Source organism: Crinia signifera, chromosome 2 (assembly GCF_055691185.1).
Source record: "Crinia signifera chromosome 2, ASM5569118v1, whole genome shotgun sequence".
In the NCBI taxonomy this organism is placed as follows: Eukaryota; Metazoa; Chordata; class Amphibia; order Anura; family Myobatrachidae; genus Crinia; species Crinia signifera.
This window is the reverse complement of record NC_139218.1, coordinates 383,941,189-384,013,277: the sequence shown is the minus strand read 5'-3', so window position 1 is coordinate 384,013,277 and position 72,089 is coordinate 383,941,189. Positions and strand designations below refer to the sequence as shown.

The 72,089-nt window shown below is 47.8% G+C and overlaps 2 protein-coding genes across 2 annotated transcripts in view; both read left to right on the top strand.

Annotated features, from left to right (window-relative positions):
* The first annotated feature begins 26,308 nt into the window (after nt 1-26,308).
* On the top strand, nt 26,309-57,951 carry NARS2 (asparaginyl-tRNA synthetase 2, mitochondrial). Its single transcript, XM_083170218.1, has 15 exons — nt 26,309-26,619; nt 29,281-29,488; nt 30,160-30,269; nt 30,771-30,891; nt 31,428-31,568; nt 32,333-32,413; nt 33,471-33,571; nt 37,995-38,127; nt 40,650-40,748; nt 41,250-41,287; nt 42,333-42,399; nt 44,213-44,350; nt 52,075-52,172; nt 56,720-56,746; nt 57,647-57,951. Exons 2-15 carry the CDS (start codon nt 29,339-29,341, stop codon nt 57,789-57,791), a joined length of 1,449 nt encoding a protein of 482 aa, XP_083026344.1. The 5' UTR covers nt 26,309-26,619; nt 29,281-29,338; the 3' UTR covers nt 57,792-57,951.
* A 9,262-nt stretch (nt 57,952-67,213) lies between these two features.
* GAB2 (GRB2 associated binding protein 2) overlaps nt 67,214-72,089 on the top strand; it is a 110,978-nt gene continuing 106,102 nt past the window's right edge. Inside the window, exon 1 of the mRNA XM_083170217.1 lies at nt 67,214-67,582. Within this exon, the coding sequence (XP_083026343.1) occupies nt 67,469-67,582 (114 nt within the window). The 5' untranslated portion in view covers nt 67,214-67,468. The remainder of the gene's footprint in view (nt 67,583-72,089) is intronic.

The following is a 72,089-nucleotide window of genomic DNA, read 5'->3' as shown; positions in this document are numbered from 1 at the left end:
AGAATGCCAGTCCGCGGGCATTATGTCGGAGACAACTAAAGTCCTGGTACAGTCTCTTGTTAAAGAACAAAGCATTTCAAGGTAACATTACCTATAAACTGCAAAACATTTCTACATTTCTGCCTTACATCTATACATTAAAGCATTTACAATTACATTCAGGGCTGGTTACCTAAGCCGTGTAAAAACCTGTTAACTATGGGGCCTGGGTTGTGCAGAGGCATATCCCCCCCGGGTTCCCTGCTCCTCCGCCTCAGGCAAGTCTTTTCTCCTGTTCTTCAGCAGTGTTCTTCGACTGCACCTTAAATCACTGCGTGCGGTCGGCAATGAGCACGTGCTTCCTCTCTCTGCCTTTTCTTGGACCTGTTGATGGCCTGTTGCATCAAGAATAGGAATTTTTCACTCGAAATCGTTGTGTACTCATACTCGCTTCCAGGCCTCTCTTCCTTAGACTGGGCTTCGGCCTTCTCGACTTCCTTTGGGTTCTCTGTAGGGACATTGGGTTTAGACGGTGGCATAATGGGTTCTGAGCCCTTCGGTTCCATGCGGTCCATCCTTTCTTCCGCTGCCACGTGATGCACGGTTTCACTGCCACTTCCTCGGTTGCTCGCTCCAACGTCTGTTAGTCGAGGGTTGGCTTCTCCGTCATATGCGTCTTCCATTCCTTGTGTAGCGGCACGCTTCTGCTCTGGAGAATGTTGTGGACTAACCACACCTTCCATGCACTGCTGCTCTGCTTCGCTCTGAGTCATCACAACTGGTCTCTGGCTCGTTTCCAGCCATTCCCTCTTCCTGGGGACTTTAGGTTCTGGTGGTCTGGGCATCTGCTCAGGTCGCGGAGAATTCGTGTTAGGCCTGTCAGTCTCACCAAGACCTTCCTGTAGTCTTCTTTCCCTTTGGTCCTGCTGACCATATGGCCGGTGGCTGTGTGGGTTATCACAGTGATGCGTGAAGCGTCTGCGTTCACTCTGGCCTGTGTCTCTGTTGCCTCTTACCGCAGCACCACCGGGGCCTGTCACGTTAATGGCCTTGACGCCTCTCCTTCCACTTGCCATTTCAAATTCGACCCACTCTCCATTTGCTAGGGTCCGGAAGCATTCATTCCGATGGGTCTTCTGGATGCCTGTATAGTGGACATATACGGTTCTCCCATTATCTGTCCTTCGGATAATACCATAGCCACGTGCTACGTCAAACCACATCACTTGGCCTGTTAACTTTCTTGTTCTGATTCGCCAATCCACAGCGTCGGATGGCACATTCACTTGGACTTGGTTCTGAATTATTGTTTTTGGGACTTCTCTTGAAAGTCTGTCTCTTGCCTCGGGATCCTCTTGTCTGGAGGTGGCGTTTGGGCAGTACCTCACAATGTGCCCACTCTCGTGGCACCTTCTGCAAATCGGTCGGCCTTGTAGATCATACTTGTTGGTGGGTCGTCGGTTCGATTCTCGGGTCACCTCCCGCCACGGATGGTTCCTTGTGTCACGGTCTTGACGCCATTTTCTGCGTCGGTTTCTGCCTTGATTTTTGTCTAGGTCTTCCAACTTTTGCGCCATGCGCGTCATATTACACGTTAATTCAGACATCTGGCGGGTTAGCACTTCCAGTGGGCCCGGTTCCATGGGGGCTTGTGTCTGTTGGGTGACTGCTCTGCTCAGGCATAGGGTGTCTGCAATTTGCCCTTTTGAGGCCTGGTGGCAGGCTTCCCCTTCCGCTGAGTCCTCATCTTCATCCCGACCACTCTGGTTCAGGCCCAGGATTTGTAGGACAGTTTCCTTAAATTTGGCGAAGGTGCTGTCAGGTTGTTGTCGTCTCCACATGCGCAATTGGGACTTGACTGCCTCCTCCTGCGCTCCTTCGATGAACAGGTTGGTTAGTGTTTCATCCACTTGTTCCTTTGGTTTCTTTTCTCTCAACTGTATGGCCTTCATGGCTTCCTGTAAGCTTAGTGCATACTCCCGCAGTGGTTCATTCGGTCGCTGTTTTCTCGAGTACAGGCGGCTCTTCAAATCTGCTATTGTCTTTGATTCAAAGATCTCTTGCAGCTTTTCAAAAATTTGCTCCACCGTTTCCTTTTCGTCGGCCTCCCACGTTCTTACTTCACGTAGTGCTGTGCCTCTCAGTTGCCCCACCAGTATTTCAATCGCTTGTTCGTTGCTGAGCCGGTACAGCTGTGTCATGGAGAGTATCCGGTTTTTTAATTCTTTCAGCGTTTGCGTCCCCGGGGTGTTGTTTCCCGAATAAGTCGGTACCCAGGGCGCGCCATAATAGTATGGCATGGTGATTGGTGCCGCCGTCATTGACACTGGATTTCCTTCTCCAGGTGATGCAGGAAGTCGTCTCCTCCTTCTGGTCAATGTGGGAGCTTCTGCTTGGTCTGAGTCTGACATCGCTGAATCCTGTTCGCGGACGCCAAGTGTGATGTTGTCAGACTGCGTGCAGGTGTGTGACCGTTACCTGATGTTCCTGTTCTCCTCTCGGCACTGCTTGGTGGCTGCCTGACTGCTTCACTCGCCTGCAATTCAGAGGGCGGAGGGACAAAGGCACCACGGGAAGACAATACCCCAACACAACCACACAGAATGGTCACCACACGTGAGGACGGTGATCAAAAGGATTTATTTTAGTAGCAAAAGGACCGTGGATCACCGCTATGAAATAATTAAACAATACAATAATGACAATTAACAGTTTACGAATGAGGACAGTTTCCCTTCCATGATATTGTGTGCGATGGGGCCACTGTGGCACAGGTAGGCCACACTTCACACAATACGCTGCAACAAATGCAATGCACTGTTCTTCACAATGAATTCAGGTAAAGATGGAAGAATAAAGATACTCCATCAAGAAGATATCGTGCGCAATGGGGCCACAGGTAACCTCTGTGGACCGCAACTCGCACGGTATACTGCGTCACCAATGTCATAAGACTACAGTGCAAACAATTCCAACCCTCAATCAAAAGATTTGTAATGACATTTAAATGACTGACAATAATATGCAGCATATTAAACCATATATAACTAACAATAATTGTCCAGTGGCGAAAGAGTAAGTCCCTGAACTGCGCAGTTCTATTGTTGGTCCTAGGTACCTTTTGGCCTAGGTGCACCGTAAATTGAAGTAACAGCTAATACAAGGAGTTGTAATCCAAGGCAAGTTATGTCCTGAGCTCTGGCACAATGCCAACACTGGGGTTACTTCTCAAAAGGTTTCCAATAACTGAAAGGGTGATGGTAAAGGCAGTCACTGCAAGGTGGACTGTGCCTCAGGCTAAAAATGGCGTTGTGCTGGGTTAACTTGTGGCGTGAAATGGAGGACAGTGTCAGTGTGGAGTGGTAGTATGGTACCTGCACACCGGGTGCTGTTGCTGACTCCTGTCAGTCACGTCTCCCTGCAGGCCGGTCTGCCTGCTGTCAATCACTGCTGCTGTGTGAATGGCGTCTCTACACGAGTGTGGGCTGCAGGCTCTCTCTCCCTCCTTCCCAACCATCAATCACCACTGGGAAGCTGCTGCAGAAGTCTCTCTCTGGCTGCTCTGTCCTGCCTCTGCTCCACTCTTCACCACCCTCCTCAGCACGCCCAGCGTAACGCGCTGCTTACTCCTTACTCTCAGGCACACTTCTGCCTGACTGCCTTCCTGGTTCCTCTCACTGCTCACAGCAAACTGGTTACACTCCAATCTGCCCAGCAACAGGCAGGGCTCAACTTCCTGCTTTCTCCCAGCACCTTGCTGGGTCCTAACGTTCCTCCTGTGTAGACTGCAGGGTGGTTGCCTAGCAACATAGTACAGGGAGCTAACACCTGAAGCACAAGTTGTAACAGTTCCTGGGAGCAGCATGGGCTGCAGTTATGTACAAACATAGTTAGTGCTGGCCACCAGTAAGTCTGTGGCATAAAGACAAGGGTACCCCCAATTCTGGGATGCCACACCTATGTCTAATGATCTGTGATGCGTATGGAGCCTTTCGGTCAGACAAAAAGTGAATAAAAAAATCACAACACACCTGATCGCGCAGCTGCTAAATTGCAGAACCCGGCAATCAGGTATACGCTGCCCTGCTCAAACCTGCGTATGATGTGCACGGCCTGCGAAAATTAGCAGGATCAGCGGTTAGCTGCAAATCCATCCGCAATCCGCTCCCCATCGAATGATTCCCCAGTGTGCGCAGTCTGTGCGTACTCCCGGACTTACTCAGCGGCTGCGATAGAAAAGGTCTGATCGGGGGCGGAGCTGATGTCACATGACTTCCCCTCACACACCTGGGCACGCCCCTCACAGCGGCGTAACTACATTTTGGGCAACCCCCCCCCGCCGTTAAAGGGAGGGCGCCCAGTCACTCACCCGCCCCACCGCCCGCCGACCGCCGCACCAACCCCCGCAGTCTTACCTAGGTTTAGTACGCGCTGGTCCCGGCTCCCTTCTTCTGCTATGAGGACCACCAAAAAATGTCCGCCCCCATACAGCAGACAGTTTCAGAGAACTTTGTGCTATATGGGGGTGGCCATTTTGTGGTGGTCCTCAGCAGCAGAAGGGAGCCGGGACCAGCGCATAATGAACACAGGTAAAGACTGGGTATGGGGGGGTTTGCGGGGGTTGGTGCGGCGGGCGGCGGGGTGTAATGTAACTATAGCACTGCAGCCCCCGGCGCCCGCACATGCATAGCGCGCTGCGGTGCTATAGTTACGCCACTGGCCCCTCACCATATAATGATTCCCCAGTGTGTGCAGTCTGTGCGTAGCCCAGGGCTTACTCAGCGGCTGCGATAGAATCAGGCTGACTGGGGGCGGAGCTGACTTCACATGACTTCCTCTCACACACCTGGCCACACCCCTCACCATGTAATGATTCCCCAGTGTGCGCAGTCTGTGCGTAGCCCAGGACTTACTCAGCGGCTGCGATAGAATCAGGCTGACTGGGGGCGGAGCTGACTTCACATGACTTCCTCTCACACACCTGGCCACACCCCTCACCATGTAATGATTCCCCAGTGTGCGCAGTCTGTGCGTAGTCCCGGACTTACTCAGCGGCTGCGATAGAAAAGGTCTGATCGGGGGCGGAGCTGATGTCACGTGACTTCCCCTCACACACCTGCGCACGCCCCTCACCATATAATGATTCCCCAGTGTGTGCAGTCTGTGTGTAGCCCAGGGCTTACTCAGCGGCTGCGATAGAATCAGGCTGACTGGGGGCGGAGCTGACTTCGCATGACTTTCTCTCACACACCTGGCCACACCCCTCACCATGTAATGATTCCCCAGTGTGTGCAGTCTGTGTGTAGCCCAGGACTTACTCAGCGGCTGCGATAGAATCATGCTGATCGTGGGTGGAGCTGACGTCACATGACATCCCCTCACACACCTGGCCATGCCCCTCACCATATAAAGATTCCCAGTGTGTGCAGTGTGTGTGTAGCCCAGGACTTACTCAGCGGCTGCGATAGAATCAGGCTGATCAGGGGCGGAGCTGACGTCACATGACTTCCCTTCACACACCTGGGCACACCCCTCACCATATAATGATTCCCAGCGTGTGCAGTCTGTGCGTAGCCCAGGACTTACTCAGTGGCTGCGATAGAAACAGGCTGATCTGGGGCGGAGCTGGCGTCACATGACTTCCCCTCACACACCTGGCCACGCCCCTCACCATATAATGATTCCCAGTGTGTGCAGTCTGTGTGTAGCCCAGGACTTACTCAGCGGCTGCGATAGAATCAGGCTGATCGGGGGCGGAGCTGATGTCACATGACTTTCCCTCACACACCTGGCCACACCCCTCACCATATAATGATTCCCCAGTGTGTGCAGTCTGTGTGTAGCCCAGGACTTACTCAGCGGCTGCGATAGAAACAGGCTGATCGGGGGCGGAGCTGACATCACATGACTTCCTCTAAAAATGCCTGGACACGCCTACGCTTACCTGGACACTCCCAGGAAATGTCTGGTTACCACCCTCAAACACCGGATTCTTGTCAACAACCTTGCCTACCGCCATCAATCAAAAAATAGCAGGACAGCCTTGCCCGTGATCCGAGTCGCCTGCGAATTTGAAGCCGTTCAATCAGGTGTCTGAATTAGGCCCTTATTACAGAAGGCCAATCAGCTCCTGACTGTCCCTTTTTAAATCCAGCCCGTAACTTAACAGTCAGGAGCTGATTGGCCGGTGAAAAAGTACCAATCACCTTATCCCTTCTCCTCCCTTATCACTGCTTCATACATCTACCCCAGAATCACAAGTGAAATAATTAACTCCACCTGTGGATCTTTTACAGTGAGTAATGAGTGCACCTGTCGGGTGACCTGGAAAGCGGGAACTGAGGAGTTTGAGAACCACTGTTCTCAGAGCCGGCCCTAGCCTAAATGACGCCCTAGGCAAGATTTTGGCTGGTGCCCCCTAGCACCGCCACTAGTTCCGCCTCTGACCCTGCTCCCCTTTCCCAGCACCATCAACCCTCATCATAGCAGTCATCATTTTGGTGCTCCTACCCTCAATATTTTAAATAGAAACAGTGAACACATTCGGTGCGCAGCCCAAACAGGGGTGTGTTCTTGCTGGGAAGGGGCATGGCCACACAATAGTACCCCCAATTCAAATTATGCCACACAGTAGTGCAACTTTATTCACATTATATCATGCGATGGTGTCCCTTATTCACGTTACATCACACAGTAGTACCACTTTACCTTATGTACATTACTCCGTCCTCACATTATTCACATTATACCCTTTGAAAAAAATCCTGAGAAATTATTGTATTTTAAGCACCTCCATGGCCACACTGACTGCAACCTAGCACAAAGCAGTGTGTGCTGGGCAGAGGAGAAGAGCTGTAGCTGCTGCTGTCACTTAAGGGGAGGGGACCCGGGGACCCCACTAGGCCCTTCCATCAGATTTTGGCCTGGGTAATTTTTACCCCCTACCCCTTTCTCTCGGCACCCCTGATAATACCACACAGTAATGCCCCTTACACATGACACACATTATTAATGTTCTTATAAACATAATGCCCCTTACACATTATGCCAACCTTTATTAATGCCCTTCATATACATAATGACACACATAATGCCCTTACACATATGTTGCACATTATTAATGCCCTTATACACATGGCACACATAATGCCCATTGCAAATATGTAGTACATTATTAATGCCCTTATACACATGACACACATAATGCCAGTTACATGTATGTCGCACATTATTAATGCATTTATACATGACACACATAATGCCCCTTACACATATGCCGAATACTATTGCACAACCCACCCACAGACAGCACTCGCACAGCCGCTAACACTGTGACCTCTGCCTCTGCTTGGATACAGATGTTTCCTCATACATCTTGCCTCAATAGGCCATGCAGCTCCTGGCCAGTTCTGCTAACGTTGGGTGCATTTTTTGTTGAAAATTTGTCTTATTTGCATTGTTATGTGACCAGGACACACAAGGCTTCCGATGATTAAAATGATATGCGGCATGCCTATATTCTGTGTACGACTGTACCTGCATACAGAATGCTATGTTACAGTGATTTCCATGAATACACTATTTCATATGCAGATACAGCCACACTCACACACAGAATATAGGCATGCTGCATATCATTTTAATCAGCAGAAGCTGCTGATGCCCCTAGGCATTCCAAATGCCCTAGGCAATTGCCTTGTTTGCCTATGCCTAAGGCCGGCCCTGACTGTTCTAAACTATTCAAAACTTTTTAATTCCTTTTTTAATTGGGAAAGTTTGAGGACATAATAATGCCGCCATTCAAACTAGTTATGCAACCTAGCCTTATTTTAAAAAATATAGATTCCATTTGTATTAAATATTACACGATAGGAAATGACTTTTTAATTGTGTATGATAATGAAGTTGAATTATTCGCCCATGTAGAAAGCTCTTACCTACACAGTACTCACTGTCCTGCGGGATTCCGGCAGAATATTTTTTCATGGCATTAAGAGAGAACATTTTAATCTGTGCACGGCTTGTTTTATAAAAGGGGAACTGTGGACTTTAATGTATTCGCCAGACATTTGCCAAATTGAATGGTGTATAATTGAGAAAAATACTATAAAGAAACAGAAGACTGGGAAAGTTATGCCACAATAAGGGTTCTATTACACATTGCCAGAGGTTTCATGGAGACAGAGATCATACTTGCCTACTTTTAATTTCACCTCTCCGGGAGAAGCCCGGAGAGGCAACACGTCAGAGGGACGGGAGCAAGTCTGACATCATTTGGCCCCGCCCCCATGCCGGAAAACACTGTGATTCGCGGGCCGCGGAGAGGGGGGGGGCTTAATAATGCAAAAGATGCATCGGTCGCATAATTTTAGCCCCGCCCCCTCTCCGCGGACCCGCGATTTCATCTATGGCAATTCTGCAACTGGCCATCAATAGTGCTAAACTATGCAATGGCTGACCATCGATATTTTCACATATCGATGGTCATCCATTGTGTTTGATTGATTGGCCTGTGGGCCAATCAAAACATGGGGGCGGGGCTTCGCAGGTGTCGGGGGGCTGGACAATGCTCCGTGTCCCGGCACTTTAAAAAACAAAAAAAGCAAAACATCGTTTTGCTGTTCTATCGATGGAGGGAAACCATCTGGTTCTCCCCCATCGATAGCAAAAGTATTTAACATCGGCCATGAACCATCGATAATTTTGAATCATTGATGGTCGATGCCATCCCTACAAGGGGGGATCAGGGGCAATTAGCAGAATGAGGGAGACTTGCGGTGAAGGCTTGACATCACATATGCCATGCCAGAAGACTAAGCTGCTGGAACAGGCTTTCATATTGGAACTACAGTACTGTGCCGGGCTGTGGTGGAGGTGGAAATTAATCCCCCCTATCATTACAGGTGGTGGAACTCGATTCCGCCCCATCCATACCCCAACTTGAACCTCTGGTGCACAGTATTAATAGGTACTGACAGTCAAATACTGAAGTGCACCACAAGGAAGGATATTGCTGGATTCTGGTGGTCACCTAGAATAATTGAGGATTGCAGACTGATGTACACTGTGTTGAACCGGCATGTCCAAACTGCCCTCCAGGACTACACATCCCAGCATGCCTTGCCATATTTTTAGTATTCCCTAATAGCAAAACTGTGGCAAGGCATGATGGCACTTGTAGTTTCACAACAGTTGAAGGGCCATAGTTTGGACATGCCTGGTGTAGAATGAATGGTGATGCTTGCAGACTGAATACTGCTTTTTGTAGTCTGTATTGCAAAGCATATACTTGGTACAGATTCTTGCTAGCAGCATGTCACAATGGTGAAATTGTTCTGGCACTGGTCTGTATTCCAGAATAGCCGTAAATAAGGCATCCTCTGCCCTGGTAGGCTGCTATAGTCAGCTGATCCCAGAGCAGCTTGCAATTGGAGAAATTAATGTTAACTTATATGAATCAAAAAGGCAACACCCACACATGTCTGACATGAGAGAAGAACCAGGCAACATACGAACCACTCAACGCACTCTGAAGGAACAGATAAATCTTTATCACTCAACATAGCATCAAGCATAGCATCATTGGACACGTGACACGCAATACTACAGATATGACCATTGTAAAATATTAGGATCAACACCGTTCTTATTTGTATCAACCATCAGTATGGATAGTATATTTGTTGTCACCAACAGAGTGCCTGATTCCAAAGTGTGCACTACTGATTCTGAGGTGTGAGCTACTGATGCCAAGTTGTGCCCTATTGAATCCGAGGTATGCACTACTGATTCCGAGGTGCGCCCTACTGATTCCGAGGTGTGTGCTACTGATTTTGAGGTGCGCCCTACTGATTCCAAGGTGCGCCCTACTGATTCCGAGGTGTGCGCTACTGATTTTGAGGTGCGCGCTACTGACTCTGAGGTTTGTGCTACGACTCCGAGGTATGCCCTACTGATTCCGAGGTTTGTGCTACTGACTCCGAGGTGTGCCCTACTGCTTCCGAGGTTTGTGCTACTGATTACGAGGTACGCGCTACTGACTCCGGGGTTTGCCCTACTGATTCCGAGGTGCGCGCTACTGACTCCGAGGTGCGCGCTACTGATTCCGAGGTGCGCGCTACTGATTCCGAGGTACGCACTACTGATTCTGAGGTTTGTGCTACTGATTCCGAGGTCGCACGCTACTGATTCCGAGGTGTGCGCTACCGATTACGTAGCTTCTGAGGCAGCGGCTGTGCATCTGAGAATGCAGTCGCTTACACTCACCCCCTACGACACTCCCATGACACACCCATAGAATAGATTATTGTGCTTTGAATTTATCCCATCTCCCAGACACCTCACTTCACTGTGCCTCACTAACTCTGATCCCGCCTGTCCCAATCGCCCACGCCTCTTGGGGGGTATTTTACAGTTCTAAGATGCATTCCTGGTATTTTGGAGGGAACGCTCAGCCCACCCAACCGTTTTATGATATGGGTGGACTCCCCAGCAATGGGCCTGCTCCTGATTTAGATATATCGGACGGATCTCGAGGATGTCAGCTCAAGTCTGATCTGGGGCATGTGCCTCATCGCCCTGATCATTGGAAGAATCAGTAATCTGGTCACATGTAACCGGCATCGGCCTGTGTGCAGCCATTACCAACCACAATGACATTCATACATTGCCATCCAGACATTGAACCCCGAGCACCTAACTACCAAATCAGCTTTGCAGTATGACCCGATATGGTAGATACAGGGCCAGATCTATCAAGCTTCAAAAAGTGGAGAGTGATAAACAACCAGCCAATCAGCTCCTCCCTGTCATATTGCAAACCCAGCCTGTAACATGACAGTTAGGAGCTGATTGGCTGGCTATTATAATTCTCCATTTTATCACGTTTTGAAGTTTCGTACATATGTTCCTTAATGACAAATGCATGTGTTATATTTATATATCTCATAAACAGGTGGTGGTGGCGTCTTCGCAGCTCAAATTTGCACATTAGGGAACATTTAATGCTTTGCAGAGAGAGGCGCGAGCTAATCACACTCCATGTCACTGGTTAAGGACCCTAATTTATTGCTTCCAGAGCTTAAAAAAATTAAGCGGAAGAGATAAAAGGAAAAAGAAATAAGAGACTGTCCTTTGGTGCCGCTATCTGGGAGTGGTGTCAGACCCTGGGAATGCTCATTAGCATTATCTGCGGAAGTAATGCACTCTCTGAAAGCCCAGATTACACTGTGTAATTTGCAGCATAAACAGGCACTAGCATTTCTGTCTGAAGCCCCGCACACACACACACGCACGGGGCGATGGGAGACCCGTTCTGAGCAAGGTGCTTCTGCCCTGATCACTCAGCACACATCGCTGGCACATACTGTATACTATGTAGGGATGGCCATCGATGATTACAAATCATCGATGGTTTATGGCCAATGTCAAATATTTTTGGCATTGATGAGGAAGAACCAGATGGTTTCCCACCATCGATGTCAAGCTTCAACAAATAGTTTAGTTTTGCTTTTTTCCCAGAGGGGCCGGGAGACAGAGAGTAGCTCTGCCCGACACCCATGAAGCCACGCCCCTGTATTTTGATTGTCCCACAGGCCAATCCGTCAAAGAAAATGAATGACCATCGATATGTAAAAACATTGATGGTCATCCATTGCATAGTTATACACTATCGATGGCCAGTTGCACTTTTGATGGCCATCCCTAATACTATGCACACACTTGCCTACTTTGCTAAATGCCTCTCTGAGAGAAGCCCGATAAAGGAGACCCAAATGGTAGGGATGGCCATTAATGATTCTAAATCATTGAGGGTTTATGGTCGATGAAAAATACTTTCACCATCGATCGGGAAGAACCAGATGGTCTCTCTCCATCAATGGTACAGCAGAACAGATGTATTTTTTTTTTTAAGGTGCCGGGACATGGAGCATAGCTCTGCCCCGGCAACCGTGAAGCCCCGCCCCCATGTTCTGATTGGTCCACGGGCCAGTCAGTCAAAGAAAATGGATGACCATCGATAGCTAAAACTATCAGGGGCTATCCATCATATAGTTTGTTACTATCAATGGCAACCATCGATTTTGACTGCACCATACTAAATGGTAGGGGAGGTGGCAAGGAAGAGGGTTGTTTCTCCGGAAGAGGCAGCACATCGGGGAGCCGGGGATGAGGCTAACGTCCTTAAGCCCTGCCCCCACACCACACAAATGTCTTGATTCACGGGTCTGTGGATAGGGCGTGAGACTTAAATGACGCAAAGTGCTGCTAATCGCGTCATTTTAGCCCCACTCCCTCTCCGAAGACTCGTGAATTTGGGGATTTGAGTCAACAGGGAAGGGTGGTTCAGAAGCTCTGGGAAGTTAGCACATTGGAAAACCCATGCTGCACTGCAGGTGGGGCAGATGTTACATGTGCGGTATATGGTCATTATGGCGCCACGCATTGGGTTGACCACTAAAGGTCTACATGGCTTAGATCGACACGTGAAATAGGGCGACATGGCTAGCAAAGAAACCTGAATCTGGCCCCTTACTCTACTGTTATTTTGTCTCCGAATCGCATTATCCTATCCCCGCCCCTATTTTTGCCTCACTGTATAGCGTGGAGCCACGAGGATGTGACCGTGCGGTCACACCCCCAATCCGCCTACCTTCCCACTGGCCACACCCACAATATACTGTCCAGGTTTTCCCCTCCTGCAGGAGTGGCAAGCCCTCTCGGTAAGCACGCCCTAAAACTTAACGTAAAATGTACCGTCAACATGACAACCACAACATTTTGTAAGTTAACATGTCTATATGAATGTCCTGAATGTCGATATGCAGAAGCATGTCGACATCCCGGTGTCAACATTCCGACTGACGACATTCTGACAGTTAACATCATGACTAGATACCCACCCTACGATTGCACTCCCTCTCAACCACCATGTTTGTGTCTAGATCCACTTCAGTTTTTTGACGAGGATGTGACGTTGGGTGAGGGCGGAAGTTGTAGATGCCCTCACAGCGGTTTTTTTCTTTCTATAATTTACATAGGTGTTGGTTATTTTATTGCAGCTGGATTGTACCCTTGTGGGCTCGCTTCGCTCACCAGACTTTTATATCCCCCCTCCAGATATACGTGGACCCAGTGCATTATGGGAAACGGCACAAGACAGAAGTGGTTCTAGATGCATCCCAGTCACCATGCCACCTCTCCCTAGGCAAATCTGTTTTATATCAGGGTTGCCGACCCTCCCGGAATTTCCGGGAGTCTCCCGAAAATCGGGTACCCCCTCCCGGCCCCCGGAAGGGTGGGCAAACCTCCCGGATTCAGGGGGGACCCCCGCTGACCCCCGGATTGTGGCATTAAAATGCCGCAATCCTCGGGTCTCAGAGGAGGGGGCGGAGCTAAAACGTTAAAATCGCGTCATTTTAGCCCCGCCCCCTCCACGGAGATCAATGAATTCATTGCTTAAACAACATGGGGGCGGGTCTTAGTGATGTCACTCGTAAGCCCCGCCCCCTGAGCTGAATCTTAAAGTCGGCAACCCTGTTTTATATTTAGAAAAAGAAATATGTATACAGTATGGCCCTTATTCTGGTTGAGTCGATGTCTCCGAATGCGGACGGACCACCGATGTTTGGTGTTTGCGCATGTGCAGAGGCGTATCTGCGCATGTGCGAACGCCTCACACGTCCGAACACGGCGTGATGTCCGTGCACAAAATGATCGTACGGAACTATCCGAACAGGGGGTGCAGAGGGGCGTGAAGCACTGATTTTGCTCATTACCATATGCGTACGCCCCGCGTTTCATGGGCGTTCCCATGAAAACGCTGGGCGTACGTATGGTAATGCGGCCGTGACGCACGTGTGGGGGGGGGGGGCGGACATATGACATAGCCGGATGCCAGCTGCCCGCCCATATCTCTGCTTTTGCACGGAGAAATGCCCGAGTGGTCTGGAGCACTCGGAGCTGTCTGACCGCGCAGTCCAGCATGCTGGGATGTGTAGTTCAACAACAGCTGGAGGGCCGGATTTTCGCCATCACTGCAGTACTGTATTTCCTCCATTGTAAAACGGCTATGGGTTTGTCTGGGAATTAGCTGCTCTTTTGCTGGCTGGGAATCACATGAATACTCAGAGCTGGGTTTTTCTCTAATTATACAAAATGTTGCTGATAAACTGTCTTGTACTCTTTGTCGGAACACGTTTTCCCATTCGCCCGCTCCAGGTCAGGTAAAAATGAAATTCTCACTATTTACAATCCCTCTGCCGGCTCCATCCCCCGGCGTTCCCTGAGCGTTTCACATCTATACCATAAACAAAACGAAAAAAAACAAAACTCTAAACGAATTAAAAAAAGAAAAAGAAAAAAAATGATATTCAGTACCAAGAAGTGCCAGGAGCGTCCGAGCCGCGGAGAGTTTATTTCCTCTGACGGATCCCTGTCTGCTGCAGCTCCTTCCAGGATCTCGCTGACAACAGGCACTTTTATCTGCCTTACAAGCTGTTCCATCTCCAGACATAATAGTGCCATTGTAATGCGGAGATGGCCGGGAAGTAGCCTAAAAGCTGAAATAAAACATGTGTGTGGGAAGATAATATGGGATTTAATAACTGCAGAGCTCGGGGTGTAACACGCTGTTCATATAATTGATACAGCAGTAGCCTGAACACATTTTCGTAGGAGTAAAATTGAGCTTTATTGGTTTTAATGTAGACCTGAAGCGGCTCTCGGTTCGTTGTAGTCGCTGCTTCATATTTAGTCTCGGAGTCCTGCTTCCTCTTTTCAGTTTATTCTGTAAATAGCACAGACATCCTCCCATCATAACCTCAGGAATACGGACTATTTTGAGCGAAGAGTGAGCGGCATACTTCCCTACACTCCCCGAACTTGCGGGAGACTCTTGATTTTGCGGCTAATCCCCTGCACTTCTGGAAAAGCAGGCAGATTTCCCTTATGCCACTTGTATTCTAGTGAAGGGGCAAAATGGAAATATAATCATTGGCAAAGCACAGCATTGTGGGGAAGGGGTTGGGATGGGTACTTGATGATGTCAGAGTGTTACCTGCCACCAATGTTAAATGGATTTGCCATCGATGGTGGAAGATCCAGTCGTTCCTGACAATTAAAGGCACAGAGCCCACCGGTGGTATTTTAAACTTAGTGCTAGGATACTCTGCCACTGCTGCTCCACAGGACCCCATCCCCAGGATGTGATTGGACAGTTGAAAGGGCGGTCGCCTTGGGTCCCCCACCAGTAGGAGGCCCCATACAGAATAATCTAACACTGCAATTGCTGGCCGTATAGGGGATGCAGGTCAAAAGGTCATTTTATTAGACAGGACCCCACAAATTTGTCACCTAAGGCCCCCACAAGCCTTGATCCTGCCCTGTCCAGAGCCCAGTTAGTAATAAAGCAGGGGTCCATTGGTGGCTGAAACTATCAATGGTTTCCCAGTAACACCATCAAGGTTAATCATCGAATCCCGAACATCCAGGATGGGGCCGGATTCGGACCCTAATGAACGGGTCTGAACCAGCACTTAAACCTAGGATGGTGACCAAAATGGCCGAAACAGTGTAACGTTTTTTGTTTGTTTGTTTTTTTCAATTTCAAGAAAATTAACTAAAAGCAAAGTTGTTGTTGTCCATCTTATGGGCGTATTAGGGGAGTGTCTGGGGACGGATCAGTGCAAGCAGGTGCATTCCGAAAAGCACAGCCCCAGACAAAAGGAGGCCATAGGCAGACACCTGTTTTGCAGTGCTGCACAGTCACTAAAAGTGAGCATCTCAGTCCTTACGCACCTAGGTTTTGCAATGCAATGAGATGAGATCAAGTACAAAAAGTATGCGCAGCACATACGTTTTGAGCTGTGCGGTGGGATGTGTGACGGGAGCGCGCAACTCATGGCACCAAGCAATTGTACCGTGTATGGGCCCCTTTACAGTCTGCTCCCCATCTGTATTTGACATGCAGGCTGGCACTACGTATGCACACTATGGGTCTGACACACTGGAAACTGTGCGCCAAGCACCACACCAGCTTGGGGACCTGAGGAAATAGGCCGATATATATTACATTCTTAAAATAAAAAAAAAAAAAAACTGAAATAACATTTATTTAGCAAAATCGTGGGTGCTTTTTACAATGTGAAAGCGCGTCATCGAGTAAACCTCTGATTGCACTGGGGCTGTAATAAGTAAAAGTAACCACCAGCGCCCAGCGCATTTCATCTGTAGCTTAAATATAAGTAACTGATGTAATAGTCGTACATAGTGTCAAGTAGTACAAAAGCTATTGCATCCTATAGATATGAAGTACAGATGTAATCCACATCCCAATGCCTCTTACTTTCTGTATAAATAACTTGGAGGAGAAGTCAGCAGACACATCCCCCCCCCCGCCACCCCCCCTCCTCCCTCCTATGGCACGTTGAGAAAATTAATTCTGATGCTGAAAATCTTTGGGCCAACATCTGCTGAGTTATGTCATTGCCGCCACCGCATTTCCATGCACCTCCGCAGGTCACGCGCCACGCACAGACCGTATTTTATGGCTGCTGTCAACTTTCAATATGTCATCGATCACCGAGCGAGCCTCTCTGTACGTACCGGGGCCATATATCCCAGTTGATTCACGTGTAGATTCCCATAAATAAGACGGGTGACACGTGAAACAATCTATTCATTGCCACTGACTTCACAAATGAGACGTCAGGGCAGGGAACAAAATGGATTAACAGCATTGCTGCGGAAGTGAGGGGGGAGTCCGTGTCCCTCTGCGCTGGAGGCTCGGGAGATCTGTGGCTCTGCGGTTGTCGAGGGGACTACAAGTTCAAGCAGGTTCTCCCGGCCAGGGACGTGTTAGCAAAAGCTTTGTGAACTAGAAGTCATTCTTACCTACTGTCCAGAATATAATTATTATTGAGTGGCGGCTCCGTAGGAGGGGCCGCAGCATAGTCAAAAATGTAAATAGGGGAGCCTCACCAACTTCCAGTAAGTCAGTTAGGAATGGCAGTTGGTGGTATAACTAATCGAAGAAAACGCACATGAGGAAAGAGGGTCCTGCTCATGAGATCTCTTACATTCTAAAGGGGAGGGGCAGACAGACACTGGTGACACAGATGGGGTAGGCAGTAAAGGCATACTTGCCTACCCTCCCGGAATGGCTGGGAGGCTCCCAAAACTGGGGTCCGCCTCCTGGCCCCCCATAAACGTTGACAAGTGCCCCCGCATTTTACCCTGACCCCCCCGGACCTCCCAACCGCTACCCCCCGTGCATTTGTGGCAGATCGGGAAGGGGCGGAGCTAAAATTATGCCAATCGCGTAATTTTACTGTCTCTATTTTTATTGTTACCTACCTGGCTCTTGCGGTGACCAGTGGTGCTGCTGATGGCTGCCTATTCGCTGTGAAGCACAGTAGGTATTTGTCCCCTTTGTGATAACTGTACTGTCTCTGCTTATATTGTTCCCTACCTGGCTGCTGCAATGACCATTGGCACCGCTTATGGCTGCCTAGGTGCTGTGCAGCTCCGTGGGTATTTGTTCCCTGTGTGATACTGTACTGTCCCTGCTTATACTGTTACCTGCTGCTGTGCAGCTCGGCAGGTATGTGTAATTGAGAAAAGCAGAGGACCAAAGACTGAGCCTTGCGGTACTCCAACTGATAGAGGTAGTGAAGAGGAGGTAGAATCATAGAAGTGAACAGTAAAAGAGCAATTAGATAGGTAGGAAGAGAAACAAGACAGGGCTGTGTCCTGAGGACCTAGGAATTGTAGTGTTTATGGGGTGCATTTTGTTAGATTGCAGCGCTCAGCGCCTGTCTCCGCATACACTGTTTAGTGTAAGACTTACAGTCTTCCTTTTCCCCTTGCAGCCAACGTAGTTAAGCGTCACCCTGAGTGACAGCTCGCTTAAGCGAATAGCAGGGCAGAGACCTCTGACCCTGCTGGCAGCGTTCCTCTTTCCTGTGAGGAAGTCCCCGCGTTGGTGTGTGCCTCAGAGCGTATGTGACTCCGTCCATGCTGTTTGTAGCTCCACGTGCACCGGAGCGCATAGGAGCAAGTCCCCGCTGTAATCCCGTTACCAGCGTGACCTTTTGCACAGGGAGATCAGTCATCATTGGCAGCAGCGAGACTGGGAGAGATACCGCAGCGTAAACCAGCAGACTGTCATTTACCCTGCACGCGCCAAAACGCTACAGCTAAGTAACAACCAGAGACTGTCGTTACCAAATGTACAAGTTGTATTACTGCTTGAAGTTAACTACTAAAGTACTGTTGTAACCTACAAGCCTGCCACTTGAATAAACCCTTCAAACTGGTTATATCTTCTAAGTGTGAGGTCTAACAACCACACTGCACGTACTTATATACACTCTGCCAATAGGTTATGGGCCCAGCACGTCACGTGCGCGAAGATTAACCCCCTGAAGACAAAGTGCTAGCGCAGTACATAAAAGAACACAAAGGAATTATTTCTAAATTGCCATTTGTGGAAGAGTTAACGAGAAGAATGCACAGTACAGGGCATAGCATGAACTTTCCAAAGCTCAAAGGCTCAGAGAATTATACTACATGGAAGTTCGCTATGGAAATGCAGCTTAAGAGGGAGAAGCTATGGAAAGTCACAATAGCCCCAGGAGATAGTCCAAACCCAGAAGAGGTAGACAAGGCCATTGGCACAATAGGCCTGGCTGTGGAGCAGCATGTTTATTCTACTATCTGTGGGAAGGAGTCCGCTAAGGACATGTGGACAACTCTACAAGGTGCTTATGAAAATAAAGGCTTAATGAGAAGGATAAGTCTGAGACGCACACTGTATGGAACAAAGCTGAATGCATGCAAGGACATGAACGACTATATTGATAAGATACTATCGATAGCTCAGCAATTGGCATGTGTAGGAGCAAAAGTGGATGAGGAAGAAGTGGCGATGGTAATGCTGCAGAACTTGACAGAAGAATTTGACTTTCTGGTTGTCGCACTAGAGTCAAATGAAACCAAGCTTACAACTGAAGTTGTGAGAGCCAAGCTACTACAGTTCCAAGAGAGAATCCACAAGGATGCCATAGCTGAGGGTTCTGCCTTAGTAGCAAAGGGTGCAAAACCCAAGAAATGCACATTCAAATGTTATGTGTGCCACAAAGTAGGGCACAAGGCTTCAGAATGCAGGCTGAAGAACACTAGTAGCATGCACAAGCGGCATGACAAGAAGAACGAGTCAGCACTGAATGTAACAGACAAGCCAAGGAGGGATCTCTGGTACATGGACTCGGGAGCCTCTAGGCACTTCAGCTGCAACAAGGAGTGGTTCAATTCTTTAACACAGTGTACACCCACAACAGTTACCGGGATTGGTGAAAAGGTCCTTACTGCTTCAAATGTTGGGACAATCACAGTGAGACTGAGAATTGAGGGACAGACAGTAGTCACAGATATCCAAGACGTCCTGTATGTACCAGAATTGGGAAGTAACCTCATCGCTATCAGCGTACTCGAGGCAAAAGGCTACAGAGTCCAGTTTGCAAAGGGCAAGTGTATGGTGCATAATGAAAAAGGGACTGTAATTGCTTCAGCAACCCGATGCAACCAACTATACGTCCTAGATACAGATGAATGTGTAGCTTTGGCAGCCTCTGCTGAAAATGAGTCAATGGAGCTCTGGCACAGACGTTTGGGACACTTAGGATATGATAATGTCCAGAAATTAGCTGATGGGATGGCAACAGGGATCACAGTGAAAGACACCGGAAGACCTGTGTGCGAGAGTTGCATAAAAGGCAAGCAGACCCGCAACCCATTTCCCAAGTCAGCAGGCAGAGCAGAAACACAATTAGCTCTGGTGCACACAGATGTGTGCGGACCAATGGAAGAGGAGTCAACCAGTGGTTACAAGTACTTCATAACTCTCATCGATGACGCCACAAGAATGACACACGTATACTTCATAAGGAAGAAAAGTGAGGTGGTCAAGAAAATTGTGGAGTACAAGAACCTAGTGGAAACTCAGACGGGCCTAAAACTAAAGGTCCTGAGATCCGACAATGGGGGAGAGTACGAAAATGAAGTACTAACCGACTTCCTAAAAGGACATGGCATAAAGCATCAGCTGACGATGGCCTACACGCCTGAACAGAATGGCGTAAGTGAAAGGGCGAACAGAACAATCGTTGAAAGAGCACGAGCGATGATGAACGATGCTGGCCTGGAGAAGAGTTTTTGGGCAGAAGCTGTATCTACTGCAGTATACCTGAAAAACAGAACACCTACAATGGCCGTGAAGGGAAAAACCCCCTTAGAGGCCTGGTCTGGGAAGAAGCCAGACATCAGTCATCTTCGTGTCTTTGGGAGCAGAGCTTATGCGCATATACCAAAAGAGAGAAGGAAGAAACTTGACCCAAAATCAAGACAGTGCATATTGCTAGGCTATTGTGAGGAGAGCAAAGGGTACAGGCTCTGGGATGCAGAGAACAGACGTCTTCTGAAATCAAGAGATGTGATATTTCAAGAAACAGCATCACCCACAAAAGCAAAAGAGCAAGAAAAGCAAGCACTAGTAGAGGTGTGTGAAATAGAAAGCATACCTGAAACAGAAAATAGTGAAGAAGGAAGCGAACCAACAAACAGAGCTTCTGTAAGAAGGAACAAGGGCATACCAGCCAGAAGATATGAGGAAGAATATGCGAATATTGCTTTCAGTGAACCTCAGAGTATTCAAGAAGCGAAAGCGTGCAGTGATTGGGCGAAATGGAAATCTGCAATAGACACAGAGTTATCAGCACTGAGAGAGAACGATACTTGGACCATAGTAAATAGGCCAAGCAACCGCAAGACAGTCAAGAACAAATGGGTCTTCTGCAAGAAGTTAAATTCAGACGGAGAAGTTGCCCGTTACAAAGCCCGTCTTGTTGCTAAGGGATACACACAGAGATCCGGAATTGACTATGGGGAGATATACTCACCTGTTGCGAGGTATAACACTCTCAGATTAGTAATTGCAGTCGCCACCTTACAAGACTTACTGCTATACCAACTAGACTTCGATTCAGCATTCCTAAATGGAGAACTACTTGAAGAGATCTATATGGAATCACCAGATCATTATGATGAGAATGAACTTCAGACAGAAAAGGTGTGTCTTCTGAAGAAATCCATATATGGCCTAAAGCAGAGTGGTCGTTGCTGGTACATAAAATTGGACACAGTACTACTTGAAATGAATTTTATTAGATCAGAGACTGACCACTGCCTTTATCACAAAACTCTGGGAGAAAAGTTGTTCATCATAGCAGTCTATGTGGATGATATACTTATAGCAGGTCACGAAGATCACATCACAAGTGTGAGAGATCAACTGAAACAGAGATTCAAGTTGAAAGACTTAGGTCCAGCCAATCATCTGTTGGGCATGAGAATTGTTCAAGACTTGCAAAAGGGAACAGTCACAGTCGACCAACAAATGTACATCGAGGCAACAATCTTGAAGTATGGGATGGCAGACTCCAAGTCAGTGAATACACCAATTGACAAAAGCATCAAGATTACAAAAGGTATGTCACCAACCACACAAGAAGAAGCAGAGGAAATGCAAGATGTTCCTTACAAGAACGTGGTTGGAAGTCTTATGTATGCAAGTATTGGAACCCGTCCAGACATCACTCATGCAGTCAGTCGGGTGAGCCAATTTGCAATAAATCCTGGAAGACAACATTGGATTGCGGTGAAGAGGATTCTGAGATACCTAAAAGGTACAAGTTCCTTGAAATTAAAATTCGCCAAGACAAGCAATTCAAATTTGAAAGTCTTCTGCGATGCCGACTGGGGAGCAGATGAAGATGATCGTCGTTCCCACACCGGTTACCTGTTCACACTGGCCGGAGCAGCAGTTAGTTGGGCGAGTAGAAAACAACCAACAGTTGCTCTCTCAACAACCGAGGCCGAATACATGGCTCTTACAGAGACATCGAAAGAAGCACTCTGGATCAAAGAGACTTTGTGTGAGTTAGGTCTACTTTATGAAGAAGAGACTATCAGTATCGCATGTGACAACAGGGGAGCAATAGATCTTTCCTGTACTACCAAGCACCATGGAAGGTCGAAGCACATCGCGATAAGACACCACTTCATCAGAGAACTAGTGGAGAGCAAGTCCATCGATGTTGAACACATTGCAAGTGAACAGAATGTCGCTGACATGCTTACTAAAGGACTGTCGAGAAACTTGCTTATTAAGTTCGTGAAGGACTGTGGACTTGTCTAAGTTCAAAATGTTGATTTGAAGTTTTTGATGTTCTAAATGTCTCTTCTCTCTAACCATGTTTTCGGTTACAGGTATCACAAAAGGACAAAGCACTGTATTGAGTTCTTTTATGTAGCCGAAGACAGCCTTGAGCGAGGGGGAGTGTTAGATTGCAGCGCTCAGCGCCTGTCTCCGCATACACTGTTTAGTGTAAGACTTACAGTCTTCCTTTTCCCCTTGCAGCCAACGTAGTTAAGCGTCACCCTGAGTGACAGCTCGCTTAAGCGAATAGCAGGGCAGAGACCTCTGACCCTGCTGGCAGCGTTCCTCTTTCCTGTGAGGAAGTCCCCGCGTTGGTGTGTGCCTCAGAGCGTATGTGACTCCGTCCATGCTGTTTGTAGCTCCACGTGCACCGGAGCGCATAGGAGCAAGTCCCCGCTGTAATCCCGTTACCAGCGTGACCTTTTGCACAGGGAGATCAGTCATCATTGGCAGCAGCGAGACTGGGAGAGATACCGCAGCGTAAACCAGCAGACTGTCATTTACCCTGCACGCGCCAAAACGCTACAGCTAAGTAACAACCAGAGACTGTCGTTACCAAATGTACAAGTTGTATTACTGCTTGAAGTTAACTACTAAAGTACTGTTGTAAACTACAAGCCTGCCACTTGAATAAACCCTTCAAACTGGTTATATCTTCTAAGTGTGAGGTCTAACAACCACACTGCACGTACTTATATACACTCTGCCAATACATTTATCAATGTACAGCGATGCCGGCGTGATGACATCACTGGGCATCGCATTGCGGTGTTGAGTTATACCGCCTGGATGTATTATTACCAGGGCACAGGGACAGGGCTCCTGCGCGGTAATGCGCTGACCCCCGCCGACCCCTCTGACCGCACTGCCCTGCTCGGCAGTGCGATCCCGCAGCCATAGGCTACAATGGGCTATCACCATCCCAGAATGGCGATAGCCCAGGGATGTGAAGCCGGGTTGCCCGAAGTTAATACATCGGGCAGCTTCGCATCCCCCATACAAACCTATGGGGGATGCGGCCGGCGGCGGTGCAGGGGGGATCGCAGCAGGGATCGGAGATTCCTGCTGCGGTCCCCCTTTGATACATTTAGGTGATACTTAATACTAGGTGATTCATCGGGCCCTACGGGCGCTCTTCACACCGTCGTAAGGGGCTGCGCCCCCTTAATTTGTGAACATTTGTATATGAGAAAGATGGTTAGAATTGTATGAAAGATGCCTGTATTGCAGCTTCAGTTATAGGTGAAATGTGTTAAATAGAGAGCATATGATGTGGAAGGGGGTGTGTATTGTATTGTTTAATTAAAAAGCGGTTACAGAGTAAGATGTACATTGATAGTGTGGAGGGTACAGTGACATTTGTGGGTGTGGGGGGGGGGGGCTGTGTGTGCATGTTGTTTAGGTGTGTGTGTGTGCAATAGTATAGTAGGGTGTTTTTGAGTCAGCGGCTCCCCACTGGCGGAGGTCACGACACAGGAAAACAGGAGGCTGGGTAGTGAAAGGGGTGTGTGGGCATAAGGGGGACTAAAGAGGAGGGTGGGAGATACTGTGCAGCTTCTGCCAGTGGGTGAGGGTCCAGCGTGGCAGCACAGGAGTACAGGACGGTGGCCCTGAGTCAGTGTCTCCTCCTACTGGGTGGGAGTTAGGGTGCATGAGAGCAGGAGGCTGGGCTATGAGGCATGATAGGGGTATGTGGGAAACACAGCGTCAGCGACTCCCCAGTGGTGGAAGTTATGGTTCAGGAGAGCAGGAAGCTGGGTAGTTATAGGGGTGTGTGGGCATACGGGGGACTAAAGAGGGGCGCAGGGGTGCCGTGAATTGCGGGGGGGCGCCATGAATCAAGGAAGGCAGAATTGCAGGGGGGGGGCGCGGGTGTCCGCGAATCGCGGGAGGGGCGGGGGTCCGCAAAGCGCGGGAAAGGGGGCGTGAATCGCGCGAGGGGAGATTGCAAACTGTGGAAGGTGGGTGAGCGCGGTGGGTGCCATGAATCGTGGGAGGGGGGGGCGCGGGGGGTCCGCGAATAGCGGGAGGGGGGGCACGGGGCGCGACTAATCACCTAGTTGGTTATATATTCTTGTAGCAGGATGGTAGGATGTTGCTATCATACAGAATGCATTTACATAAACAGTAATAGTGGCAGTAAAAGATCTGTCTTAAAAACCTACAGTAAAACAGAACAGGTGTTATATATTATACATCGTCTTGGTTGATGAGGTCTAGGTTGACGTGCACAAAGTTGCCACTGGAAATAAATAGCCACAAGAAAAAATCAACACAGAAAGGTCAACACATGTAAATGTTGACATAAGTGTGGCACTTCATTGGTGTCCATGTCGACACAAGAGAATGAATATGAAAACATTCAAAAAATGAGTGGGTGCCGCGAATCGCGGGAGGGGGGAACGCGGGGAGATTGCAGCGAATCGCGGGAGGGGGGGCGGGGTCGTGGAGGTTGCCGCGAATCGCGGGAGGGGGGGACGCAAGGGGGGGGTGTGTGTGCCGCGAATCGCGGGAGGGGGGGTCACGTGGTGGGGTGCCACGAATCGCGCGGGGGGGGGGTCGCGGGGGTGTGCCGCAGATCGCGGGAGGGGGGGGGGGGTCGCAGGGGGTTTGCCACGAATCGCCACAAGAAAAAATCAACACAGAAAGGTCAACACATGTAAATGTTGACATAAGTGTGGCACTTCATTGGTGTCCATGTCGACACATGAGAATGAATATGAAAACATTCAAAAAATGAAAAATAAATCTTCGAAAACTCATGTCAACCTTTTTCGTTGTCGACCATAGCCATGTCAGTGTTTTGCATGTGCCATTTAATCCTGGGGTTGCCGTGAATCGCGCGGGGGGGGGGTTTTGCGAATTGCGGGAGGGGGGATCGCGGTGGGTGCTACGAATCGCGAGGGGGGGCGCGGGGGTTGCAGCGAATCGCGGGAGGGGGGTTCCGCGAATCGCCACAAGAAAAAATCAAGACAGACTTCATTGGTCGACACATGAGAATGAATATGAAAACATTCAAAATATGAAACATTCAAAAAATTTTAAATAAATATTCAAAAACTCATGTCAACCTTTTTCATTGTCGACCATAGCCATGTCAGTGTTTTGCATGTGCCATTTAGTCCTGGGGTTGCCGTGAATCGCGGGGGGGGGGGAGTTGGGGGGCGTCCGTTAATAGCGGGAGGGGGGGTCGTGGGTGGGTGCCGCGAATTGCAGGAAGGGGGGTCGCGGGGGCGGGGTTGCCGCAAATCGCGGGAGGGGGGGTCGCGGGGGCGGGGGTTTCCGCGAATCGTGGGAGGGGGGTCGTGCGGGGGGGTTCCGCGAATCGTGGGGGGTCGCGGGGGGTGTGTGTTTTGCCGCGAATCGCAGGAGGGGTGGGTCGCTGGGGCACTCAAATCGCGGGAGGGGGGCCGCGGGGGGTCCCGCGAATCGCGCGCGCGGGGGGGGGGGTCGCTCACCTGGTGGTTGTGGAGTAGCAGTGTCTTTGCTGGGCATGTGGGCAACATGGGGAGGCAGAGGGTGTCAGGCACTGTGGGCTCACTGGGCTGGTTCTCTGTCATGTGAGTCAGTCATGTGAGTCAGAGGCTCCACCCAGCGTTACAGACACACTCACACACTTTGAGTGACAGATGTAGCCAAATATATAAGATATATATATATTCTATATAAAGTGCTGAGTGCTATAAACAAGGAAGAATATATGTATGATAATAAAAAATTGTTACTGTCATTAAAATTGTATTTAAAGTTAGCTTGAAATGTTAGGACATCTAGAAAACATTACATGCTACTGGGTCATGGAATGATCATGTGATCTGCCATATCCTTCATTTTCCCAGTAAAATAGAACTAATAACCATTATCACACAGTATTTATTGACCTATATATTTCTGCCAGTTGGGGGGCATGCATGGTGCATGGAGGTTGCAGGTTTTCCTCATGTCTAGTCTAAAGCATTTCTTCCACAGTCCAAACACCTGAGATCAATCAGATTGCATGCTCAGCAGTATATACATTACTTATAATGTATAACAAACACATCATCTGGGTGCAAGCAAGTTCCCCCAGGGTAAGAGGAAACTACATTTTCCAGGATGCTTCACTCTAGCCAGCACCCGTCACTTCCGCTCTTCTCACAATTCCTGTTGTAATAATCTGTGTCTCCATTACCGGAGCCATTTTCGCGGTGACCCAACGGTCTATAATACAGTATATGAGGTCTTCATAAAAATGGCCGTCGAATCTAGTTTGTCTTTTCTTTTCTAGCCGAAGCCAGGACTTTTTCTCTTTGGTGCGTGCGGTCATACAGCCCTTGCAGCCGGGGTACATGTGCAAGAGAGGAGCTCCTGCAGTGCAATGCCAGGTGAGAGGGGAGGCGGGGGCTAGTAATCATAGGCAGCTAGGGACTGGGGCATGGTACCTGTACTGTACGTATGTGTCACCCTGTGGTTCCCCAGCTACTGTGCTGGTGCAGGGTCCTAATGGTGGCAGCTAGGGAATGGGGCACACTGCCTACATGTATATGACAGGTGCTGCATGGGGCTCAGGCACCATGTGGTTCCCCATCTACTGCAGGGTCCTATTGCTGGCAGCTAGGGAATGGGGAACACTGCCTACATGTATATGACAGGTGCTGCATGGGGCTCAGGTACTCTGTGGTTCCCCAGCTACTGTGGTGGTGCAGGGTCCTAATTCCGGCAGCTAAGGAATGGGGCACACTGGCTATATGTATATAAAGCTATTACCCATACTGCACCAGCTTATATCTCTTTACCTATCGCAAAATATCTCCCATCTCCACCTCTCCGCTCTGCACAAGATCTGCGTTTCTCTTCTGCACGGATCACTAGCTCCCATTCACTATTACAGGACTTTCATCGGGCAGCTCCCATCCTATGGAATGCCCTTCCACGCACAATAAGACTCTCCGCTAGCCTCCAACTTTCAAGTGTTCCCTGAAAACTCAACTCTTCAGGCAAGCCTATCATATTTAAGCAGGAGCGGATTGGTAATTAAATACGGCCAGAGAGAAATCCCAGTCGCCCTCCTGCGGTTAGCGGCCGCAACTTCGCCAGGGGAGGACAGCACATGTGGCCGCCATCTTTATCACTGGCAGCCAGTCCCAGTCGCCCTCCTGCGGTTAGCGGCCATGGCCTGCCCAGGGGAGACAACGGCGGCCTGGTCAAGGGGGAAAGCGGCCCAATCAGGACCGGCCCACCAGGAAATGGCCCGGTTTTCAGGTGGCCCAATCCGCCCCTGTATTTAAGTACCACACGCATAACCTTCTGAGGCACTTATGTATTATATAGCTTCCCTTCTCAACCTACAAGCTATGCCAATACTGGTCCATGTCCTTATGTTTCCCTTCTATGTCCCTATAGATTGTAAGCTTGCAGCAGGGCCCTCCTACCTCCAAGACTCTCTGTTGTTTACAATTATAAAGCGCAACGGAATCAGCTGCGCTATATAAGAAACTAAATAAATATGGTGCTGTGTGCATCTGTTCTGCCCTCTCCTGCCTGATACCTGTATTTAGTGCTGTTCTGCTATTTCCTGCTGATACGTTTATTTGGTGCTGTGTCTGTGCCCTATCCTGTCTGATACCTGTATATGCTGCTGTGTGCAGATGTACTGCCCTCTCCTACCTGATACCTGTATATGGTGCAGTGTGCAGCTGTACTGCCCTCTCCTGCCGTATATGTGTATATGGTGCTGTGTGCAGCTGTGCTGCGCTCTCCTGCCTGAGGCCTGTATATGGTGCTGTGTGCGGCTGTACTGCCCTCTCCTGCCTGATATGTGTATATAGTACTGTGTGCTGCTGTACTGCCCACTCCTGCCTGATACCTGTATATGGTGCTGCCCTCTCCTGCCTGATACCTGTATATGGTGCTGTGCGCAGCTGTACAGCCCTCTCCTGCCTGATGTGTATATAGTACTGTGTGCTGCTGTACTGCCCTCTCCTGCCTGATACGTGTATATGGTGCTGTGTGCGCAGCTGTACTGCCCTCTCCTGTCTGATACCTGTATATGGTGTTATGTGCGGCTGTACTGCCCTCTCCTGCCTGATACCTGTATATGGTGCTGTGTGCGGCTGTACTGCCCTCTCCTGCCTGATACCTGTATATGGTGCTGTGTGCGGCTGTACTGCCCTCTCCTGCCTGATATGTGTATATGGTGCTGTGCGTGGCTGTACAGCCCTCTCCTGCCTGATATGTGTATATGGTGCTGTGTGCGCAGCTATACTGCCCTCTCCTGCCTGATACCTGTATATGGTGCTGTGTGCGGCTGTACTGCCCTCTCCTGCCTGATACCTGTATATGGTGCTGTGTGCGGCTGTACTGCCCTCTCCTGCCTGATATGTGTATATGGTGCTGTGTGCGCAGCTGTACTGCCCTCTCCTGCCTGACACCTGTATATGGTGCTGTGTGCGCAGCTGTACTGCCCTCTCCTGCCTGATATGTGATACGGTGCTGTGTGCAGCTGTACGGCCCTCCTGCCTGATACCTGTATATGGTGCTGCGCTCTCCTGCCTGATGCCTGTATATGGTGCTGTGTGCGGCTGTACTGCCCTCTCCTGCCTGATATGTGTATATGGTGCTGTGCGGGGCTGTACAGACCTCTCCTGCCTGATATGTGTATATGGTGCTGTTTGCGCAGCTATACTGCCCTCTCCTGCCTGATACCTGTATATGGTGCTGTGTGCGGCTGTACTGCCCTCTCCTGCCTGATACCTGTATATGGTGCTGTGTGCGGCTGTACTGCCCTCTCCTGCCTGATACCTGTATATGGTGCTGTGTGCGGCTGTACTGCCCTCTCCTGCCTGATATGTGTATATGGTGCTGTGTGCGCAGCTGTACTGCCCTCTCCTGCCTGATACCTGTATATGGTTCTGTGTGCGGCTGTACAGCCCTCTCCTGCCTGATACATGATACGGTGATGTGTGCAGCTGTACTGCCCTCTCCTGCCTGATACCAACCGATCAGATTAAAGTGGAGTTTTCTCATGCACTTTCTTTGTATCATAGGCCGCGAGCGTCTGTGACCCTGAAACGTTCATACTGCAATCTCAGGCCTGCATGAGCCATGTACGCACCTAGGAAGCTGGCTGCAGCTCTCCTGGGCCGATGTCCATGGCGTCACTGCCAGCGAAGGTGCCTTGCGGCAGCTACCACGATAAGCGTGCGTGAAGCGCTCAGTAAAGGGGATGGAACCGCAAAAGACATTAAAATTCAGGTATCTTCATGTTCCCCCTTTTTTGTCTGATTACTTTTATCTTTTTACAACTAGAACCCCACTCCCAATTCCACATCTGTTGTGCTGCCCTTATCACAGTACCCATCAATGCAGAATGCCAATGTCCCAGACCCTCTGTGCAGAATAGTCTGTAACTGCATTATATTACTATTGGCAGACTTAAGTGGCTGTAACAGCAGTCTGGTTACACTAGATGGCGCCGAACATCGCTCACACTCTGGGTACTGTACTTGATAGGCTTCAACTTACTCATTGGAGATTGTTCGGCGGGTATAGATAGTATAATAAGCAGCACTCTGCCCCGCCCCTGCCAGGGGTGGGCGTGGCCATAATTAGCATATTATCTGCTCTCTGATTAGCATTGTAAAGGTGTATGGGCACTTTTACCGACAGACCCGCAGGAGCCTCTGGGGGAACAGGAGCGAGAGGGAGCTGGCTATGAAATCCCTGTAGTTAACAAAAGAAGACCCAGTGTTCAGATGGTGTCATTGGGGGAGATGAATCAAATCTTGGAGAAAGATCAGCTTCTAACTGCCTTTATTTCTTGCACAGCCTGTAGCGAGTCAGTTAGAAGCAGCTGATTGGTTGTTATGTTATCTCTCTCATTTTATAGATACTTTCCTGTCTTTTTGTGCCATCTCTTGCCATAGGGATGGGTTCGTTCTGTCCGGGCACAGAAAGAGGTTTTATTTCTCCATGTGAACGACGGCTCTTCCCTGGAAAGCCTCCAGATTGTGGCTGAGTCCAGCCTAAGAAACAGGTCAGTAACAGAACCATCCCAAAATGTGACTACATTACACTGCGCACACAAAGTAATCTCTGGTCCGTGGTGCCTAAAACTGGCCCGCCCATTTGCCATGTGACAAATGCCAGCTCCCAGTGCTTGAGGGACTGTACCCACGCTAAGTGGTAACTTTTGGGACGTCTCCGTGGTTCGGTGTCAATATTATACTTCCTTTTTCTCCTGTTAAATGTTTTAAGAAGTTCATTGTTCCGTGTTCCATTAGATGGGGTTGGTTAGAGGAATTGGTGACAATAGCGATATAGAAGCTGGGAGGAGCTTAGTATGTTTCAAAATATTTTAAATGCCAACATTCGAAGGGGGGCGCTGTATGCCAGGGCCGGGGTCCCGGAATCGATGAGGCATAAAGGATTTAACCCTAGTAAAGAAATTGCAGTTGTTATAATACGCAATAGGAAACAACGTAATCTACTATGCAAGGATTATATCCTATAATGAGCCTGTTCCGTGTGTCCGCAGTGCCATCAGCTTTGGGAGTTCGGTGGAAGTGCGCGGGACCCTGGTCAGCAGCGCCGGTAAGAAGCAGAGGGTGGAGCTGAAAGCTGATGATATTCGGGCGATTGGAGAATGTGACTCAGTAGTAAGTATCTATGGTATAATCCCGGTGATCTGTGAGTGCCTGATCCTGCAGCCAGTGGTACTCTCAGTGCGCTGTCATTGCCCAGGCTCATGGCTCTGGCTGCAGTAGGTGGGTATGGCTAACATGTGAGAGCGGGATGATGGGTGTCTGCTCAGTGCAGTAACCGTGGGTAGATGTATGGAGAAGTGAGTCAGAGGAGACATGGCCCATGGCAACCAATCAGCTGCTCTGTATCGTGTATATTATTATGCAAATTAGAGATGTTACCTCAGTGCTAATTGGTTGCCATGGGCCACTTCTCCTTCTCCCTTAGCCTCCTGCTATCCCTATAGCTGGGTCAGACTGGGCACCTTACTGTCACAGTGCCTTAGTTGAGCTCACATTCCACCCAGATCCTGATTAACACCCCGTGGGGTCCACAGCAGGATACTGATTTCAATCAACTGATTCAAATGACTTTATTCTAATTCCAGTCCCTTATTTTCCTCTGAGATCTGGTGATGTCTAATTCCATTAGGTGTCTTCCTCTTCTGCAGGACTTTCCCTTTAAGATAAAGGAGCGACACCCCCCGGAATACCTGCGCCAGTTCCCCCACCTCCGCTGCAGGACAAACACCTTTGGGTCCTTACTCCGAATCCGTAGTGAAGCCACAGCCGCCATCCAGGATTATTTCAGGGTACGGCGTGTAACACGTAATCGTGGTGCTGGGTCTGAGGTGGGATCACAGCAAGAAGGAGCGATAACTGTCAACCGGGCAAATCCCTGGGGTGGATATATGCAGCAGTGTGATAAGGGAGGAGAAGAGACCCAGGGCAACCAATCAGCTGCTCTGTATAAATTTATATTATACAAATTATAGATGTTACTTCAGTGCTGATTGGTCGACATAGGCCACTCCTCCTCCCTTAGCACTGCTTCATACATCTGCCCCTCGGTTCGCAGTGGATGCTGATTAAACTGTTTGCCGGTGTTTGGTGTGAAAGCTTTTTACACCCCTTATACTCCTTTCACATCGCACCTTGGACCTGTGCTATTCCCAGGCTAGTGACATATGGACCTAGGTTGAGGTGCGGTGTGAAAGCACCAAAGGTTATTACCCATGTCGACCAACCCAGCAATTCGACCTTGGTTATAAGAAGGGTTTGAAGCCGGGTTGCCCTCTGTATAATGGACAACCCGGATTTAATATGAACCAGGTCAGACCCGGCGTTGCAATGTGAAAGGGGCATTGCTCTCATTACCATGTATTATCCAGCCTGTATTACCACATATTACCACATGGTGGTAGACTTTGCCTACAAATAAAGTCACTTGTCAATTCTTTGTCTGGCCAACTGTTTAGTACAATGTTAGAGAACAGCAGTTGGTCTATAAAAGCAGAGGCTGCTGGCGATGATATCATACACTATAACTTTACTCTTGTTTTCTCTCCGATGACAGAGTAATGGATTTGTTCACGTCCACACTCCCATAATTACCTCGAATGACTGCGAGGGCGCAGGAGAGCTCTTCCAGGTAGAGGTAGGTGTGATTGCACTTCTCCCGTTGGTTAGTCGCAATGTTCCCCTTAAGACCCCCATACACTATGCGATTTTGGACTGATTCCACGCGATTTCGGCACTTGGGCCGATAAATCGCATGAAATCGGCCCAAAATCGCATGTGTTTGACATTTGATCCGATCCGATGCGCGGTCCCATGCGCATCGGACCGGATCAGGAGGTCGGATGTGGAGCATGTACGATCACATCCGACCTCCTGCAGCGGGGGCTCTTAAATGAGTGGCCGGTGGGTGCAGCGGGGGTGCCCGTGAGGAAGCAGTCCAGCCGCGGTGGTGATCATCAGCGTGCTGTCACTGTGTGCAGTGGGCGGACAGCGGCGGCAATTACAACTTTAAAATAACGTGTCAAATGACTGCCTGACTAATGATTGGCTGAGATACAGCACTCTCAGCCAATCAGCGGCCTCCCTCCGCGGTCGCTGATTGGCTGAGAGTGCTCTATCTCAGCCAATCAAAAGCCGGAGAGTCATTTGCCACATTATTTTAAAGTTGTAATAGCCGCCGCTGCCCGCCCACTGCGGCGCTGGACACTGATGATCACCGCCGCCCGCCCCACTGTTCTGACTACCGCCGCGGCCGCACTGCTTCCTCACCAGCACCCCCCGCCGGCCACTCATTTGAGAGCCGCTGTCGCCGCCCGCCCCCACTGCTTCTCACCACCGTGCAGCTCCCCGTTTATTTTTTTTTTTTTTTTGTACATGTGATAAATCGCATGCGATTTATCACATGTAAAAAATGGCACATCAAGTCCTAAATTTTATGTGAGCCTCCCGGGGAGCTGCCAGGCGGCTCTGAGGAGAATTGGGTCTGACATGTCGGCCTAATGTATGGGGGCCTTTGCACTGCGACCACGAGCAGCTTATGATATGCAAGCTTTACTGAAATGGGCCCTTAGTTAGGAGCATAGCCGTTCCTCTGTAGGTGCGGTACACGTTACTACCACTAGTAGGCAGTATAACAGGTTATAAGCAGTCAGTTGATAGGACCGTGTGATTTATTGACGCTTTCTGTCCTGCAGGCTACAAATAGAGACTCTGCATCAGGGGATGATGGAGGATTTTTTGGCGTGCCTGCGTTCCTCACCGTGTCGGGGCAACTGCATCTGGAAGTTATGTCGGGGTAATGCTGCATTTACTGTTCAATCTAGGGCAGGGTGTGTAGTAACACATACACAGCATCTCCTACACAATGTACAGTATTCTCAGTGGTGGCTCCAGAGGTGCCTGTGGCACAGTCCAAGGTTCAAATGGGGGGACGCAGCAACTGCCAGTGAGTCAGATTGGAATTGCAATTGGTGGCAGTGGGTGTGGCTTCCCTATTAGAACTTTGAACTGTGCTACAGCCCCTCCTAGAGAGCCACCCCAGAGTATTATTATTATTATCCCATACAATGCTGGCAATAAGAAAAACACCATTGTTTTACAAGCGTGATATTCCCTTTCATTGTCCAAATAACGGTAACTCCTGCAGACTGTGATGTGCTGGGTAAACCGAAAAGGAAGGGTCTCACTTGCGCTAAAAGAAAATGTCCAAATGGAGTGATCTTTCTCCACGGGGTCTCCAAATTTCTCTCCAACTCCAAAGTTCAATTATGCGGAGAGAAGGGAGAATAAACAATAGTGTAATACTGTATGGGTATCAACGTTCTCCTTTTTGTGTGCGTGGAAGATATGGAAAAGGGTGTTCCCAAAGAGGTCCAGGGACGTTATCGGATCACCTCACTCATGCCGACATATAAAAGTGCTTACATGACCAGCGCTGTGTAAACTCCTGTAAATTCATCTTTTCAGTGGAATCTCTCAAAACTCCAGCAAGACAAAGGTTTCTTTATTTAAATGAAAACAATGGTGCAGGACCAAATATCTGACAGCATCCCTACCGTACTAGATGTGACCCGGGTATCCGGTATGGCACTAGGGTGCTGATAAGAAGATGATCCCAACACAGTGGTATTTAAAATAAAAAAAACGCTTGGTTCAATGCGTTTCGGCATGCTGCGATGCCTTTTCCAAGAAGCGCGTCTTAAAGACAATGATAAATGGATATCCCTTATACCATCCATCTCAAAGTGACAATAAAACAATACACATGTAAAAGAGTTAAAAAAGCCATAGAGGATAATGCGCCAATTCTTCCCAATAATCGGTATTCCTATGGTGTGCAGGATTGAGGGTCTGGTACATGCAGAACCCTCCACGTGCGCTGTTAGGTCCGAAAAAAAGCCGGCGTCCGTGTGCAGGAACTAAGACACCTGTGCGGGCAGGGTCACTTCCGCTATCTGCGGTAGGCGCGTCCCGTTCAGAGGCTCCTATCTCAATGCATTTCGGCTGATGCATTGGCTACACTAAAGCCTTTAATACTGGTTATCATATAAGGCATAAGCAAGTGGAAGGGGTGGTTAGAAAATATTGGAATATTCTCCTTTTAAAGATGACATTTTGAAAAAACCTCCAAGACCCATTTTTATTTACAAGAGAGCACCTACGATTAAAGATCGTTTAGTATCGAGTGCTTTACATATGGATGGTAAAAGAAAGAAACAAGGGTTTGTTTGTAGGTATGCCATAGTCTGCTCTTGTGATCTTGCGTATATAGGGAAGACCAAACGTCAAGTGAAGATCAGATGGGCTGAACTATTGGTAATCCCAGTCATCCCTATTCCATGCATTTTAAAGAAAAACATCAGTGTAGAACAGAAGGGATTAAAACAGGCATGTCCAAACTGTCGCCCCTCCAGCTGTTGTGTAACTACACATCCCAGCATGCCTTGCAATAGTTTTAGCATTCCCTAATAGCAAAACTGTGGCAAGGCATGATGGGACTTGTAGTTTCAGAACAGCTGGTGGGCATAGTTTGGACATGCCTGGATTAAAAGGTTCTGCGCCATTGCATGGATAGGGATAACTGGCGAACCATACGGTTGGCACAGACTGAGATGAGGAAGATCTTTGATCTTAAAACTCTACCTGATGGTTTTTGTGATTATTTCTGGTTTTTGTAATTTTTTCAGTATTTTTATACATATTGTTATAATTCTAGTCATGTATGTATTTTAAAGTGTATTATTTGTAGGCTGAACTAGATGTCATTTGGGTATTGTACCTGGCGTTATATATTCCGGTCCTACCATTTTAATATCATTGTATGGGCAGTACATATATAATTAGCCCACTACAAACATGGCTGCTGAAATGCGGGCTACATACATTCTTACCACACAGTAAGCCCAGAATAAAGATGGCGGCTGTAAAATGCTGGCATTTGGGCCATTGAAAGTGTTTACTCACATTACTGACCCATAAGTAAAATGGCCGCCAATGCATCATCCAAAATGCATTGAGATAGGAGCCTCTGAACGGGAAGCACCTACCGCAGATGGCGGAAGTGACGCTGGCCGCACTTCTGGGAGACAGGCGTCTTAGTTCCGGCACACGGACGCCGGCTTTTTTCCAGACCTAACAGCGCACGTGGAGGGTTCTGTATGTATCAGACCCTCAAGCCTGCACACCATAGGAATACCGATTATTGGTAAGAATTGGCGCATTATCCTCTATGGCTTTTTTAACTCTTTTACATGTATATTTTTTAATTGTCACTTTGAGATGGATCATAAGGGATATCCATTTATCATTATGTTTTAGAGGCGCTTCTTGGAAAAGGCATCGCAGCATGCCGAAACGCGTTGAACAAGTGTCTTTATTTTAAATACCACGGTGTTGGGATCATCATCTTATCAGCACCCTTATGCCATACCTGAGACCCGGGTCACATCTAGTACGGTACGGATGCTGTCAGATATTTGGTGCTGCACCATTGTTTTCGTTTAAATAAAAAAATCTTTGTCTTGGTGGAGTTTTGAGCGATTCCACTGAAAAGAAACCTTTACAGGAGTTTACACAGCCCTTGTCATGTAAGCAGTTTTATATGTCGGCACGAGTGAGGTGATCCGATAACATCCCAGGACCTCTTTGGGCACACCCTTTTCCATATCTTCCACGCACACAAAAAGGAGAACGTTGATACCCATACAGTATTACACTATTGTTTATTCTCCCTTCTCTCCGCATAATTGAACTTTGGAGTTGGAGTGAAATTTGGAGACCCCGTGGAGAAAGATCATTCCATTTGGACTGAGGTAGATTTATTTTTGTGTTATTAATCGTAATCTGCTGGGCCCCCGATGCTGATGTGGAGGCGTGGCTAGTCCTGGGGGTGTGGCCATTCTCTCCAGTGTTCCGTTTTAGGTCAGATTTATTTATTACTGCAGTTAGCCATCAAAGCTTGCGTCTGCCACTATGGAAACAGGAAAGTCCCTGTAAGCCCTACCATAAGATTTGGTGCTATGAATGTAAAATTAATTTGCAACCTTTCCCTTAAAGTTACACTTTGTTCTAAAAGTACGTTTTAACAGCAGCATATTCCCAATCCATTACAGCCAGCTGATTTCCCATCTTTAATGCAGTGCGAGCGACATCTGACACTGGTCAAAAAGGTGGAATGTCTATCAGTTACGTTCCTGGGTCATCATTGGCCTGACCGCTGCTACATTGTTCTGCAGAGCTAGCATACATGTCTGCCATGCTTACCCTGCTGGTTGTGCTAATGTGAGAGCCTGCAGCCCACGTGCTGTGTTATTGGAGGGGGAGGGGAAGGGGGGCGGGGCAAGAGGGCCATAAACACTTCATTTAAGTCCATATGTTGAATGGTTTTGCAGATTCTGACAGCTGCTGGTTTCTGCAAGTGTGTATGCACTTTGCTGGTGGCAGCTGCCCCGGTGGGTCCCGTACCTGCAATGTCACAATGGGCATGCCTCATCTAATGCTTTAGAAATCAGTCTTTGAGAGAGGGATACGGTCACTAGGTCGACATATCTGAAGGTCGACAGGGCCATTAGGTCGACATAGGTTAGGTCAACAGGGCCATTAGGTCGACATGGGGTTTTTCACTTTTTTTTTTTTGTGCCGACAGGCAGTATTTCATACCCGACCATTCCCTAGGGCATGGTGGGAGAATAAAATAGTGTGCTGAGCGCAGCGAGGCACTGTCCCCGAAGCATAGCAAGCCATGCAAGGGGACACAGTGGTAGTGTCCATGTCAACTGTGTCGACATTCAGGGCAATTTTTTTTTTTTTAAACTACATGTTTTCTGTCGACCTAATGACTGACGACCTTCAATCATGTTGACCTTCCTGCATGTCGACCTTCAGTCATGTTGACCTTCATGCATGTTGACCATTTCAAATGCTCACAGGCATCCCCTGATGAAAACTGCCTGTGAGCAGTTGAAACAGCTGTCGGGTAATACAGCTGTTACAGTGTACATGTTGCTGATACATTAAATCACCTATTCAACTCGTGTGTATATTTATATATATATCAAATCGAGGCTTAATAGCACATTTTCCCCATTTAAGTTACATGCTTTAATGTATTGTTCCGTTTGAGGCGACACATTAAAATCTTGCAGCGTCTCTGACCCCTATTTCCCTCTGCCCGTGCGTCACATCGGTAACGTCTCGTGTGTCTCCCTTGTGCTATACAGAGGTCTGACAAGAGTGTTCTCATTCGGCCCAACGTTCCGAGCGGAGAATTCCCAGAGTCGGCGACATCTGGCCGAGTTTTACATGGTGGAAGCGGAAATCTCCTTTACAGAAACCTTGGAGGATATCATGCAGGTGCCATAGAGAAGTATATGAATCACTGCTGAGCATATTAAGGGAGGACGGTGGGAGGCCGGGATAATGGAAGGCCGGTGTTGGATGCACATTGGTATGATAGCAGCGTTCTACCACCTTGACACATCCTATAATTAAAGTACCCCTTCTTGGGGCTGTATGGAGCAAGCTCTAAGGCCCGTAATGAAGATCTATTAGGACAACATGTACTTCAGAGGATACGCTAGCAATTTAAAAAATAAAAAGATGATTAGTTCCATACAGGTATGTTGTCACTAGGTGGCGATGTGGCTAAACAAATGACTTTGGAGAGTGCAGCTGCTGTTCTTTGTGTACTCCTTTGTGGTCAACAACAGTTTCCATTAGAAAACCAGCATTCTCTGCATCAGCAAAGCATGTTGTGTGGATTATCCAGCACCTAATATCTAACGCTGTGATCGTGTATGGCATCCTTCCTTGCACACCTGTTGTCCTGATCTCTCTACATTGGGATCCATGGAGCTCAAGATTGTTATAAGTAGAAATACATGAATAGTAACAGCTGTGTATATTCTTATATATAGAGATGAGGTGCAGGCACTCATCGCTGTGTCAGAGGTTTGGTTCTGGATACAGTACATGGACAGACTGACAGCCCCTAATCCAGTACCACGGCACATGGGCAGACTGACAGCCCCTCGTCCAATAACACGGCACATGGGCAGACTGACAGCCCCTCGTCCAATAACACGGCACATGGGCAGACTGACAGCCCCTCGTCCAATAACACAGCACATGGACAGACTGACATCCCCTAATCCAGTAACACAGCACATGGACAGACTGACAGCCCTTAATCCAGTAACACAGCACATGGACAGACTGATATCCCCTCATCCAATAACACAGCACATGGGCAGACTGACAGCACCTCATCCAATAACACAGCACATGGACAGACTGACAGCCCCTCATCCCATAACACAGCACATGGACAGACTGACAGCCCCTCATCCAATAACACAGCACATGGGCAGACTGATATCCCCTCATCCAATAACACAGCACATGGGCAGACTGACAGCACCTCATCCAATAACACAGCACATGGACAGACTGACAGACCCTCATCCCATAACACAGCACATGGACAGACTGACAGCCCCTCATCCAGTAACACAGCACATGGACAGACTGACCGCTCCTCATCCAATAACACAGCACATGGACAGACTGACAGCCCCTCATCCAATAACACAGCACATGGACAGACTGACCGCTCCTCATCCAATAACACAGCACATGGACAGACTGACCGCTCCTCATCCAATAACACAGCACATGGGCAGACTGACAGCCCCTCATCCAATAACACAGCACATGGGCAGACTGACATCCCCTCATCCAGTAACACAGCACATGGACAGACTGACCGCTCCTCATCCAGTAACACAGCACATGGACAGACTGACCGCTCCTCATCCAATAACACAGCACATGGACAGACTGACAGCCCCTCATCCAATAACACAGCACATGGACAGACTGACAGCACCTCATCCAATAACACAGCACATGGACAGACTGACAGCTCCTCATCCAATAACACAGCACATGGACAGACTGACAGCCCCTCATCCCATAACACAGCACATGGACAGACTGACAGCCCCTCATCCAGTAACACAGCACATGGACAGACTGACAGCCCCTCATCCAATAACACAGCACATGGACAGACTGACAGCCCCTCATCCAATAACACAGCACATGGATAGACTGACAGCACCTCATCCAATAACACAGCACATGGACAGACTGACAGCTCCTCATCCAATAACACAGCACATGGACAGACTGACAGCTCCTCATCCAATAACACAGCACATGGACAGACTGACAGCCCCTCATCCAATAACACAGCACATGGACAGACTGACAGCTCCTCATCCAATAACACAGCACATGGACAGACTGACAGCACCTCATCCAATAACACAGCACATGGACAGACTGACAGTTCCTCATCCAATAACACAGCACATGGACAGACTGACAGCCCCTCATCCAATAACACAGCACATGGACAGACTGACAGCCCCATATCCTATGACAAGCAGAACATGGACTAACGGACAGTCCATCATCCAGTGACACACAGTCCTTGGACGGACCCACCCCCCTCACCTAGTGGCGAGGGAACCCTAAGATACAGCCCTGAACACTTCTTATTACTGTAGTTCACAAACTTTGGGGCCCATTTATCAACAGGTGCTAAAACTAATTATGAATGATAAAACTCACTGCATAGGATAAATGGTGATCCAGCCAATCGGCTCCCAACTGTCCTATTTCAAACACATGACCGTTAAAAGCCGATTGGCTGGAGCAGCATTTATCGTTCACACAATACGTTATATCACTTGTTGGTAAATGAGCCCCTCCAACCTTCTTATAATATGTTGACCCAGCTTACAGTACCTACACAATCCGTGGACGAATCCCTGTAATGAGCAATTTATCTGTACACTATTCATTTCTAGGTAATGGAGAATCTGTTTAAAAGCACGACCACATCGTTACTTTCCCGGTGCCCTGAAGATATGAATCTGTTCTTTAAATATGTATCTCCAGGACAGGAGGTAAGTGTGCCCTAACGTTCTCATCCATTATTCTCATGTTACGGAACTATAGTTTATAATCTATACAGTACTGTAGATTGTAAGCATAACTAAATCAGTGAGGAGCAGTCTGGCTACAGACTGATCAGTACGCTATAGTGCCAATCACAGCACGGTATGGTTCACGGATCAGACTGACATTCAGCAAATCACAGCATTCCAACATTCTCCACGGTGGACCACACTTTAAGCCAATCGGAGCGGTTAAAGCTTTACAAGCCTACACCAACCAATCAGAGCAGAAGATTAACTTGCAACCAATCTGAGTGTTCGCTTACAGACCCACACCTAAGGCAGTCAATTATACAGTATAACGGGTCTGATTGAGGGGTGGCTGCATTCATTGCCAACTTTATGCCATTTGCCACCACAAGGTCCTTCCCTGCGCCCCTGAATTGCTATTTGTATAATAATAATAAATGCAAGTTCCGCTAATTCCATGTTTCTTTCCATTTTCTCAAGGGCCGATTGGATCAACTGATAAAGAATAAGTTTATTGTGTAAGTAGTAAGTTGTAGTTCTGTGGCTGCTCTCCCTATGCACCCGCAATAGCGATGCCAATCCCCGGGCATTTTTTTCAATCGGAATTCGGGATTGAAAAATGCCCGATCCTGGGATTGGCTTCGCTAATAAAAAAAAAACCCACCCCGGATGGAGCCAGGGTGATAGTGCCAGGGCGGGTAGGCGGGTCAGGACTGAGGCGGAGAGAGGTTGATGGAGCCAGGGTGGATGGGCGGGCTCCAGGACGGACTAAGCAAGGAGGGGGGCAGGCTGTACGGCCTGCGCAGCACGACCTCTGACCTCGTCACGCTGCGCAGGCCTCACTGCCGGGGACGATAGAAGCCAGGCAGTGTCTGAGCACTCGTTTAGACGCTGCCCGGCATTAGACTGCGCATGCGCAGTCTAATCCCAAAATCCTGGGATTGAAATCCTGCTGTTTTGGGGGCCAAATCCCGGGATCCCGCTGATCCCAATCCCGGGATTGGCCACCCTAACCGCCAGCATTACTTATTAATAATAATAAATATTTATTTTTCACAACCACCATAGTCTGCGTTTAATTACAGTATATGAAGAATTAGCATATATAGTGACAGTGACCCCTTTGGGTGTACCCCCATTACTGCCAGCTAGAACACCTGATCTTGCTTATCCCTGCTTTATAGGGTATGTATAACGGCTCTTAGTCTGACCGCTCCCATCTGTATCTCAGTAATGACTGCTTACTGAGAGACCCATCTTTACATGATCGCCACCGAGATCCTGAGCGCAATAGAGTCAGGAACAGCCAGAGTTACTGCAGAACGCTAATTAGCCAGAGTTGCTCAGTACACTAATTAGCACCGAGTGGCTCCAATTACGTAAAACATTTCCTCTAAATATAAATGTCTTATTGTCCTCAAAATAGCTTCTCCTATAAATAATCCTTTCTATTCTGCGCCACGGTTGTCTATAAATAGGAGCCGGGTTCTAAGTACGGGTATCATTTAATTAGACATGCGTATCTATTTTTTATTTCTTCCTCTTTGTGTTTCTCCCCCCCAGAATGTCTTATACAGAAGCTATGGAGATTCTGCAGAGACGGGGTGATTCCTTCAAGCACAGGACAGAGGTGAGTAAGGTGGTGGATCCCCCACGCAGGGTTTATTACCTGTGGCTCCTGCGGACACACCTGAGTATCGCACTCCGCACACGTCACCTTTGTGTGTTAGTACAATGTTTCCTTCGGCCGCTCCTCTCCCATAACCTTCATCCGCGGGTGCAGCCGCCATGTGTGTTATGTACTGACCATGTTTCCTTCAGCCGCTCCACTACCACAACCTTCATCCGCGGGCGCAGCCGCCATGTGTGTTATGTACTGACCATGTTTCCTTCAGCCGCTCCTCTCCCACAACCTTCATCCGCGGGTGCAGCCGCCATGTGTGTTATGTACTGACCATGTTTCCTTCAGCCGCTCCTCTCCCACAACCTTCATCCACGGGTGCAGCCGCCATGTGTGTTATGTACTGGCCATGTTTCCTTCAGCCACTCCTCTCCCACAACCTTCATCCACTGGTGCAGCTGCCATGTGTGTTATGTACTGCCATGTTTCCTTCAGCTGCTCCACTACCACAACCTTCATCCGCGGGTGCAGCTGCCATGTGTGTTATGTACTGGCCATGTTTCCTTCAGCCGCTCCTCTCCCACAACCTTCATCCGCGGGTGCAGCCGCCATGTGTGTTATGTACTGGCCATGTTTACTTTAGTCGCTCCTCTCCCATAACCTTCATCCGCGGGTGCAGCTGCCATGTGTGTTATGTACTGCCATGTTTCCTTCAGCCGCTCCTCTCCCACAACCTTCATCCACTGGTGCAGCTGCCATGTGTGTTATGTACTGCCATGTTTCCTTCAGCTGCTCCACTACCACAACCTTCATCCGCGGGTGCAGCTGCCATGTGTGTTTTGTACTGACCATGTTTCCTTCAGCCGCTCCTCTCCCACAACCTTCATCCGCGGGTGCAGCCGCCATGTGTGTTATGTACTGGCCATGTTTACTTTAGTCGCTCCTCTCCCATAACCTTCATCCGCGGGTGCAGCTGCCATGTGTGTTATGTACTGACCATGTTTCCTTCAGCCGCTCCTCTCCCATAACCTTCATCCACTGGTGCAGCCGCCATGTGTGTTATGTACTGCCATGTTTACTTTAGTCGCTCCTCTCCCATAACCTTCATCCGCGGGTGCAGCTGCCATGTGTGTTATGTACTGCCATGTTTCCTTCAGCCGCTCCATTACCACAACCTTCATCCACGGGTGCAGCTGCCATGTGTGTTATGTACTGGCCATGTTTACTTTAGTCGCTCCTCTCCCACAACCTTCATCCACGGGTGCAGCCGCCATGTGTGTTATGTACTGGCCATGTTTACTTCAGCCGCTCCATTACCACAACCTTCATCCACGGGTGCAGCCGCCATGTGTGTTATGTACTGCCATGTTTCCTTCAGCTGCTCCACTACCACAACCTTCATCCGCGGTTGCAGCTGCCATGTGTGTTATGTACTGCCATGTTTCCTTTAGCCGCTCCTCTCCCACAACCTTCATCCGCGGGTGCAGCCGCCATGTGTGTTATGTACTGGCCATGTTTACTTTAGTCGCTCCTCTCCCATAACCTTCATCCGCGGGTGCAGCTGCCATGTATGTTATGTACTGCCATGTTTCCTTCAGCCGCTCCATTACCACAACCTTCATCCTCGGATGCAGCCGCTGTGTGTGTTATGTACTGGCCATGTTTCCTTCAGCCGCTCCACTACCACAACATTCATCCACGTGTGCAGCCGCCATGTGTGTTATGTACTGGCCATGTTTCCTTCAGCCGCTCCTCTCCCACAACCTTCATCCACGGGTGCATTACTGTATATATAACCGTGGGCCTATTCTCCTTTCTGCAGTGGGGCTGTGACCTGCAGACAGAACACGAGAAGTACCTGGTCCGACATTGTGGGGATGTTCCTGTGTTTGTCACCAACTACCCGTATGACCTGAAGCCCTTCTACATGCGGGACAATGAGGATGGTCCTCAGCGCACGGTGAGCAGGGATTCACCGGCTGTGTTTATTTATTTACACCATGGGGGATATGTGCCACTATAATATTATAATCACCATAACAATTCCTTATCCCTTTTACTAACCTAGTAGCCAATTTTTTTATTTTATTTATTAATTTTCTTTTTAGCAAGTGGTAGTGCGAGCTGTAGTCCCGCTTCGCTCAGGCGATGTGCGCAGGTGGAGCAGACTTTCCAATGAAGCGGAATTTCTGTGCAGCTGAATCTTACTGCCCTGCTCCAATGATATTTGATTAATAAGATTATGGGCGGTATTCAATGAGAATACCTGTGAGGTGCAGCGAATCCTTTTTTGGATTCGCTGCACATTCGCCACGTTCCGGAGCCTCGCCGGCTCCGGTATTCAACGAGTCAGGGGCAGCGAGCCCCTGACCAGCGAATATGAGCTCCTGTGGCGAATGCCGCAGGGAGCATGAGGACGGTGGCAGGCAGAGAGATGGAAGTCTCTCTGCCTGCCCCAGAACGTTTGTGGGGGGGAGGTGGGCTCCCCGGGTGCCAGGCAGCACAGGCTGCCCCCCGGGGGTGCCAGCAGGGGACCTATATTCACTACACCCGATCGTAACGATCGGGTGCAGTGAATATATGAATATGTAATGAGCGGCTCGGCTCCGGCGCCCCCTGCTGGCTGCTGTGTAAAAAAATATATATATATTTTTTTAAATTAAATATATATTCATGTGCTTACAGCACATGAATAAAAATAGCATGCCCCTCCTCAGAATAAAATTCCTGATTTTTTGACACCAAATGTAAAAAACAAAACACTTTATTTTAAAAGTTCACATTCCACTTAGCTATTGCGATAGCGATTGCTACTCGGTGAATCATGGCGAAAAAAACCTTCAAATGTATTCACCATCTGGTGATTCACCGTTTTAGTCCAAAATTCGCCAAACAGCACAAATTCGCCATAAAAACCTGGCGAATCAGCCTCATTGAATACCGCCCTATAAAGGAGTTCTCTCAAGCCTTGGAGATTATGGGCCCGATTCGCTTACCTGCAAAGTTGCAGATGACTGTGAGTAATGAGCCGTCGCCCAGACAGAAACAATTCTGCAAATGAATTGTGACCGGATCGCTGTTCGTTATTCACACGCAAATCTATACGCGATTCCTAAACCATCGGGTCGGAGTCGAGAGGTCGGACGGTTTGCGCATAAGATTTGGTAAATCTTATGTGCAGCCTGGAGGCGGGCAGGGGCAGTGGACAGGGAACGCAGCGTGGAGACCAGAGAGATGGGTAGAGAGATGGGTATGGGTGAAGCTGGGCGCACATAGAAGGCAGAGGGAGCCGAGTAGTGTAGGGGTTGGGGAAGCCGGGCAGCGGGCGCACATAGCCTCCTTGCTCCCTCCGCCTTCTACGTGCGCCCGGCTTCCCATAATCGGCTCTCTGGTCCCCTCGCTGAGTTCCCTGCCCAGCTCTCTGCGTGTAGCCCCCTCCCGCTATCGCTGATGGGGCCTACACACAGGGAGATTTTATCTGAGCGATGCTAGATTGCTCCGCACACAGCGATTTGTCAGCACGGTTTGCTGAATGATCTCTGAGGGTCAGTGTTCTCCGGTGAGAGTACTGGCCTTGACCGGCATTCTAAGTAGATTTAACCAACAGGTTGGAACTTAAATGCTGGGTGATAGTGTCGCGCTTTGCTATCGCTATGGTCCCTACAAAAGGAGCGATGTAAAGGATCTAGTCAGATCACTAATACCCCTTTCACACTCGCAGAGCCTGGTCATACCTTGGAATGTGTTCCCGGATGCTTCCCGGGACTCTACCTGGGAATGTACCCTTTCACACTGCACTCAGACCTGGGATCGACCCGGGACAGCCCCATTCACACTGATCCCGGGAAATCCCTGCAAATACATATGCATGTCATTAGAAATGGACTCCAGGGCTCTGAAAGATGACATCAGCATTTGTGAGGCCAAGAAAGCTCCAATCAGCAGCTTTTTTAAAATCCCGTGTACCCAATCACGGGTACGGGACCATTCACACTGACCGCATCCCGAGTCGATTCCGGAATGGGTATCAATCCCGGGATGTTCATCCTGGCATATTCTTTCAAGACCCTTCCACACTGAGCTAAATACCGGGTTGATGCGCATTCATGTGCAAAAACCAGGGATATTTTTGCAAGTGTGAAAAGGGTATTAGAGAATGTCCTGAAATCGCCCCGTGTGTAGGTCCCGTTAGAATTCCTGAAATAGTAGCAAGAGGTCAATCACGCAAGACAGAATTCTAGCAAGTAAGTGTGTTCGTTCCCAATTATGACGATAAGTGTAGAGAAGGAAAGAATCGTCACTGTGATGCACCTGAATACGTTTATACACATAAAATGTAACTTTTATTGCCTAGTGTTAAAAATGTGAAGTATAAAAGAACACACAACAAATAAGGGGAACAAACACCGTAGAAATGTGGGTAAAAAGAATTAGCTGGCGTGGGCGTTCCATGACGCTTGTTTCTTTAAACGAATAATTCACTCGTTTTATCGCATCTAATATGTCCTATCTGGATGAGTCGCTCCCCAGCAGAATTAATTAATTATTGTTTCAGAAAATGCCTGTAAATAAAGACAAGTTTCTTCAGCTGCCTACTCCTGTAACGCATAGAGTATGATAATGAAATTATGTTTCGCGTTAATTTGTTAGTATGAGAATCTTCAATTCCATTAGATACTTCTGGCTCTATGTAGCAAAATTAGCAACGATTGTTGCACCTGAAAAAAGTCTCCCAGTGTCGGCTAAATGTCAGATTACTCTGTGTGGGAGATAGCCTAAAGGCCCATACACACTGGGCAACTTTGAGCTGAAAGCCTCTCAAAGCAGCATGTTTGAGTGGCTTTCAGCTCAGTCACCCAGTGTGTATGGACCTTTAGAAAATAATTTCATAGGATATTGAGACCTCGATATCAACTAAAGCCTTATAATGGCTAAAAGATATATTTGTGTCATTTTGCGTATTTGTATCAGTGATCACAGATATATATACTTGTTGTGAATTGTATTTGAAGACTCAAGTTTTATTTTAGTCTGAACCGGAATTGTATTGTGCTGATAACTGGTTGAGCTCACTTAGGATCAATAACATTTGTAGTGGACATCAAGTAACTTGATGTTCACTACGTTTGCCTGGACTGGGTGGGGCGTAATGACCTCATCGCGCCCTGTAGCATTATGTCCTTATATGACGCATTGACTATTACAATGGCCTCCTTACCGGTCTTCCTAAGAAGAGACTCTCACCGCTACAATCCATCATGAATGCAGCTGCGAGACTGATCTTCCTGGCTAGATGTTCATCGTCTGCTGATCTGCTCTGTCAGTCCCTCCATTGGTTGCCTGTATATTACCGCATTCAATATAAAATACTTCTACTCCCATAAAAGACCATGACTCTGACTACACCGACTTATAGCTCTTTGCTTATCTCAAAATATCTCCCCACCCGACCTCTCCGCTCTGCACAAGATCTGCGTCTCTCATCCACACTCATTACTCGCTCCCGCTTACACCTGCAGGATTGTTGTCGGGCAGCACCCACCCTATGGAATACCCTTCCACGCACATTCAGACTCTCCTCTAGCCTCCAAACTTTCAATTGTACCCTGAAAACTCACCTCTACATTCAGCCTATCATATTCCGTAACCCCACACAACCTCCAGTAGCATTTATATCTAATTGCGTCCCATCAGGACGTCTAGTAATCTGGTGGGACTGCCATGCTATGGAGTCCTATCCTGATGTATCCCTCCTATTATCCCTATAGATTGTAAGCTTGCGAGCAGGGCCCTCCTACCTCTATGTCAGTTTGTATCAACCCAGTTAGTTTAATCACTGTTTCCAATTGTAAAGCGCAATGGAATATGCTGCGCTATATAAAAAAATGTAAATAATGTCCCCAAACTGCTTTTTACTGAATTTAAGTGGATGCAACTATTCCCTGCATCCTAAGCAGTGGAGTGGGTAAAGCGCATTACAAGTTACAATATGATCACAGTTTCCTAAATGCTCCATTACCTGGATGTTAAGCTGGGTGAATCCCAGACTGCATTACGTACAGTAAACCCCCGGCTTTAACACGGTTCAGACTCTGGAAACTGAGCGCCACTGTGCCCGTCAGTCCACACCTTTTGGGCTTGACTCAGATCATCACGGTTCGGTTTATGGCATTCAAAGTACAGGCAACCAGGAAAAACTCTAGTACTAAGCAGGGTCATGTACCTGAGACTCTGATCCAAGTCGGTTATTTTCAAACATAGCCCCCCCCCCCCCCCCCCCCCCCCATTGGATCAGAAGGCCATTAGACTTGGGCCCTTATTCAGATCTGATCACAGTACAAATTTGTTCTCAAAATGTTGGGTGGGGTGTGTTGAAACTGAAATCTAAATTGCAGTGTAAAAATTATGCAGCCAGTATTTACCCTGCACAGAAACAAAATAACTTACACAAATCTAATTCTCTCTGCCCCACCTGCAGTGCACATGGTTTTGCCCATTTTGGGAACAAATTTGTACTGCGATCAGATCTGAATAAGGGCCTTGGTGATCTAAACTTTTAGGTTCGAAAGTTGACAGTCAACTGAAAAAAATAAAAGTTCCTGCTTGTTTTCCATGGAGGGGTTAACACTCAAACCCCCTGAATGTTGGTACCAGAAGTAGGTGGCATTAGTGGCAGTGGAAGGCCTGCAGCGATGTACTCTTTGGGGAGATGTTTCCACACAGCTGAAAGCTAAAAGCCCAGAAGATCACGTACAGGCTTCTTCTATGCTCACATCCTATGATTAATCACATCCCTCTGCGGCCCGCACGTCTGACAGTAACGTAATGAGATTCTTACATTTATTTTCACTTTTATTATAGTTGTCCATTAATCCATTTCACATCTGTTGATTCAAGTAATCCGCCGCAGTTTATTTCCTGAGCCCCCCGCTGACTCGTTCATCATTTGCGGCTTTGTAACATTGTGGTTCTTGTGTTATCTATATATAAAATGCTAACTACTCCTCACCTCTATAAGGTGAACAATCCACTGACCACTTAACGGACCAAATTACTCCTTTGTGTGCGAAAAGGTCATAACAGAAAGTGAAAGCAATTTTTGCAGGGACACTGATCTGTTTCAGACTTGCTGTATATGGAGAGAGGGAACTGTGAAGACAGAGATGGGTGGTAGGAGCAGATAGGGACTGGTGGTGTGGTGGAGAGTTTGTGGGCTGTCACATCTCAAAGTGGAAGTAAAAACTGTCACAGCTCAAAGTGAAAGTACGTTGCAGAAGCCGCCATTTTGACAGGCTTTCAACTGGTCTTCACCTGAAATATCTACAAATCTGTATAGAGTGATAAGTGCCGACCAATCACCTTCTGTCTGTCCGTTTTGTTAGCACAGGCTGTACAATAAGTTACAGTAGAAGCTGATTGGTTGGTAATTTAAATCGCCCCAAGATTTGTTAAACCTCCCCCACGATGATGCTGTAGGTGACTATTCACTGGCCAACCACCTGGTGTTGTCTCAGGGATGAACAGTAGATGGAACAGCGTTTTGCGATTGGTATCAAAAAGGACCGTTCTTCCGTGCTCTGCGATCTCCGTAGGAAGCAGACATGTTTGAATAGCGCCACAGCCGGGAGGAGCTAGAGATTAGGGATGGCCTTCCCTGTGATCACCATCAATGGCTATAGTACAAACGGTCATCGATGGCAGCAAACCATGTGATTGATGATCATCGATGGCTTTACCTATTGATGATCTATTTTCTTTGCCTGACTGGCCGTGGGACAATCAGAACATGGGGGTGGGGCTTTACAGGCATCTGGGTATAGCTATGCTTCGTATACTGGCACCTGGGGGGGGGGGAATAACAACAAAAAACCTATTCAGTTATGCTGTGCCATCGATGGAGGGGAACGTCTGATTTTCCCCTATCAATGGCAAAACTAATGCACACCAGCCATAAACCATCGATGATTATGAATCTTTGATGGCCCATCCCTACTAGAGAGTCACCAGCACCACCACTGTCTGTCAGCTGCTGTAGGAGGATGGGGGCTGCTCAGCCGGGTGCCGGATGACTGCCCGACAATTGTGATCCTGAAAGTCAGTATACCGACATCGGAATTCCTACTGCCGGTGCTCCGACAGGGTGGATCCCAACTGATGGGCTATTTTCCCTTGTGGGGGTCGAAGACTCCCATAGAGGAACAATAGAACCTTTTGGCGAGTGAAGCGATCCACCGAGCCCGCAAGGGGCTTGTTTGCGCTCGCCCCCCTGTTGGAGCACCGTCAGTCGGGATTCCGATGTCTGTATACTGACTGTCGGGATTCCGATGTCGGTATACTGACTGTCGGGATCCCGATTGTCGGGCAGTCATACCACACCCGCTCAGCCGCCATGTGTCCTGTGTGCCCTATAGAATGGAAGGATATCCACAGAGGAACACAGCGGCTGTGGGGAAAGCTGGGAGGAATCCGATTGGATGCCATTGGCTTTCTGCAATGAAGTCCCGGGATATTGGGCTTAGTACATATGGAAATGCGATAAAAACCTTGAAAACCAAATGTCTGCCTCCATGTGCTGCTGGGGGGGGGTCATATGTAACTGTGAGATACAATGCATGTGTTCCAGTAACACCACCTATAATAATAAAGCCATTATGGAAGTCTAAATAGTTTATGTATTGTTTTTCAGTGTCTATTGCATATGGGATGGACGCTCCTAAAAGTAATGGCAATGTGCAGTGGGCAACTGCCAAACAATGAAGATTTATTTGTGGTGTATTTTCATTCAGAGAGCAGCACATACAACTTTCTGTCACATAAATGCTACAAAACCAATGTGTCCACTCAGATGCTGCACATCAGTGTTCATTTTGGCAAGAATTTCCAATAAGTTTTAGTCCCTTTCTTAAAATTTGACTAAATTAAATGTCACATTTTAGTCTTAGTCATGATTTAATCAGTGGATCTTGACTAACATTTTAGTCTAATTTTAGTCGTTTGCAGTTTAATGATACTGTAGTGCAGTGGTTCTCAATCTCGGCCCTCAGGACCACCGCACAGCGCATGTTTTCCAGGTCTCCACACAGAATCACAAGTGAAATAATTAGCTCCACCTTTGGATCTTTTAAAATGTGTCAGTGAGTAATGAGTGCAGCTGTGCACCTGCCTAATCATTTTTTTTATAAGAAATAAAAATAAAAAATACAATAAATCACTAGAAAAATAAGACCTGCCTGATACAAGTAATTAGTAGTACAGTACTAGTCTACTGCAAAAAACTTAAGCTGTAAGGATACATATAATAATAAATGTCTACTTCGCTAAAGTTAACTAAATAGCAAATACGTAAATCTAGGGCCATAGAGGATGGGTAAAACGGTATCAATAAGTAAAACGGTAAAAAGTTGAGTATCCCATGAGCATTTCGGCTAAGGGATTTTTACGGCGGCCTTCAGGAACTTCTTCAGTGGTCCCAGGGGTGCATTGCACGAGTTAGCAGGCGCGCCGGTGACGTCACCGGCGCACCCGCACAATGCACTCCTGGGACCGCTGAAGAAGATCCTGAAGGCCACCATGGACATCGGGGGACTTGGTAAGTATGAAATAAACACTGTCGCACATTGTGGCGGTCTCTCCACTTGGCTGTTGTCCCCATAGATCTCACATTGCGTTCTGTCTTCACTCCAGGTGGCTGCTGTGGACCTACTCGTTCCTGGGATCGGAGAACTGTTCGGAGGGAGCCTGAGAGAAGAGAGACATCACATCCTGCAGTCGCGTCTGCAAACGTAATGTTTAATGCTTGCATGTATATCTGAGTTTTTGTTTCCTCGCTGGAGGACCAGTAGGGGTTCCACCGCTAACACGCACAAAAGTCTTCAAAAGAACAATGGCAAAAATTTGCCTTCAGTGTCCGAGCAATCCTCTACTCCAGGGGTTCTCAAACTCTGTCCTCAGGACCCTGCACCGTTCACATCTTCCGGACACCCGGCAGGTGCAGAGGGGCATTCATTACTCATTGACCAACTTTGAGAACCTGTGGAAAGTAAAGTAGTCAAAATTCCATACAGCACTATAATCCGAGACAGATTAGCTATTTAAAACTCCTTGCATATGATGGTGCTCTTGCATTTATTTGAAAAATGACAGTTGGTTGGCTAGAGCACCATTTATCATACGCAAGGAGTTTTAAATAGCTGAAATGATCAAAAGTGGTAGAGATGTGGCCAGTGGTGTGTGGGTGTAGGCATTGCCATGTGGGCATGTACTTCCCTTACATTATTATACCCAATGTCTTACTAAAAATGTGAAAGTGTACAAATGGTATCACTTTGTGAGGAATGTACAAATATATTTTTACTACTGATTTATAGTTTTCCCCGAGATCGTAAATGTGGGGTCTTCTGACTTGGATCTGGCATTGGAAATGTAAATATAGGCTATTGCAAGAAAGTGTGGTGTACTGTGACTCGTTATGGAGGTGCACCCACAAACCTGGTGCCACGTATGATCAGAGGAGCATCGCTCAACAAAGATTGGGTGCAGATGGAGAGGGTTTGTCTAAGGGTTCCGTATTCAGAGCTACAAAATGGCCTTTACCAGGGCCCATGGTCAGGGCAGGCAGCAGTCTACATGTAGTGTGTAGCCAACACAAATGGTCAGGGCAGGCAGCATCCAAGTAGTGTGTAGCCAACAAAAATGGTCAGAGCAGGCTATCTACAAGTAGTCTGTAGCCAACACAAATGGTCAGGGCAGGCAGCATACAAGTAGTCTGTAGCCAACACAAATGGTCAGGGCAGACAGCAGTCTACAAGTAGTCTGTAGCCAACACAAATGGTCAGGGCAAGCAGCAGTCTACAAGTAGTCTAGCCAACACAAATGGTCAGGGCAGACCGCAGTTTACAAGTAGTCTGTAGCCAACACAAATGGTCAGGGCAGGTAGCATACAAGTAGTCTGTAGCCAACACAAATGGTCAGGGCAGGTAGCATACAAGTAGTCTGTAGCCAACACAAATGGTCAGGGCAGGCAGCAGTCTACAAGTAGTATGTAACCGACACATATGGTCAGGGCAGGCAGCATACAAGTAGTCTGTAACCAACACGTATGGTCAGGGCAGGCTTTGGTCACAATTTAAAGCGTGATTCAAGAGGATCAGGTTGGAGCACACCTGTGCCCTCTGAGGTTTGATACCAGCCATTAACCTAAATGTGTGTTTGTGGTGAGGAGGGGGGGATGGGTTACAGTTACATTTTTATTTCTGACCCCGTACTGCGAGTTCCTGTATTGTGTATTGTCCTCTAAATTTAGAACAAACCTCACATGGGACGTTAGGAGCCCTCTCTTAATTACAAATCTGTGCCTCCCATTTCCAACCCACCTCCTTCCATGAAACGTATCCAGAAATATCCTGCTAAGTGCTTGTCAGCTGCTCTCTAATAAAGTCCTTGTGCAGCCAATACTCAGAGTAACGCGTGATGCTCGTCATCTGGCCCTGATTTGGGAAGCTAATAAACAGTAATGCATTCAATTCACTGAGCTGGAGACACAAATAGCAGCGAGGCGTCATGGCTGACTGCTCCGGCGAGGCTGGAGGCCGCACCTTGCTGCGGGGAGTTGGGAGACTAGGCCAGGAAGTAGAGGAGCAGCCGGGATTGAACGCTTGATGGAAATGTCGGTGTTGTCTCACCCTGAGGACACCTGCTTAAGAACAGGTGTTACATTGCTGCCAGCTTCTGTCCAACAGGTTATATAGGGCAGAGTAGTTAAATACACAAACCAATGAGAGAGTGCACTCGTCATAATATCTGGGGGGTCATTTATCATTCAATATTCGCGACTAAATCCTCCAAAACGCCTGTTTAATATTAGGTATCACTAAAATGTGCCATAGGGGGACCGCAGCAGGAACCTCAGATCCCTGCTGCGATTCCAGCTGCATCGCCGCCGGCCGCATCCCCCATACATGTCAGTCACCTCCAATTTGGCCAGTTTTCATCCGATGTATCAGGCCGATCTGTTGGAATTGGATGAAAATTGGACCTGTGTACTGGCACCTTTTAGAGTCATAGCGGGGCTCATTCCAAGTTGGCGCATATGCAAGGTGGCAAATACTGAGCTGACAACCTTGTGGGCACCAGATTTCAATGCGACAGGAGGGGTCGTGTCATTGGGAGCACAGAAGATGTTAAAAAAAATCACAACACGTAATGCATTTTTATTATTTTGTGATAAGTAGTAGTAGTAGTAGTAGTACGTTTATTTATAAGGCGCCACAAAGTGTCCGCAGCGCCGTACATAGCAAACAAAAAAACAAGGTAACGTACAGGGTGTGTTGATAAAATACAGCATAAATAGGGGTATAGCTGGTAGAACTAAAATCAGCATCAGTTCTGAAGTAGGTGTGGAAATTGTTGAGGAGACTGAAGATGAAGTAGAGGAAGGGAAGAACCGGGCAGGAGCACAGGTGAGGTAAAGAGGTAGGGTGAGTACGTGAGGAAGGAGGGCCCTACTTATAAGAGTTAACAGACTAAAGGAAGTGGGTGGACGAACGAAAAACAATAGGATAAGTAGGAACGGATGGAGGGGTAGGGTAGGCAGGATAGGAGGAGCGAGAAAGGTTAGGAGGAGGAGGGGTAGGTAGACATCACAGACACATATGTAGGAAACCTCATTTATTAGAATTAGGTCAACACACGGCTAAGATCGACACAAGCATTAGGTCACCAATGTTAGACTGTCAAAAGGTCCACATTAATTTTTCACTTTTTTTGTCTCAAATGTCAACATAAGTCGACATGGACACCGTATCGTTGTACCGCGTCCCCTTGCATGGTTTGCTGCGCTCAGCACACAATTATATTTTCCCGCTGCGCCCTAGTAGACAGTAGGGTATGAAATAACACCTGAAAAACTCAGTAGGGTATGAAATAACACCTGAAAAACTCATGTCAACTTTTTGACTGCCGTCCTTCCCATTGTTGACCTAATGCTTATGTCAAGCCTTAGGCCTGTTGACCTTGCAGAACTCAGTGCCAGGTACAATAATGTTATCTTATACCAGATACCCATCACATGCAAGAGATGGGCATGACATACCCTCCAACATGACCCATTCCATTAGGCACAAAATGCTCTGTTCCTGGACTTCCCTCTTAATTGACAATTGCAGTCACCTGTTCAGTGATAACGGTGTTCCAGCACAGGTGATGGCAATCCTAAATTAAAAAGTCCAGAGCATTTTGTACCTAATGGAATGGGTCATGTTGGAGGGTATGGCATGATGGCGCCATGTTTTGCCTGTGAGGTTAATGGCCTTGGCATGTGCCAGCCAATGAGGTCATGAATGAAAACAGATTGTACAAAATTTGTTTCATTCATGTGGAATATGTAGAGTTGGTCTTACTGGGCTACAGGTTACAGGCAGGTCAGTGCTGCACTTGGCAGCCTGTGTTATCCTACAAGTCTGTGTTCTCTCCTCTTTCCTGCAATCTTTGCACAACCATCACTACGTCCTACAACTATTTTCAGAAATCTGCAATTTTTTTTTTCTTACTTCAGAATTTCAAGTGCAGAATTAACTGTTTAATGCGTTGCATACTGTTATCCCTTATAGCAGGCATGGTTGAACTATGGCCCTCCAGCTGTTGTGAAACTACACTTCCCAGCATGCCTTGCCCTAGATTTAGCATTCCCTAATAGCAAAATTGTGGCAAGGCATGATGGGACTTGTAATTTCACAACAGCTGGAGTGACATAGTTTGGCCACGCCTGACTTACAGGGTCTGATTCTGAGGTAAAAGTAGAAGCCCCCGCAGTAAAGTCTATTAGCATTTGCTGTCCGTGACATTATGTCCGTACCATGTCCTTCTCTGGTGTATATTCGTGCACCTGAATGTGTAAGGACTCAGACGTCCATTATCAGCGTCCGTGCGCTCGGTAAAACCTGCTGGTCTTCATGTGTGTGCTGGACACACACAAAGGTCTGGCCACAACCCTGGAACCCCCTCTATATTTTGAAAACTGCATCTCAGTTTGTAACAATCTGCGTTGGCAAAAGAACCCACCATTCTGTCCGACGTCGGTAGAGCAACATCTGTGGTGCATCCACCTCTACAACCACAGATCTAGATTATGTAGGTGTGGTCAGCATAGGCGGAATTCCTTAAGGATGCGGTGTATACAGGAATCCTGACCTAATAAAGCCTACAAATTACAATGCTCGGTTAATAACCATTGTGATCATTAGGGAAGTAGTATCATTGTATATACTGTTATACGATATGGCACAATATGTCTGGCTTGTGGAATTAATCTGTGTTCTTTCTGTCCTTGCAGGCTGGGGCTGGAACACACATACCAGTGGTAAGCAGCAATCCCTACACCTGACCATGTTACAGCCTCTGCGTCCTTACACATGTAGGATTATCACCATGTATTTGCCCGGAGGTTGTGCAGATCCTCTCTGGAATCATGCTGAGATTTCCCGCCCTTCCCAGAGTTACTCGCTTACATGCAAGCGGTATTTGTGCAGTTACAGTATAATAGCCCAAAGTACCAGACAATCAGATCCTAACTGACCTATTACAGGCTGTATTTAAAAAATGGCATTTGGGAGCTGTTTGGTTGGTACCTCATCCCTGTCCACTAGATCAGTCTTCATGGATTAGAACCTTTCTGTGGTCCACACACAACGCTGTGAAATTCGCAGCGTTGCGCGTGGACTAAACGCCGCCTGCAGTGCCCCATTCGCGCGCGGCTATCCCCCAGTACGGCTGCGAATGGATGAGTTGCATAATCGTCCAATCGCTGCCTTGGGTGCGGGGGAGAATTCATTGATGATTTCTCAAGCGCTCGCAGATCAGAGACACCTGTCTCCCATCCCCTGCACTCGCGTCAACGGGCGGTTCCCATGGGAACGCCCTTGAGATGCTGGGTGTTCGCACTGCTAGGTGTGAGCGGGGCGGTGAACCTGTAGTTTGCCATGCCCGCTCACCCCCTGCGTCTGCACATGCACAAAACATTGGCCACCCAATGTTTTGGGGGACCGAAGTAAACAGAATAACCCCCTTAGCGCACATCCAATGCTGCCCAATAGAGGACAATGCCAGGAGTCACACGAGCCAATCTGTACGAGGCCCCTTCACATCTCCCGCCCCTTCATATCTCCCGCCACTTCATATTTCCTCATAGAGATTACATTTTCAGGCTGTGCGACATGCAGTTTGGTATCTGCACCTTTCACATCTTTCCTTCTCTAATTAGGTATCTGGATTTACGTAAATACGGGACTGTTCCGCACGGCGGTTTCGGCCTGGGATTTGAACGCTTCCTGCAGTGCATTCTGGGAGTGGACAACATTAAGGATGTCATCCCATTCCCGAGGTTTCCCTATTCTTGTCTGTTATGAGGCTCCCCGGACATGGAGATATGTTGTCATTGTAATGAGATGTGGCAATCGCAGCACAAACGCCTCAGTGTAAATGTTATGGCTGCAGTGGAGCCGGTCACCAACTGGCACTTTCTTATAGAGACCTTTTATAATAAAATCTGTGTTTGTTTTAAAACCATCACGTCTGTAAAGCTATTTTATTATGCAAAATTAGAAACAATTATACCTATTCTATCCAGCTTGTCCGTGCGCACCCTGTTTATAAGCGAATAAGGTCATCAGAATTGTCAGTGCAACCAATCACAGTGCCCAGATTATTCAGTTTTTTTTCCCATTGGGCGGCACATTGAAGTAGTGGTTAAGTATTACTGATTCCCAACGCTGAGGTTATGAGTTAAATTGCATGGGTTTTCACTGGGTACTCCCGTTTTGGGTGTGGTATATCCCCCCCCCCCCCCAAAAAGGTAGCCCTCTTGATATGTTCCTACTGCAGGCACATTGGTGTCTGCTTGGCGTGGGTGGCTGATTATATAAAAGTCAGTGTAGACTGGTTTTTATCATTGAATGGTCGAAAAATCTTTCGATGTTGAGCGATTATCGAATAATTTTTCACCCATCCGGCTGCATGCATTACATCAACTCTGAGAAAACAGCGTTCATTGCTGCCTAATATATCCCACCGCCTGGCCGGTGTTCGCGTCATGTTTTTCTCTTTGCGTGTCAGTGGTTTATCAGTCTATATATAATAATAGTTAGCAGCCTTCAAGCACCTTCTAGTCACTGCTGAACAATTGAAACACCCCCACCCCCCCATAGAGGTAAGGAGCAGCGTTTGCCTTTTAATATATAGGATGATCTCCCTTGGCCTTATAATAAGGCAGCAGAACGGTTAAGTGCAACCTTTTGTCCTGAGCATAATTCAGCGGCTTACAAGGTTGCAAAAAAAAAAAATTCCATCCTTGCGTCCTGCTTGTGTATAACGCCTACTTTAACTTGACATTTTACCTCTGACGTTGCTATATTTTATTGTTTTCTTGCACGCCGAAGACCTTTTTAATACCATTTACAATTCACCAGCCCGGACCAAAAAAAAAGACTTTGCACAGAGACTGTTTTTCACGCAGCCTTATTAATTTTCCACGTTGGGCTTGGTTAGAGAACGCTGAATGTGAATGACATTCTGAGACAACGGCAGCAATTACACCGGCCGGGAGGCCTGCTGTGTAAATCTATTTGGTTAGCCAATAAAGGGTATTACTTTAATTCTGCTTTTTTCCCCTCGTTCTGCTAGAGATAATGGTCCTGCAGCGGAAGGCGCCCCGTTACCGCATGGTAATGTGTTATGGGAGATAATTGTCTCTCTTCATATAAAATTCATTCAACATTAATTCATGTATAATTAGGAGCAGGCTGTTTGCACTCTGTGTTGACTAAGTACTCTTAAGTAGGAATGCAAACACAATACCGCTAATTTATTCACCTATTGATGCATAATTAAACGCAGGGAATGTTTGTTGCTGCTTGAATGTAGATCTGGCAGGTGGATTTATCCGTGGCTAACTGGCACTTTGTAATAATATGTAAGATGTAAATCAGTGGCGTATCTACATATCCAGCGCCCCCCCCCCCCTCCAAAAAAAAAGAGTAAACACCCTTCTTACCCCGTTGCCGCCTCCTCTAACCCGGACACGCAGATCTGTCAGGTCCCCGGCTTTCCCGGCTACAGCTGCTGATAAAAAGTGACACTCGGAAAATGGCTGCCCCCATAATGCAGACAGTTTTTAAGGATGCTAGAGGAGGCAGCGGCCTCTAGGGTTAATGCAAATTGACTTATACCAACTAAGTCACCTGTGTTCAAGCACAAATATTTCGAAAATGCTGACTATTACCCGTTTCCCAACTAAGTCCTTGGTCTGCCCGGAGATTTGGAACAGAGGGTCTGATTCAGACTTGATCGCATGACTGCTAGAGTGAAATCCTGCCCGAGTTGCTTAGCACGGCTTGTGAAAATATTGCAAGCCTGTGATTGGCTGCAAATCCATTCGCTCATCGGCGTATGAATTTCTCACAGTGTGGGCAGTCTGCGCGTAGCCCAGGACTTAATCCACGGCTGCGATAGAAACAGGCTGATCGGGGGCGGAGCTGATGTCACATGACTTCCCCTCATACACCTGGGTACACCCCTCACCATATAATGATTTCCCAGTGTGTACAGTCTGTGTGTAGCCCAGGACTTACTCCACGGCTGCGATAGAAACAGGCTGACCGGGGCCGGAGCTGATGTCACATGACTTCCCCTATATTACCTGGATACGCCTACATTTTTACCTGACACCCCTAGAAAACGTCGTTACCACCCCCATATGCCAGTTTTCTGTCAGTCGCCTTGCATGCGGCAAGCAAAAAAAAAAAATGCAGGATTTTATTGCAAGATGGCTTCACGCAGTTGATCAATAATTGTCCACAGCCCACTGTCCAAACCATGTCAGACCTGGAACTGACCCCTTTTCATCGTGTCTCGGACCTGGATTATTCCCGGGTTGGAGTCATTTACATTGTGCACAGGTTCTGAGTCTCCACAGCATGGTCGACGTTAACGAATACCTCCCTCATCAGAACATGTAGGAGGAGGAAGTGCACATCGTTCACAATATTCAGTAACAGATCGCTCAGATGGGTCCTTCTGAGTGATATTGTTGACTATATTGCCTAGTCCAGGGGTTCTCAAATTCGGCCCTCAGGACCCCACACCGTGTTAGTTTTCCAGGTCACCCGGCAGGTGCAATCATTACTCATTGACACATTTTTAAAAAAATCCACAGGTGCAGCTAATTATTTCACTTGTGATTCTGTGAGGAGACCTGGAAAACATGCACTGCGTGGACTAGTGCACAGGTTCTCAAAGTCGGTCCTCGGCGACCCATGTTTTGCACGTCTCCCCACAGAATCAAGTGAAATAATTATCGCCACCTGTGGATCTTTTAAAATGTGTCGGTGAGTAATGATAGCAACTGTGCGTGTGCGCCTGCCGGGTGACCTGGAATACGAAAACTGTGTGGGGTCCTGAGGACCGACTTTGAGAACCACTGGCCTAGTGTGTATGGGGCTTTACTGTGGCTGTTTTTATGTCTTTTCAGGTGGGACATAGTATAAACTAAATTTGCTTAGGTTTGGGTATAGAGGCCAATCACGGGCTCAGGTTTGGCAGTACCCTGGGATTAAGGAGCCAAAAATGACAGGATTTGCAGGATTTTTGATGCGCATCATGATGTCAGAGAGGTCACGCTACGCAGGCCCACACCAACCCACCCCTGACGCTGCCCGACAGCCATCTTAAACGGAGGAGGACACCGAGCATTGATCGTGAGTGATGTGACAAGGTGACAGTGTGTCCATGTCACTCACACTAGCGCCGCCTGACTGTTCCTCCCTCACCGCAAGCCACGCTCAGAGAGATTCCCACAGATTAATACACAAACTGGCCTAGTGTCCCCTCATATTTATATGATGATAATGATGTGTATTATTAGTGTATGAGGCTGTATGATACCAGGAGCGTCCTAAAGCCTGTCGTCAGCACTAACAGAATAATTGTAAATTGAATTACATGGTAACTAGTATGCTCATAGCTCCTGGATCCAATTTACACTGAATCTAATAGTGCTGACAGGACATGAGGTCACAGAAGCTAATTTACCATCTGAGACACCGCGCTGCATTTCCTCACTGTGTGGGGGGGGGGGGGGGGTGCCTGCCTACTACAGTATGCATACCTCCCAACATAGCGTCCTCTGGGATCAGGACCTGTGTGCGGCGTAGCTGTGGCAGCGCCGGTAAGAGGCGTGGCCTCCTCTAAAGGGGGCCCCCAGCCCCTCTGTCTCACTGAATAGATGCTGTGCATGTACGTACAGCGTCTATTTACCGCTGCTCAGCGTAGCATGGGGGACTCTTAACTGCCCACCACCACGGGAAAAGCTGGGTCTGTCCCGCAAAAATCGGGACAGTTGTGAGGTATGAGTATTCATTACACAGGTTTCATGTCTGGCTATATTCAAGCCTGCATTTCACCTGGTATTAAACAGCCACAAAACCATTTTCATATGCAGTAAAGCCCCACTTTGGCTTTTTTTCGTGACCCCAAACGATCCTCGCCTCTGTTCGGCAGGATCCTGCTGTGCTGCCCGGACCAGTGACCTTCTCCTCCTCCCTGCATCTCTTGCATGCAGTAGCAGCAGCTGGCCAGCAGGTGGCAGCGGACATCCAATCCAGACAACACCTGCTCTTCCTCAGTGATCCTCACATCTCTGGTGTCCTAATGACTTCACCTTGTTGTCTCAGTGATGTCACTGGTGTCCAGTGACTGACTGTCAGCACTATCTGCATACGCACAGTGAAAATATGTTTATGGATGATTTTGGCTATGTGATTTCCCTTGCACTCCCCAGAGCCCAGAACCATACAATCTTGACTATATTTGATTGAGATATTGACTATATTCCTCTGAGATTTTGACTGTGGGCCATATAGTCACAATCGGAAGCTTAAATCGCACCGCTTGTATGAACCTTTACAGCTCGGTAACACGGACCCTGGGATTTCTGTAACCAGAGAGTTGCACCACATTGTGCAGACACCGCCAGTATAAGTCTCCACTAATAATGTTATTTTCCCACCTCAGTAAATAAAATGGTACTTGTTTCCTAGCACGGCACCCCCAATTTCCATCTTATGGCATTGCATCGCATGCCATATAGCGGCATACGATGCATGCGATGTGATGCGATTTTTTTATTGCACAAGCACCCTGATGGGTGCATACAATGTTAAATGCCCCCCCATTGTTAACACCACCCCCACTATCAACGGCAACCCGAAGCATGGCGAGCCCACAAGGGGCGGCGTTACGTGTCCTCCGACCTTTTCATACCCCCACTATCCACGTCGGCGTGGAGTTGATTTTAGATAATGTGGCGAGCGCACGCGTATTACTTTACATGTATTCCACATCCCCTCGCGGGGCTCGCAACGCTTTAGGCTCGGTGGCTCACTGCGCTCACCACACTATCTAAAATCAACTCCACGCCGAGGTGGATAGTGGGGGTATGAAAAGGTCGGAGGACGCGTACCGCCGCCAATCGCGGGCTTGCTACGCTCGCCACGCTTCGGGTTGGCGTTGATCCTGGGGGTGGCGTTGACAATGGGGGGGCATTTAACATTGTAAGGACCCATCAGGGTGCTTGTACAATAAAAAATCGTATACCATCGCATTGTATGCCATACGATGCAACATGATATTTTATTGTACAATATAGCATCGTATACTATATTTAGTCTTATGGTATACAATGCGATGGGCGCCGTGCTAGGAAACAAGTACCAATAAAATTGTTTAAAAAAAAAATTAAGATAAAAACTAAATAAAACACTTTAAATCAATGTACGGATACAAATTTACAATGTGCAGCACATCGCAAAACTGAGATGCGATATTGTATACAATAATTGTAACGTGTATGGGCACCCTAACAGACGATTTTTCTATTGATTTTTGAATGTTAGTAGATGTGTGTTTTATCCCCCAAAACATCGATTTTAGATTTAAAATTGACTTTCAGTAAATATTAATCATTCGAATATTCCTGGAGAACTCCATGTTCCTATCTATGTAGGGGTAATAGAGGTATAATATAAGAAGCCGCAAGTTCAGTATATGAGGTCGACATGTTACCGTCGACAGTGAACTGTCACTATGTTCATCGTACGGACATTCAACATGTCGATACTGATTAAATGTTGACGCCAACCTACGACGTCACAGTAACCCCATCAGATGGGTCCCGAACATCCCTAATACTGACATATTATATAAATGTACCCAGGTCTTGCCTATCAACTGTCGACCCTTAGCCATGTTGACCGTCATTGGTCAACCCAATGTATTTCAACCTTCATTGAGTGGAACCTATGACTTATACCCCCAGAGTGAAGGTGAATGGATGTCTGTGTGCGGTGTCACATACAGAGGCTGGGGTCCCATGGCTTGGAGATGATGTGAATCCTGGGTCTGATCCAATTTGGAACCGTGTTCCAAATACCAGGTCTGACCCGGGAATTTGGTGTAAAAGCAGTATAATATTTGGTCAACTCCAATGTTTTCTTCATTTACAGAATCCACCGACGGAGCCCCTGGGGAATCAGCTGCATGTTGCAGCCCTTAGGGCTTTAGTCAAATCTTCAACGTAGGTGGTAGCGCAGAATTAAGAAAGTTGCTTGTCAGGTTCTGTGGAGGAAAAATCCCATCTCCAGTGTAAGAGATTCTCCAGTCATCCTACATAATAGAACCATCTGCTTCATATTGATTAGTTTCCCTCATGCCACAGAAACAGCCGTGACCCATCAGGCATAAGCTGATCCACTGACTAGTATATACTATACTATATAGAGCTACTACAATGGCTGCCCATTGCTCTCTGGTCAGATGGACACACCCCTTCAAGGAACTGGCCACGCCCCTTAGTGGGGCTCCCTGATTACATTCCCCTCGCGGATCCTTCATGCCCACCATGAGTTAGCCACATCTACCAATCAAAATAAGAATAAGCAAGTGTAAAATGCCAACACATAAATGTAAAAGGTTATAAGTAAAAGTTATAGATGGAAAGAGTTTTGGCATCAATGGTGTGGCACTGATATACCATCGATGGCTGTGGCCCATGTTGAGAAAACATCGGTAGCATATTGGTCTGATGGCCAAGGTCTATTCTAGGTATAAAGCTCATCGATGGTTCACCATTATATAGTTTAATACCTACCATTAATGGCTAATTGCATTTTCACCATCGATGGCCATCTCCAAATGTTCAAAATCCTGCCGGAAGGTGATTGGGTTACATGATCTGGATTATGGGATCTCTGGTGAGCACCTGTGTATGGGATCTCTGGTGAGCACCTGTGTATGGGATCTCTGGTGAGCACCTGTGTATGGGATCTCTGGTGAGCACCTGTGTAAAACGTATTAGACTGTAAGTTCCACACACTACAACCAAGCCTACAAGCACACATCCCATGAATTCAACAACCCCATAAACCTGTCCCAAATTAACTAGCCCATTATTCTGTACATTGAAGTCAGAATCCTGGCAGTCGGAAGACGGACATATATGTACATACATATAGAATAACAGATGCTGTTAGAATGGCATGAAGTTGTACTGTGCGCATACATTACATGTGCAAGTACACAAGAGTATTACTTTGCATGCAAAATACTAGATGTGGCGGTACCCACATACACAATACGGATAGATGCTGATGTGAAGTTGTACTGTGCACATAAATATTACAAGCTGATACTGAGAATAAGCACAAATGCTGGCTATTAGAATGACAAGTGAAGTTGTACTGTGCACATATTGGGGGTGTATTCTGATTAACTCAGAAAGGCACAATCACTCTCTAATGGACAAAACCATGTGCACTGCAGGTGGGGCTGATGTAACATGTGCAGAGAGATTTCTGTGTTTTATTGTTTCTGTGCAGGGTAAATACTGGCTGCTTTATTTTTACACTGTAACATAGATATCGGTTTGAAGTACACGCCCCATCCAAATCTAACGCTCTCTGCACATGTTACATCAGTCCCACCTGCAGTGGGATTGTGCCTTTCCGAGTGAATCAGAATAACCCCCAATATGAGCACATGTTGAGAATAATACACAGAACCTGAGAGTGATCAAATAAAATGGGAAGTTATACTGAGCAGATACTGACAAAATGATGTCCAGTATTGTACATAGTAGGTACAACTCTATATATTCTGAAGTTGTACCGTGTACATATATTAAACAAGCAGATACTGAGAATTTAAGATTAGCATACAAAACATAAGAAATTGTAGATACAGCTGTGCATACATACACATAAGGACAGGTCCTTTTAGAATGGCTGTGAAATCTGTACATAGATATTAAATAAGAACGGATGCTGACTATTAGAAAGGCATGGGAAGTAGCACTGTGCAGATACTGAGAATATTACACCGTGACCTGGCATACAAGAAGTAGATGCAACTGTACACACCGAGGGCCTGATTCTGGTTCACTCTCTAAAGTAAATTCTCTAATGAGAATGACAGGTGAAGTTGTACTGAGCACACACATAACACAGAGATACTAAGAATGTGACACTGATCATACATGATATAAATAGTAGTTATAGCTGTACACGCTGATTACTGGAATGGCAGGTGAAGTTGTACTGAGCACACACAACACACAGATATACTGAGAATGTGACACTGATCATACATGATATAAATAGTAGTTATAGCTGTACACGCTGATTACTGGAATGACAGGTGAAGTTGTACTGAGCACCCACATAACACAGATACTGAGAATGTGACACTGAGCACACAGGATATAATAGTAGTTATATAGCTGTACACGCTGATTACTGGAATTAGAGGGGAAGTTATACTGAGCACACACATATCACACAGAGATACTGAGAATGTGACACTGAGCATACAGGACATAAATAGTATTAATAGCTGTACACGCTGATTACTGGATTGACAGATGAAGTTGTACTGAGCACACACATAACACAGAGATACTGAGAATGTGACACTGATCATACAGGATATAAATATACACGCTGATTACTGGAATGACAGGTGAAGTTGTACTGAGCACACACATAACACAGAGATACTGAGAATGTGACACTGAGCATACAGGATATAATAGTAGTTATAGCTGTACACGCTGATTACTGGAATGACAGGAGAAGTTGTACTGAGCACACACATAACACAGAGATACTGAGAATGTGACACAGCATACAGGATATAAATAGTAGTTATAGCTGTACACGCTGAGGAGCATACAGGATATAAATAGTAGTTATAGCTGTACACGCTGATTACTGGAATGACAGATGAAGTTGTACTGAGCACACACATAACAGAGATACTGAGAATGTGACACTGAGCATACAGGATATAAATAGTAGTAATAGCTGTACACGCTGATTACTGGAATGACAGGTGAAGTTGTACTGAGCACACACATAACACAGATACTGAGAATGTGACACTGAGCACACAGGATATAATAGTAGTTATAGCTGTACACGCTGATTACTGGAATGACAGGTGAAGTTGTACTGAGCACACACATAACAACAGACACATGGCAATGCTGGACCTGCTGTGCAGATGCAGTACCATTCAGGGCACCGTGCAATCAGACACTGTATGTGACCCATCCATGAGCTGTATCTTTGTGTACTTTGTATCGGTTGTGTAGTACTATGTAGCAGGCAGCGGTGTAGGGTCAGCAGCAGTCCAGCCCCTGGCCGTGCCCACTGTGGTGCTGCTGGATAGGTGTGGCCAGCCTGGGAACATACAGGCTGCAGTTTCCTGCTTCCTAGGCAGCAGCAGCAGCAGCAGCTGTGGCTGAGAGCACAGGAGACAGCTCAGGAAGATGAAGGGGAAACAGTGACTTTACTGTCTGCAGACACAGAGGGGGAACTGTGCCTGGCTGCACCCCCCAGCCCCCCAGCACTGTGCCTGCCTGCACCCCCCAGCACTGGCCTGGACAACACTCATCCGCTTCTCAACTTCAGTCCTATCCGCCCCCCCCTTCCTTCCAATGATCTTGGACTGACAGATAAGGAGGGATCACCCTTGAATGACAGATTGGGACACAACGGTGCCCTTACTACCCCGCAGGATGAGTGAAGGAGAAGTGGTCCATTGTGGGTGGCTGAGGAAATCCCCACCTGAGAAAAAGTTGCGGAGATATGTAAGTACCGATGCCAATGCCTGATGCTGATCATTGGAGCTGGTCATTATTGTGCCCGGGTCTAGTGCTGATCACTGTGCCAGTGCCAGGGTGCTAATCACTAGGCATCACCATGCTGGGAGCTGCTGTGCATTGTGCCACTGCCTGATGCTGGGCATGGCAGTGCTGGGCACTGGTGCACCGCTCCTCTTTGTGCCTGGGGCTGTTGTGTAGGGTGCATCCAGCAGCACTCCTTGTGTCTGGGCTCTGTGTGTGTGTGCTGGGGTGGGGGAGGTCCAGGTGGGAGATTGCTGAGCTGCACCTGTCACACTGTTACATTGTAACACCTGCATCCCTTAACCCCTCCAGTGCCGGCTCCTGCAGCCTTGGCCATTCATCATCCAGCACCCGATGTATTAAGTCCCGGGTGGGGTTCTCCCCTCAGACATGTAGTTTGGAATTGTTATTAAAGCTATTATACCCTATGCAGTGTCCCAGCCTTGTGTTGTACACTGCCCCCCATGCTGTTATACACTGCCCCATGCCTTGTGTTATACACTGCCCCCCATGCTGTTATACACTGCCCCATGCCTTGTGTTATACACTGCCCCCCATGCCTTGTGTAATACACTGCCCCCCATGCCTTGTGTAATACACTGCCCCCCATGCCTTGTGTTGTACACTGCACCCCATGCCTTGTGTTATACACTGCCCCCATGCTGTTATACACTGCCCCATGCCTTGTGTTATACACTGCCCCCCATGCTGTTATACACTGCCCCCCATGCTGTTATACACTGCCCCATGCCTTGTGTTATACACTGCCCCCCCATGCCTTGTGTAATACACTGCCCCCCATGCCTTGTGTGATACACTGTCCCCATGCCTTGTGTTGTACACTGCCCTCTATGCCTTGTGTTATACAGTGCCCCCCATGCCTTGTGTTATACAGTGCCCCCCCCCCCCCCATGCCTTGTGTTGTACACTGCCCTCTATGCCTTGTGTTGTACGGTGTCCCAGCCTTGCGTTGTACAGTGCCCCCCCCCCCATACCATGTATTGTACAGTGCCCCCCATGCCTTGTGTTATACAGTATCCCCCCATGCCTTGTGTTATACAGTCCCCCCCCATGCCTTGTGTTGTACAGGCCCCCCATGCAGTGTGTTATACAGTCTCTCTCCCATGCCTTGTGTTGTACAGGCCCCCCATGCAGTGTGTTATACAGTCTCCCTCTCATGCCTTGTGTTGTACAGGCCCCTCATGCAGTGTGTTATACAGCCCCCTCCCATGCCTTGTGTTGTACAGGCCCCCCATGCAGTGTGTTATACAGTCTCCCTCCCATGCCTTGTGTTGTACAGGCCCCTCATGCAGTGTGTTATACAGCCCCCTCCCATGCCTTGTACAGGCCCCCCATGCAGTGTGTTATACAGCCCCCTCCCATGCCTTGTGTTGTACAGGCCCCCCATGCAGTGTGTTATACAGCCCCCTCCCATGCCTTGTGTTGTACAGGCCCCCCATGCAGTGTGTTATACAGTCCCCCTCCCATGCCTTGTGCAGTACAGGCCCCCCATGCAGTGTGTTATACAGTCTCCCTCCCATGCCTTGTGTTGTACAGGCCCCTCATGCAGTGTGTTATACAACCCCCCTCCCATGCCTTGTGTTGTACAGGCCCCCCTCCCATGCCTTGTGTTGTACAGGCCCCCCATGCAGTGTGTTATACAGTCCCCCTCCCATGCCTTGTGCTGTACAGGCCCCCCATGCAGTGTGTTATACAGTCCCCCTCCCATGCCTTATGTTGTACAGTGCCCCCATGCCTTGTATTATACAGTCGTTGTCCCCATGCCTTATGTTGTACAGTGCCCCCCATGCCTTGTATTATACAGTCGTTTCCCCATGCCTTGTGTTGTACAGTGCCCCCCATGCCTTGTATTATACAGTCGTTGTCCCCATGCCTTGTGTTGTACAGTGCTCCCATGCCTTGTATTATACAGTCGTTGTCCCCATGCCTTGTGTTGTACAGTTGTACAGTGCCCCATGCCTTGTATTATACAGTCGTTGTCCCCATGCCTTGTGTTGTACAGTGCCCCCATGCCTTGTATTATACAGTCATTGTCCCCATGCCTTGTGTTGTACAGTGCCCCCATGCCTTGTATTATACAGTCATTGTCCCCATGCCTTGTGTTGTACAGTGCCCCCATGCCTTGTATTATACAGTCGTTGTCCCCATGCCTTGTGTTGTACAGTGCCCCCATGCCTTGTATTATACAGTCGTTGTCCCCATGCCTTGTGTTGTACAGTGCCCCCATGCCTTGTATTATACAGTCGTTGTCCCCATGCCTTGTGTTGTACAGTCCCCCCCTTGTGTGCTCCCAGCTATGTAAATGGACAGTTTCTACACAACAAGTTGGACAAGTTGAATTGTTTGAGCTGCTGTCACTATTATTAACCCATTGCTCACTGGCTGGGAGGAGGTTTCTCGCTGCCTCTGACATGATAGGAGTATTTGTAAGATCATGGGGGGAGGTAACACCTTGTGTGCCAGTTCTGCGGGAGCAACGCTAGTGTCTGTGCTGCGATGGATTATAAGGTCTGGGAGGGGACAGTGGGGATACTGCACAGCAGCAGAGGGTGGACCAGGGATGCACCAGGAATAATACCCGCCGGGACAGACAGTGACTGCGGGGCCCAGTGATCCCCACCCTGGCAGGGACTACTGCGACTTATAGTCCAACGTCACCCAGCTGGCGAGCCTGGCACACATGCTGCTGGTGGCCTAGATCCTCTCTGTCACACTCTGCAGAAGTTTCCTCTTTTCCATTGGCATGGGATGCAGTTATTTACTGGGGCTGAAGGCGTTGCTTTGACCTGAACCGACTAGTGCGCGACCTTTGGCGCGGTTTGATATAAGTGGGAATGGCAGCAGCGTGCTCATCCTCCAACGTGCTCAGGGCTGGGATTGCCAGGCATTGCTGGGAGATGACTGGACGCCTGGGGCCTGTATTCTGCTAGAGCCTCATTTGCATTCCCCTCTGCAGGAGTGACAGGGTTAAATGGGTACCCAGCATGGTGTAGTTTATAGGCTGGCATGTGGCACAGAGCAAAACTTAAGTACGAGAGGCCTCGGGCATGCCCTGGGGTGTACATGGCATGCGAGAATTACACTTTGTACTGTTGCCAGGTGGAATCATGCCGGTGTGTGGAACATCTGATGGTACCAGAGTGGTACCAGAGTCCCAGCATGCACCTCACCGGTTGGTGGTCACCTGCTTTGTGATCGAGCAAGTGGTGTTCATTGTCATGTGTTCGGTTTGCAGGCTGACAATCAAATGATTGTTAAATTGTTGAGCAAACCAGGGTTATGTTTTACAGAGGATGAGTCGGTACTGTCGGTTTTGGGGAACGTAACTAATGTCAGGTGCTGCATGTCTTTGTTACATTGTCTCCTCAGGTTCTCATTTGCATAATGAAGCCACTGGCACTATACAACCAGCACAAGAATAATAGTTCTGGATTTAATGGCAATCATGATACGTTGTGCTCTTCGGGATGTGTCCATTCATGGCGATTTGGATTGGATTGTTTGGATTGGAAGAATTTTTATGGTCCTGATTATGGGGTCTGGGGCAGATGTGATAAAGTTGTGAAAATGAAGTGATAAAGTGGAAGGTGATAACGCATCAGCCAATCAACTCCTAACTGTTATTTTCTAAACACAGCTGATTGGCTGGTGCCTTATCACCTGAATTTTTAGAGCCAGACGTATCCAGCTTTAAAATGTGATAAAGTTGAGAGTGATACAAAAACCAGCCAGCCAACTCCTACCTGTCATTTTTCAAAACCACATAGTAACATGGCAGTTAGGAGCTGGTTGGCTGGCTGTTTATCACTTTCCATTTGATCGGTTTTTGTAGCTTGATACATCTGGGCCCTTAGAAACTTAATTAAATTCACCCCCAAGTCTTAGTACATAAGGTTTCATTTATCAACGAGTGATGAATCTCGTTATGAAGGCTAAAACTCATAGCGTATGATAAATGGTGCTCCAGCCAATCAGCTCCTGTCATGTGGCTGGAGTACCATTTATCATTCAGTTCAGTTTATATGTGTGGCCACTGGATATTTGTTCGGCAACAACTGTTTTTTTTTCCCCCAGAGCTAGTTGCGTGCGTGTGCCTGCAGGGGGGCATTCATTCCGCATTTGGGTCGTATTCACACGCCGCGCCTGAGACACAGGCCGCGTGCTTTATTGGAACAAGAATTAATCCGGTGCAATCCAGAATTTATTGGATGTCTATAAATTTAGAAAAGGAGTTTCCAAGTGCTCAGCCTGCTGAAAACATATGGCAGTATTAAATATTAAACACAGCCACGTGTCCGTGACAATGGATTAGTCACTTATTATTTGCACGCTCAGCAAAGTGAAATCAGCAGGGCCAATATTATTAAATAAATGTGGTTAAATCACTGTAAAGCAGAAATCACACATAGATTTTATGTTTTCGTTAAATAGCAAGAGAGGTAATTATTTT

Bases quoted from the DNA above. Each gene is read 5' to 3' on its own strand.
- NARS2 (XM_083170218.1), top strand. From the start codon at position 29,339: ATGTACGCACCTAGGAAGCTGGCTGCAGCTCTCCTGGGCCGATGTCCA. The intron at 40,749-41,249 runs GTAAGTGTGCCC...CATTTTCTCAAG, and splicing joins ATGTATCTCCAGGACAGGAG to GGCCGATTGGATCAACTGAT. The intron at 44,351-52,074 runs GTGAGCAGGGAT...TCTTCACTCCAG, and splicing joins AGGATGGTCCTCAGCGCACG to GTGGCTGCTGTGGACCTACT.